Here is a 72089-nt window from a genome sequence, read left to right as displayed (position 1 = left end):
GCCTTCAGGGATTAGCAAGGAGTCTTGAGGAAGAAGACACCCAAAATGCACACAGTCACCACTGAAGTGTGGAGAAAAATCTGTGGGGGAAGAATAAGCAGAACTATATGGTTTATTTAGGAAAACGCTGAATTTTTTATGCATATGGTGTGTGAGAGAAGGGAAGAAAAAGATTTCTTTTTTTAACCATTGTTCTAGAGGCAAAACCAGAAATAGTGACATTCAGTGACCTTATGTTTGAGCATTTATTATTTATAACTCTTGAGATGAAATGTAAAATAGTCTACGTTCCATGTGATTTGGAGCATAGGGAATGCCTTTCCTTTCCCAGTGTTTACAGGCTGTGCTTAGAAAACTTATTGTTTCTGTAGGAAACTTGATAGTTAAATCATTATCTTTCACTTACATATGGGAAGGAATTTAAATGTCACCACAAATACATAAGATTAAAAACATACTGACCAACACTAAATCATCTTTCTCAACAGTGTTCTTAGATAATAAGCGTGCTGAAGTGCTAAGATGGAGCTTATTTTTTAATGGGAATTCTTCCTGCTGAATTTAGTTAGCCTTTATTGAGGTTATGGAAGATCAACAACTATCTGCTACCAAATTCTAGCTAATTATTTCATTTATCTCTGACAGTTAATAATAGAAAATACCCACTGGCATTGGTGGGAGCAACCTGTTGTGGTCTGCTGGAAATGTGGTCAAGCAACTTTTCCATGCTGTAGCTAAGGGCACCTTGGCTCACTGACCACATGGAGTCAATGGGAGCCATGTAAGAGGTAATGTTGGCATGTATTTCATGAGTGACTTTCACTACCTTAAACCATTTAATTGTTCTCTCCTTGAGCTACTCCAGAATTTTTAAAGCTGGATTATTCGATTAAGGACTGTTTTTAAACAGCATTTGCATTCAAAGTGCTCTGCCAATTAAAAGCAAAAAAAAAAAAAAAAAAAGGCTACTATTTTTAAGAGCTATTATTTGCTGTGTTCGTTATCTGATGACTCTTTTGAACAAATGCCTTGAATCACAGAAAATATTTTCATTTCTTTTATTCTCTCTAGCTCTAACAATTAGCTCTGTTATCTTCTTTTGGTAGCACACAGCCAGCATCTAAGGCAGGGAGCCTTACCTAGGACAATAAATAAAGCATTATATAGAAAACTGCCCTGAAACAAGCCAAGCCTGCAACAAGTTTGGATATACCAAAAGATTTGACTGGGTCAGACTATTCTGCTAAGTGAGTGGAATGAGAAAATGATGGCCATGTCCAGTTCTATCACAGGTTGTAAACTACACATGTAACTGGTGCAGAAAGGTCCCTTCAAGCTACAGACTTGTGAAAAATGGATGGGGTTTACTACCACCACAACCAGTTATTTATCAAAGCTCAGTGCATTGCGCACATGATATTTGCTTTCCCTGGGCAAAGTGGCAGAATACTTTGAAAAAAGCAAAAAAAAAACCAAAAACAACCCAATAAACCAAGCAATCTTAGAAATTATTTAAAGGAAATAACAGAGTGATCCTAAATATATCCTTCTTATTAAATTATAATAACAACATTAGTCCTTCACAGGCCATTATTTTATCATTAGCCTAATGACATCAGTTAATGATGACTTTCAAGAAACATTCATGCAGCTATCATATATGATTTGTTAGACCACACATTTATACCCATAGGCAATGGGTGCAATTAAAATGCTGGCAAAGACATCACCTTTGCAAAAAGCTTTACCAGTATCTATCAGTGATTCAACAGCATATGTTTCCTTGACAGTGGAGAATAGTTTTGATTTTACCAATGTATTTATTTTCTACTAACCTTAGAATTAAGCTAGGAAAACTTCTGTCATAGATGATCTACTGTGCTTGCAATTATATCCCCGCCTCACCTCTTTGCACAGGGCAGATTTCAGTAGTACTGAAGGTGTATATTTAACATATGTCACTAAAAGGAGGAAATGAAATGGTTTGGAAGAGAATAGGCACCTAAATGATGATAGCCCTCCAGCAAAATGATCATGCTGCATTTATTTTTCACTTTGATTCCTTGAGGCTGAAATTTGTTTCAGCAGCAGCTGTATCAGAGTTCAGAATATTCTACCCACTTCTGCTAAACAATGATTTAGCATTTTTCTATCAATACTATAAAATGGTACAAGTAATTAAGTTGTTTAATCTCACACCATTTTATTATAGGGAGGTTAAGACTCATAGTGGAAAAAATAGTGATTAATTAAGCAGAGTAGTTGCTATGTGCTCCTTGGGACTGATTCAGCAGATATAGGAGTTCATTTCGTTGTTTAGAGAAAGGATAATCTCAATGAACTGGTTAACATTTACTTCACTTGTTAGTAGTACACTAGAATACTGGGACAGTGTACCTGGAAAATCTCATATATTAGCTGCACTTCTTTATGCCTGCTAACATTCCATATATAACAGAATAATAGCTGTAGTAAATTCCTGCCTAGCTTTTAGAATAAAAAGATTCCTATGCACAAGAGAGATGCCAATTCAGTCTGAATCTGAGTTGTTTTAGAGCTCTAAATCTACTGTTCGGTTTTCATTATGGACTTCTATTGTATATTCAATGACAATGAAATGAGAAGGGATACAAATTCAAGACATCTGTATGTCACCCGTGGGTTTTAGATGACACTTTGAGTGTTACTTTCTCCTGTTGTTCTCTTTCGTGGTGCTGTCCTTTCTGCGAAAGAAATACATTATTTTGCACTTGTGAAAGGATAACATAAATGGGTCATTCTGACTTTTCAAAGCATTTGAAGTATTTTCAGAACATTTAGGACATAGTGGACATCTAAGGGTGAAAATGGAGATTTTGACTTCTTATTCTGTCACTATCTTAACAGAGAATCCTCAATGGCTGTATAGCAAATAACACAAGGCTTTTTTTTCCAGGCCTGCCAGTGCTCCCAGCACAAAGCTAAGATGGAACTGAGCAGGGAAGCTTGCAGGGGCACAGGCCAAATTGTCGATACAGAATTTGTCAGAAGGAATAGATTGAGTGTTTTCAAAACTTCAATCTAGAGATTTAATAAAACATGCTGCTTGGGGATATACAGTTGTTGTTTTGCTGAAAGATTATGAAGCATTTCTAGGGCGCTTAGACTTATTTGCAGATTGTTGCTGATGCTTCATTAAAAAAATGCTGTTTTTGAAGGGGTGGGATGAGAATGCTCTTCATTTTACTGTACTAGAGCTTATACTAGCCCTTTGCTATTATCCAGGGAGATGTTTCTGTCGTGAGAGTAGCCCAAGAATCCTCCAGGGTAGGTAGTAAAGCACTGGCACAGGCTGCCCAGAGGGATGGTGCCCGTCCCTGTAGGTATCCAAGGTCAGAGGATGGGCTCTGAGCAGCTGATGGAGCTGTGGGTGTCCCTGTGCATTGCAGGGGGTTGGACCACATGGACTTTAAGGGGCCCTTCCAACTCAAATCTGTTATTCTACCCTGCTTTGTTCTTTCTTATATCCCTTTTAAGCTATTGTCTTGAGTAGCTCTCCTGACACCCTCTGTGCCACAGACACTCTCAAAATTATTTACAGGCTAGGCTGAGAAAGTAAAAAATTATTCTGTTTTTCCTATCTGTTCTGCTGTACAGTTGTTAGGAGTATAACTACATATTTCAGCTTTCATGGCACTGCAGAGAAATTTGATGAATTTAGACTGGCCATCCTTAAAATGGGCAGCTCTAAGCAAAAGTGAGGCTTTCCTTCATAGTGCTCCTCATCTCAATAATCCTCTCCTTCCATACATGCAGGACTCCCAAGCTATACGGTGCTACAAAGCTCTGAGACTGGCTAAAAGGGCAAGAAGCAGTTTTGAATAAATTCAGCAAATTACCTGGACTAGGAGCTGGCATGCTGTTACAAAATTTATACCTGACTGAGTAAAAATCACATCAAAAAAGCATTGCACAACAGCTGAATTTTTGTTCGCTATAGCTTATCTAGTCCGTTTTAATTTGCTATATATTTTGATTTAGATCAACTTAGTTTCTTGAACAAAATTCTGTATTTTAGCAATAATATCAGAGTGGATTTTTATGGGTGGACTGCAAGTGGAGGAACAATTACTCATCCAGAATAGTAATAAATGCAAATACAGCATGAAACATCTCCATGAATCTTCCAGTGAGTCAGTTTTCTGAGATGACAAAAGCCTGCAGTTGGAATGTTTTTATTTATCTGGAGGCTTTACAGATCTTCATCTGTGAGAGCAGGGGCTGGAAGGTGTTGCTGTGAGTGCTAGAAACACTCCTACTTGAGGACAGTCCCAAGCCCAGAAGTGCCATTTGCCTGTCAGAACAAAGCTTTGCAACCACTTTCTGAAGTGACAGTGTGACAGGAGAGTTCTTTGGAAAGGTGCTGTAATTAATATTGGGGCTGAGACTAGGACAGCACCCTTCATTCTCCTTTCCAATCTGAGGGAATAATTTAACACATGCGGTGACTTAGTAAGCTCTTTGTGTGAGACATCATTCATGAACACGAGGAGCTGTGGTTAGCAATAAATGCTTGTCACTTTTTACACACATGGGAATCTTAAATTCAGCACCTCTCAAATCTGAGCAATTTCTTTCCATCTGCCTAAAACATCACCATTTCAAACTCTTCCCATTCTCGCAACAGTCAGCTAACTTGAATCTCAAACATGACTCAGCATAGCTGCTTCCCTTCCATTAGAAAAGCATCATTTCACACCACGTTCATCATATTTTCTCTGCCTGACACGATCTATTATATACGTTATTATCACAAAAGCTGTATCGACAACCAAACTGCAGGGTACAGTCACAGTGAGTTGTTTTCTCTGTCTGTTTTGGTGATAAGGCAGTGATTTCTTCTACAGATTTGTTTCTTGCTCCCTTTAGTATCTGTAGAGTTAAGCCACTTGCCTTTATGTCATGATCTTATACATCCTTATTTATTTATTACCCTCCTCCAAATTATCCGCAATTACTCCCAAAGCTTTCATAACCCTTGAGGTCAAGAGTGAAGTTCTGATAGTGACAGACTCCAGATCATCCTGCTGGGGTGAATCACTGCAACACAAATTCTGTCTCACCACAGTTTTGGCTTCTTCTTTCTGAATAAAAATGGCTTCAAAGTAAAAAGCATTTATATATTTTTTTCCCCACTTCTCCCTTCCTCCTTATATATATGTTGTCCTTTCCTGACTGAATCAGTCCTGCTTTCTCTTTCAAATTGTTTTGGGACAAAGAAGCCATCACCTGCCTGCTTTGAATTCCCAAAGTGCACATTTAGAGTTTTAACAGAAGGACTTTATCAGTGGAATCTTTATCAATTCAGCAATTAATAAAGTTCTCAATCGCAGAGAAGCAGTGGAATTCAGATATCCTGCTTGGGATCAATGAGTATTGTGTTTCAGAGGGTAACTCTTTTTGTAGGAACAGAACAGCTTTCCAGGGAAGAAATTCTGTGAAACAAATGCACTACAGAAATTCTCCACAGATCTGTGAGGCTGAAATTCAGGCAGTGTGAGTGAAAATAAAGATGAAACAGAGCTGGTGTGCTCTGCTGTCAGTCTGAAGGAGAATGGAGTGCACCACTTCCATTTCCACCGCTGATTTAACAGCTGTAGGCTCAGTTTGATAAAGTTTCAGTTGGCTGCTTGAATCCTGTTAAAGGAAATAAGTTTGCCCTTTATCTTTCACTGGGTCCAGCACATTTGTAGATGTTAATCTGGAGCGGAAAACTGATTTCTAGCTCAGAATAAATGTCAGACTGGAGATGGTCTTTGTCATCCCATCCAGGTCATACAAATTATTTGCATCATCCCTCCCAGTCCTGCAAGCCTAAAGGAAAAAAACCTCTCTGGTATCTCTGATTTGAGGTTTCGGGACATCTGGATTCACCTTTTGACTTTACCAGAAGCATTAGCTACAAGTCTGCAAGGCAGTTATAGTCAGTAATGTAGAGATAGGTGGTCATATCCTAACCTCATTCTTCAGTGACTGTAATGCAGTCATCAAAGTGGTTGCCACTGAATCAGTTATCTCAGTTCTGATCCTAAATAGACCCCAGGTAAGTGGAGCATCTGTGAGAAGTGTCATTGCTGTACTAGGACTGTCTGATGAACAGATGACAGCTAACTGAGCAATCTGGTCTAGAGAGATGCGTCCGTGCCTATAGCAGGGGGGTTGGGACTTGGTGATCTTAAAGGTCCCTTCCAACCCAGACCATTTTATGATTCTAATTTATCAGAACAGGTCATAAAAAGTCAGACTACAGCTCGCCCACTCATTGTGGATTGGAGGGACAAAAGGGTTCTGGTTTGCTTTCTGCCAAAGGAGTAAGATGTTTTATTGGTAGGCAAGCAAAGTATCCAGATATTATGGAGTAAAGGCAGGAGGATTCTTGCAAGCATTCCAGGTTGCTGGATGACATCTTGCATAGATGACATCTTGTATAGAAAGACAGGATAAGCTCTTTTTTTTAGCATCGCTGATTCGCATGAAATCCATTTCAGCCTAAGTGGTCCCATAGAAATCATTTTGTATCAATAAAAAATGCTAGACCGGATTGTTCATCCTAATAGATATTCTGGGAAAATCGGGTTTGTTTTCTGAGAGCTGTGTGATATAGTGGATTTTGCTTCCTTTTTTTTTTTTTTTTTTTTTTTTTGTCACACCACTTAATGAAGTAAATTATTCTTTTTAAAGATGGCTCAAGTGTGGAATTAAATATTTGTGTAATTTTTTCTTTGTTTTGGAATTCAGCAGGACTGACAATGTCATTGCAATAGGCATCAAACTTCCTCAGCTCTTCATGGACAGGACAAGGAGATAATACTGGAACTAGGATGTAATGGAGGCATCTTATTGTGCATATACATCTTGTTTCTACATAGTGTTACGCTACCATAGCCAGTGACAGTGATAACCTCTCTGTGCTTCTCTTCTGTTTATGAGATGTATCTGCCAAAGATGAGTTTATGCTTTCATGGGCAAATTACACGTTTAATCAATCACACAGCTCAAGTCGGAGTGTCTTTGGAATTTAAGTTTTAACTTAAATTCAGTTTCTATTCATCCATTTAGAGTAACATCATCTAACTAAATTTTCCTTTCATTGTGAAAATCCATGTAGAATGTGAAAGTACTTTCAACTCATATTTTTATTCAGGACTCATTTTGCAATTATTGTGTGTGGTACAGCACTGCCTAAAATACATTGTTTTCAGTTAAAGCTGTTGTCTAAAATGAAATGAATGAAACAAAAATGGCATTATTAGCAGTATTAGTGACAATAGTACCCAGTAGCCATTAACTACAAGGTAACTATTAATGACCTATTTTCTCATAATTTATCTTGCTTCTGTTATATGTTCTGACATGCAGAGCTGTCTTCCTGAGACCAAGACTCTCTTTGATTTTAAGAGCAAAATGATGGTGATTGCTTTACAGAAGGTTTTGTGAACATCTTGGAGGTAGTAAAATGTGACATCCAACACAGCTTCATAAAACACAGTTTACAACTTGAGAATTTCACTTAAATACATTTCCTCATTGCCTGTTCTATGTGGGCATGAAGGATTGCAGTGCCCAACTCAGGTACCTGGTGGTGACATTGCTCTAAATTGAAATGCAGACAAAAGCTGAAGTTATATTCTATTTCTCTTAATATTTCACTTTCAGTATGGCTGAAATAAAAATGCTTTTAATAAAAATAATGCTTAACATCAGAAGACAGTATCTGTTTTTCACATGTAACACACAATTTCTTTGAATTCAAAAGCATTTAAAGCTTTGTTTTTATGTTTTTGTCTAAAACCTGAAACCTTGATCATTTTTATAAATATTTTTATTTTTTTTCACAATAATAAGAGAACCAAACTACTCAGAAATCTCTGGAATGTGCAGTACCTTACTACACACATGTCTGTGGTCTGTAAAATTAATCTGCAAACCCATAATCCCAGTTTTAATATACATTTGTCATCTCATTGATTAATTCCATCTTACAAGCAGCCTGATGATTACAGAAATGCCATCTCAGTTTTAGGCAATAACAGGGCATATATGAAAGCATCAAGAAAGAAGTGCAAGTTTGCTGCAATATGGACCAGGAGCTGGATCTCCTCCTTCCCTGGAGTTCATAGAGAGGCACCTGACGGCTGACTAAGACCTCCCATGAGGTCCCTGATTGCATTCCATGAGAAATGGGCTAGTCAAATCCTTATTGTCTTTCATGTAACCCAATAAATACATGCAATCATGCTAAACCAAAAGTCATGCTTCACCTTGATTGCATCCTTCTTCTACAACTAGCCTGTAATTTTCTGTAAAATGCTGTGTTTCTGCATATAGATATCAGGTAGAAACTTAATTGTCAGAAATTAGAAATGATTGGTATAATTTCTGAATTTTGGGAAACTGATGGGGATAATGAAAAGTGTCCATCTAAATGTTGTATTTTTCAGTTCGGTGATTAAAGGAGAAATTGTTCAAGAAGAACCTAGTCCATGAGAGAGCTTTTTCCACTAGTGCTTTGGGCAATATTAGAATGAGACTTTCTAAAACAGTTTATGCCCTGAAGGTTCTGTTGGATAGTTTTCAATCATCTTTAGAAAGACTCTCTTCTGAGGTATGACAAAGATGAACATTCAATTTGTGAAGAAGGCCCATGGATTGAAAATGAGACAAAGTAGATCTGCTCCAACCTCACGGACCTGAGCTAGGAACAGGAGAAATTCGAGGAATTTTCTGTTTGCTCCTTAAAAAGCGACTGTTTCAAAGACTGAGTTAAAAAGAACTTCAATAAAAAAGTTACATATGAAACATGGTAAATAAACTAAAAATCATGAATAACAAAGGAATATTTTCCAGTATGTGTTAGAAAATATATAAGCAGAATATATCGTTAAACTTGACAAAGAAAAGACTAATGTCCAAACATTTAACTGTAGAGTATTAGGAAATAGTAAACAGATGGCCAGTTCACAAAACAGGACTTCTCCCCAAATGCTGATGACACAGAAAAGCAGTCAGCTTTGGCTGATTGTATATGTAAAACAGAGTAGGGAGAGGACAATGGATATTTTTGTGCTATCTTTCTAGAAGCCTTTTATTTGTCCCTACTAGACATGACTGAAATCCCACTCATAGTCCCTTATCTGTTCTTTTTTGATTTCTGCTTTCCTTTGTATCTCTTGTGCCTTTTTTCCCTATTCTTTATTAGAAAACACCTGCCATGTAAAAGCATGAAAGCATAGCAAATAGCAAATCTACTTACTAAGCTGTATTTTTTTTCCTCAACCAAGAACTTTTGGGGATAGATTTTTAATATACTGAGTTATTTATTAATTAGCAGATGTCATTTCCTTTGAGGATTCCAGGTGGTACAATCAAAACTCCCAAAGCCTGTGCAAACTTTTTGCAGACGGCTTTGAAAATATATTCCTACAGTGGCAAATGGATCAAATATGTAGAAACAGAAAAGCTACAAGAGGGTTCAACTGTTTCATCAAAGAGATGGATGGGAATTGCAACTGCGTGAGCAATGGCCTTTGGGGAAGACTACAGTAAATATGACAGAGGACTGCATGCAAATATGCTGGCAAAATGCACATTCCTGGAAGTGAAAGGAAGAGAAAGGTCACACTGTGGGTGCAGTCAGTTGTATTTACAAAAGCTGCAGGGCTGATTTTTTTTATATTGTGCTTGTTTTCCAAAATTAAATCTACATTTTAAATCTTAACTCACGCCATCTTAGTAATTAGTTCCAGCATCTATCTGTGCCCATCATTGCCACTGTAATATTGGTTCATTAAAACAGTCGTTGGCAAGGGAAAATTAAAAATGTAAATGCCTCAAGTTTCATAGCTGTTGCTGTTGTGGACATTTGGGAACACTGTTGATAAGGCAAAAAGTTTTCACTGAAACAATTAATTTCTTTGCTGTCACACTTTTTCAGCAGTGATGCTGTGGAGGTTACTTAGTATGATAAATGCTCACGGGTATGCTGTGTTTCAGTATGCAAAGAGCAGATGAATCAAATGTTGTTTCCAGGCAGCATCCCTTTGTACTGGAGAGATTGGCCAAATGTGCACACAGGACTGCTCAAAGCCCAGTCTGTGCCTTGCCTCCACTGTCATGGGAAGTGAAGAAAACAAGACAGAAGAGCCTGCTGGCTTCTTATTGTCTTACACAACCCTTTCTCTTGTTGCACTCACTTTCTTCAACGCTGCTATGACAGAAAAGATCGAATTCATCCTTGCAATAAATCCACTGATGTGAGCTCCCATTAGAAAACTTCATTCTTTTCAACGTCAAATTTATCACAAGTGGTGAGAAGGGGTTTGTGTCACATTAAGGCTTTATGAAAGAGCCAGAATTCTCATACTTTATTAATGAAGATTTTCTTTTGACAGATGTGCTTTGTATCCCAGTAGCTGCAAGTGGTTTTTGTGTTATAAGGACTTTTATGGGAGATAACTGGGTTACTCACTGCTAAACAGTAATTTTCAAGGAAGAGTTGATAAGATAGCCACAGTGTGTGAGTTAATGAGAAGTTTTTGCTAAGCAGCTTCCTGCTGGTTGTGAACCTTTTCATTTGAGGGAACGTTTTAGGGCAGCAGACTGGGATGTGAGAGGCTCACTCTTTCTTCCTCGTGTCACCACTTTGTTGGGTGCCTTAGATGAGCTTTTCATCTTCCTGTGATCCTGCAGCACTATCAGTATCTAGAAAGCGTGTGGTGTAGAATGCTAAGACGTTGTATCGCACAGAAGTATTCTTTTCCATTGAAAATATAAGATGATTAACTATTTCTGTTTCTTGTTTGTTTGTTTGTTTAAGGAAATAATAACCACTACTGATCCCTTCTACAACTTCTTTGTTTCTTCTCTTTTTAGCAGGACTAATCGCCTCTGCGGTAACCACATCACAGCGAGTGAACAAACACAATTAACCAAAGGCAAAGTTTTTGTTGTTCAAGGTGCCACCGGCTTTTGACCAGCGAACGCTTGTTATTGGAATTCGAAAGCATTGTTAATGGGTGGCATTCACAACTCCTCACAAAGAAAGCCACCCTTTCCCACTCAGGTACCTACTGGTATTTTGTGATCTATCGGCAACCCGTTGAGTGTTGCCTATGTCTGAAGATATAAGAACTCGTTTTGCCTAGTAGCTCTTCTGAGGACTGATGAAATCAACATGAAAATTGGCAAAAAATGTTGCTGACGAGCAATACCGTGCTTCTCATTGAGCTTCCTAATTGAATGAGGAACATGCTTAATCATGTGATGCCATTGGTAATATCTGACATAATCAGGTTTCTGTTTGGTTCTCTCTTTATTCATCCCAGCCACCAACCTCGTGCGTTTTCTAATCTCGCTAAAATAATTGCTAAACTGTTCTCCATTTAATGCATAAATAAGGGTACAAAGAAGGCTAGAAGGTGGCAGAGGAAGGAATATCCAAGGTTTGTTTTTTATGTTTGCTGTGTTTTGTTTTCTTTCGTTTTGTTTTCTGTAAATGAGCAATTATCTCTCAGTAAATTGTAACACAATGCTTGTCATTACTACATCAAAATTAAAAAAATAAAATTGAGATTACTTGTGTTCAAATTAATTTAGAAAGGACTACAAAACAGAAGATGATATTTCAGCTGGCTTTCTTCCTTCAAATTGTGAAAGAAATCATGGCTGTTGGCAATGTCAATTATCTGTACATATCCAATTTGTTGGATTTTGTGTGCTAGTAAGCTGTTCTGAATCGTGGAAAATCAGAAGCCTCGTAATCTTCAGGAATTTAAGATTTAATACTTCACCAGTTTTGGCGAATCGAAAATGGATATACATCTGGATATACTGGGTACAACTGTATGTACAGTATGCCTGAAAGGTTCTTATTTTTGGGAGTAATATACAACTTTCCCTAACCCAAATAAATGACTGAAAAATCCTTTAAAGGGAACTAAGAGCAATCTTATGCTTTTAAATGAAAGAAGAAATCTTTATTCTTTGATACACACAAAGAATTTCAGTGCTGACCCACTTAGAAATCAACTTCTGTTATAGACATCAGGGAAAGAAGAACTTCAGAAGGGATATTTGCCATGTATAAACATTTTCTTGGAGGATAATGTACACTGATGATGACAACAAACAATAGATTGCAAGAAAAAAAAAAACAACAAAAAAGAAAACCACCATATACACGCAGCATTTTACCTGTTCAAATGCAAGTCTGAAGTTAAAAGCAGAATGCATTCAAATCTCAGAAATGTGTTAAATAAAAAGCTAGACAAATTATTTGTTGATAGGTTAAACATTTTTTGCGTTATGAGAATCAGTAATGCTTTGTAAATATCACCATTCTGATTCCAAAGCTCCTTTGGCTTTAGTATTGTATAGCTTGCAAAATATTTCACTTTTTTTAATGTTTTTTTTTTTCTTTTGCTCTGAAGCATGCAAGTCTGTGATGTGCTTCAGAAAACTGATTCCCTCTTCAAATCATGGATATTTTATTGTAACTTCTGTGAAGAATAGAGAGCTAGAGAACTGTTTCATCCTTGAGAATTCATCTCCGAGAATACATTATTTGAAAAACTTCTGTATATCTCCAGTATGTCAAAAAGTAGCTGAGGGAGAGAAGGAATGAACATGAAAATACAAGGATGAAGATGGAACAGAATTGATAAGCGAGCAAAAATATTTTTAGGCTCACAGTTTTAGATCTGTTGATCTTGTCAGCCTTAAAACTCACTGGTTACATATAACAATAGTTGGAAGTAGAAGTTTCTCACTCCTGTGATTTCTCTCCCAGCACGAATGCTAACCATTAAATCTATATAGTAAATACTGCTTGAGAGAACTGGCTTCAAACTGAATATACTCCATCCTTCCTGATATCATAGGAAAAAAATAAATAAAAAGGTTTCTCAAGTAGCTTGTCTTTTCTGAGATTTTTCAATGCTGACTGAGTAACTTCAGGTGACCTTAATGGTAAGTGGAAGAACACTGTGTATCCTTGTAGAAGTCCTACATTTCAGAGATTTAAGTCTGGCATTTCATAGCAATTCCCACTTGAAGGGAGATCATACTTTCAGGGCTTGAGAGCTCTCAAGCTGATAGCATTCCTAGAAAGAACATCTTGCCAATCTCTGGAGGCCCAGTTCATTTTCTTTTGTTTGCTTGTTTTAAACCTGCCTTTCTTTGTCTTCTGTGCTTAATAAAGTCAGAAATAGAAAGGCAAATAAAATCAAGTATGGAAATACTGTCAGAGTGTGGAGGTTTAAAAGTCTGCTTTTCATGTGGCTGAAAGCAAACTGTCTCTTGCATGCACGAGAATATACTCAAAAGCAGCTGTTAGTTTTTTGTGTGTGACATCCACTGCATATTGGGAGAACAGGATTAATTTTCAAGAGTCTTCTTTAAGAAAGAGGATGAGAACATTTTAGAAAATCATCAATAAATCAAAGATTCAACTCTCTATCCAATACTTTTACTGCAGGGAAAATTGGACACATACTGCTGATGTCACAAGCCATAAAACAGCATATACAGCTCAAGCAGGATGGGGAAGGAATACAATTTAATTAATTGCTTGTGAGGGAGGGGTCAGATCTCTGTTCCAATATCAATGTATATTTTTAAATGGACCCTTCAGAGGATGATTTTCGTATGTATGTTTACGTGGCATTTGTCTATAATACAGTATTTCAGCCAAGTCACTTTCCACTCCACAGACAGAAGAACAAGACATTTTATATGTCAAACATGATAGCTCTTGTGAGGATTTTTGCTTCTACGTTGCCTTGATCAGTTACCATAAAAATTGCTGTTCCAACTCTCTTCTAGAGAAATGGAATGGTAGAACCATAGTACATTGCTGACTACCATTTTCAGATGAACTTTAAATTTCAAAGTCGGATCAAATAATTACTGTACTTATGGGAAGCACTTACATAAACTCTTCAAAATTCAAAACCTGAACAGTAACACACTGCTGTAGAAAAAGCACCAAGGGCCGCTTGATTTCTCCACAACTTAATGTCATGTGAGAAGGAAGTCTGAAGCATGAAAAGCAGCCACTGAAAGAGGCAATCTTATTGAAGAAACTCTTGTGACTGCCTTCACCTGTTGACCATACAATGTTCTTTTTTTCCCATGGTTCCTATCCTCTAATTACTATCAACTCTCACTTTTTCCCACTTCATATGCATGTGATGTTTCTGTAGAGCTGCCTTCTACTGTCACCATCAACGGACCAACTCTAGAAGTAAATTCAAATATACATATATAATTTGTTGACTGAGATTTAATATATAATATCAGAAACCATAACTTAAAGCTGCTGATACCTCCAAGGAACTGGAACATACACAGCCTGGAATAGCAGCTGTCCTTCACAGTAGCCAACTGTCTGCCACAAGGGCCAGAGTTGCACTGAATGTGATGAACAAACACTTGCTTTAAGGTTGGCAGAGGACGTGGCACAATGCTGCGGATGCATGAGGTATACACATAGCTGTGCAAGCCCCTTGCTCTGTGCATCAGCCCTGACAGAGCTCAGAATGGCATGGTGCTGTGTATTTTTCACTGACAGCCCCAGCTCAACAAGGGACACCAGGAGAGAAGTTAAAAAGCTTTAAATACATGGAATAGAAATAATAAAGCTAAGATAATAGCAACATAATTTGTAAGGCAAATATAGCTCTGCCCAATAGCACATATGAATTAGTTACATATCCTGATTCCAGACTGGGTTTTGAATAATGATATACTACAGCACATGGTCTAGAATCATGGTGGTTCACTGGTGGATCCCAGGAGCTCCTAAAGCTCTAACTTAAGGCCATGGAAATTAAAGAAGTCCCAGAAGTTTTCACAGGATTATTCCTGCAGTAATTACTATTACATAAAAGAGAAATGCAAGAGAGAGACTGTGCATACATCTTTATCTCAATCCTGCTTTTTCTACTTAAGGCACACAGCATAATTATTTAGAGGCATGAACCCAAAACTCATAGGTCTTATTATTTATTTAATCTGAAGTATCTGGCCTTATTATTTCTTATGATCACTCACATACTCCTCCTCCATATCTACTTCATGAGTGCAGAACTGGGAAAAAAGTAACTAAAATTAGTGTGGCTAATGACTGCTGAGAATTCTGCAAAGTGGATCTTTAGATCATGTTGTCCTCTACCTGTGATAAAGAGAAAGGAACAAAGAAGCCCTCTACATCTCCAGACAGTGATCTATCAGCTTTAAAGTTGAGAGAGACATTTTGGGATGAGATTTTGGGAAACAAAAAGTTAAAATTCATCTGAAAACGGTAGTCAGCAATGTACTATGGTTCTACCATTCCATTTCTCTAGAAGAGAGTTGGAAAAGGCACCAGCTGCGGGTTGCTCCTTGAGTTCCTGCTTGCACAAATTGAACTGTGATTAAAAAGAGAAAGGAGAAAAAAGAAAAAAAGAAAAGAGGAATATCACTTTCAGTGGCAAAACTACACTCCAGCACTGGAAAAACATGTAGCTGGCATTACGATTGTGCCAACATTACGATCGTGCCAACTTTGGCCATCTAGTGGCATCTTTTTCATTATGAAAAACAACAAATAAACGATTATTAGTGATCTCTCTTTTAAAGAGAGACAACTCCCCAAACAGCATGACATACATTAAGCACAACTCAAGAAATGTGCCTGGAGCTACAGGATTCCTGCCCCTTTATTAATGCTGCGCCACATAGAATATATTTAGGATCATAAGGATCATGGAATGACTTGGGTTGGATGGGACCTTAAAGATCATCCAGTTCCACCCCGTGCTGTGGGCCTGGACTCCAGATGGGACTTCACAAGGGCAAAGCAGAGTGGGACAACCCCTCTGTCTGTTGAAGCAGCCCAGGATGCAGTTGCCCTTCCATCTGCAAGCTGGTTCACGTCCAACTTTTCATCCACCAGAAACCCACATCCTTCTTGGCAGAGCAGCTCTCAATAAGCTCTCCCAGTCTGTATGCATATCTGGGACTGCCCCTACCCAAGCGTAACACCTCGCACTCGGCCTCGTTGAATCTCACTGTTTCACACGGCCCCACTTTTCAAGCCAGTCCAGGACCCTCTGGATGGCATCTCTTGCTTTCTTTTACATCAACTGCACCCCTCACAACACTTGGGCACTCTGCACCTTGGCGCCTCGCACAGCAAACAGGCGCTGCTCCCGCGCATGGGCAGATCCGGGGAAGAGCCGGAACTGCCGTTCTCGGGGCGCGGGGCCCGGCGGAGCCCTGAGGGACGGACCGGCGGCCGAGGCGGGGCGGGGCTGCGTTTCCTGCACGGCGGCAGCAGCCGGGTGTTTAGCGGTCCGTAGGCCGCCGGCTGCCGGGGCTGGGCTCGGTGCTGCCCGCCTCGCCATGCAGCCCTTCACCGTGAACATCAAGCTGTCGGCGCGCACTCTGACGGGCGCCCTGAGCGCGCCCAACCGGGGAGCGGCGGATTGGTGAGAGGGGTCGGGCTGTGGGGGCCGGGGGTGGGGGTGACTGGTGACTGGTGGAGTGCTCGTCCGTCCTGGCGGTACAAAGCACCCGTGCTGATGTGCAGCGCTGCTTGCTGTGTTTCTTGCTGGTTTGGTGACGAGACGTGCTTTCCTAGGGGCTGGCAGGGTCTGATTGCGTACGGATGCCATTCCCTCGTGCTGGTGGTGGATGCCGATACTGCCCAGACATTGCAGGTTCTGGAAAGGCACAAAGCGAATGTGGTCAAGGTGAGATGCACAAGGTTTAAAGCGTAACGCTTGTTTCTGGTGGATATATCCGTGCATGTGTGTTTAAACACTCCACATAACTGAAATTTTATTGCACATATATCTAAATAGCTGAAATCGTGTATTATAAGCAGTTCAAATCGGCACTGCAGTTACGTATACAGTATTTTAAATACCTGTATTCAACGTGGTGCATTTAATGGCTAAATCAAACCACCTGTGAACAAGTTGGGGCTGGGGTTGACAGTTTGAGGTATATAAAATCATATTTGACTCTTAGTAAGGAGAAGTTATTTCTCAGTTATCGCAGAGTAAAGATGTGCAATTGGTAGCAATCACATAACATACAATGCTCAGTTAACCTGTGCCTTTTGGCAGCTTGTTTGGGCAAGCTTTTCCTTGATTAGGCCTTGAAAATGAATAAGATATCTACTGTAACCTAGATATTACTGGGCCCTTCACTTCAAGAAAGGCATTGTGGCTCTGGAGTGTGTCTAGGGTATATCAGTGAAGCTGTGAAGGATCTGGAGCACATGTCTTATGGGGAGTGGCTGTGGGAACTGGGGTGATATAGTCTGGAGAACAGAGGAGGCTCTTACTGCTCTCTGCATTTCCTTGCAAGGAGGTTGTGGTGAGGTGGGGGTCAGCCTCTGCTCCCAGGTAACAGCGATAGGATGAGAGGAGGTGGCCTCAGGTTATGCCAGGGGAGGTTCAGGGTTGGGTATTAGGAAGAATTTCTTCTCAGAGCAGTGAGGCACTGGCACAGGCTGCCCAGGGAGGTGAGGGAGACCCTGTCCCTACAGATGTTCAGCAGCTGTGGAGATGGTTTGTTGGCATGGTTAATGGTTGGACTTTATAGTCTTAAAGTCTTTTTCAACCTTAATGATTCTATGTTTCTAATTGTGTAAAAAAATACAGAAAATGCAAGTGATACAGAGGTGGCAGCTTTTATGATGACTGCATTTTATCATTTCCACTTGGCTTGCATAATAAGTTGTAGCAGAATATTTTTTGATCCAGGTAATGATAGCACTTTAGTGTACTTCCCTTATGGTCAGATTTGAGAAGTAAATATTTCAATAGGAAACCAAATTATGTAGTCCAGGTAGGTTGTATGAAATTTACAAGATGCATTTTTCAAATGCACTTTTTGGTGACTCATTGGAAGTAGACTGTAAGAAATTGACTTATTTGTGATGAAAAATACTGAAGAGAAATTCTTTTCCACTTTTAAGTAGAGGTTGTTAGGGAGACCATGATCGTTAGTAGATACCCTTACGTGACTTTGTAAGAAATACTCTTCAAGTCCTGTTTCTGTTTATTTTATTTTTGTTTATTTTTAAGAGTTTGTAACTGCTAAAAGCATTTGTAACTCTTTGTAGCAGAGGTTCACACCTGCAAATTTTCTCCCCCATACCCCATGCTTCAGTTTTGAAAAATTTCAAACCACACCACTGTAATGAAAAAAGTCAGAAGCAGTTGTTTCATATACTTTCTGCAGTCTGTTTAGCTACTGTTCTTTAAAGTCTTCCTGTGTTACAGCTGCGTCTGGAATAAGCAGTGATTGCACTGAAAAATAGCCCTTGTCTTTTGTCAGTGTGGTGACTGATAAATCTGTAGAGTGGATTATACCTGCCTTTTATTTTTTGCTGCTTTGAGTGCTTGAAGGAGTGCTTTTACAAAAGAAAGTGTAATTACAGAAACAATTTTTTGAGCGAAAAGAGAGAATTGAAATCTACCTTTTTGTCTTTTTTTCTACATTAATGAGCAGGGCTAATAAGGCATCCTGGTCAGACCTCTGACAGGTAGCACAGTGCCCTGTTTGCTGTTATAAATCTAACTCATGTTGCAGTTAGTGGTGCCCAGTGGCAACTGGATTACTTAATGGCACGTTTTCAGTGTATGCAGAAAGAGTCGTGTTTGGCTAAACCCTTTCTCTGTCAGGTACTATGACAACATACAGCAAAATAGCTGCAACATCAGTTTTGTAGCAGATAAATTCTCATTAGCATAGATTTATTTATTCCTTAAGTGTCTTAGCTCTCTCTCAGGGGCAAGTAGCAGAACAATTCTGTATTGAATGCATAGGGAAGGAGTCAATGTTATCTCCTTCTGTTATCCCAGTGTTTATCTCTGGAGGCTTGTAGACAAAATGTTTCACATTTCAAGATACCTAATTTACATGTGTATTGCCATCTTCCTGCAAGCCAGTGCAGCTTGCAATCTCAAACCAGAGCGTGGTGTATGAAATTTAGTAGTAGTGTCATGCTCAATAGCACAGAGGTAACAGATGCAGTAATGGATGTTATACTATAGCTATGCTTTTTTTGGTGAGTTAATTATTGTTTGTTCGTCAGTCTGAAAATTCCTTAGTTTGATTTCTATGCTTTTTCCTCATTTGACCACTTCATCTCTATCTTCAGGTTAAATGGGCAAAAGAAAATTACCATCACAATATTGGCTCTCCATATTCTTTACGTTTAGCTTCTGCTGATGTTACTGGTAAAATAATTGTATGGGATGTGGCAACAGGAACAGCTCGTTGTGAAATTCAAGAACATGCAAAACCAATTCAAGGTAATGATAATGCGTGATGTTTGAGTGGAAGTTACAGAGTAGCGTGGTCTTCTTTGGAAACATAAAACAGTTCTAAAAAACAAATTCCATTTATGGTCTGAATTTCTGTTTTTAACAGGTAGCACTGCACATGTCCACACACATGCACACAGCCCACATCTGATCTGAAGGATGTCAGTTATTTTCAGGCAGTGAATTTCTATCTGAAACAGCGCTCTGTATTTGTGTTGTACAGAACCACATCAGTCATAATGAAAAGGTTCATGCACCATCTCAAATTGACAGTGGAGTGGTATCTGTATTGGACCTGGAAACAAATGTTTTCTTCTAATAGTCCAGCAAGATTCTTGAGTTCAGGTGTAAAATGAAACTAACTGTAATACACAATCAAGTATACAAATACCATGCTTAAATGCTTTGGTCAGTCTGAAGAAGCATGATAGCCAATCATCACAACTCTGCATCATTTAAACATTCAAGATAAATGGGCAGAAAAACCTGATTTCTAGTGTAGCTGCCTCAGCTAGAAGAACTAGAGGTGGCAATACTGTGAAGTGTACTGGAACAGTTAAGGCCTTTTGGATTTGGAGATAAATAAAGTATTCCTTTATTTTAGTACTTACATAACTTCTATACTGTTAATGCACTTAACAAAATTACAAGTGCATGTACAATAAACCCACAGAGAAGGGTGGTCTCAGAAGACTTCTGTACATCTCTTGTTACTAACAAGTTGCCATTCACAATGTATTTTAGAAAAAGAATTGTTTTAAAGTAGAACAAACTTTATTTGAAAATAAGGTTTTTTTTGTTAATGCTTCTCCTTACTTTTGACAGACATGCAGTGGTTGTGGAATCAAGATGCTTCTAGAGATTTACTGCTTGCAGTTCATCCACCTAACTATATTGTGCTGTGGAATGCAGACACGGGCACCAAACTCTGGAAGAAAAGTTATGCAGAAAATATTCTGTCTTTTTCATTCGACCCATTTGATCCATCCCACTTAGCTTGTAAGTTTATATGTGTAAAATAATAAGAAATTACTATTTTATTTTTGGTTAATTGGAGCTACCAAAAGAATGAAATATCTGTATGACAGTATCAAGAATCATAGATACTTGTGTTATATACCATTAGTTCAAATTGGTGAGGAGCTATAGTGGAGGGGAAAAAAGTCATGCTCTAAGTAACATAGAAAGGAAGTTGGCAGGTGTGGGCAGGAAAAATTTTAGACTAAAATGCTGTAGTAGAGATACTGAGATTAAAGTAATGGATTGGGGGGAATTCTGTTATTAATGCCAGGATGAATTCTTTAAACAAAGGTAGGGGAGGCCTTTGGCCTCTGTGAGAGGTCTTCAGATATTGTCTGAAATAAAGCTTAAATGAAAAAGAGGGGATGGGAAAATTGCTCATGAATAGAAAAGACAAGTTAGAGATCTGAAAAGGAGCCTCTGAGATTTCATAAAGAAGGTGGAATGCAGCTTGGAAAGGGAGGTAGATAGAGAGGTGGAAGAAGCCAAGCACAGGGAATGCTGTTGAACTGATATAAAAAGCTATAAAATAATTGGATGCTGAGAGAGAATCCAGTGAGATAAGAGTAGACCCAAACCAAATGGTATCTTCAGCAAAAGTTTTGTTAGAGGAAGAATGTGAATATCATTTTCAGATACAATTCAGAATGATAAGGGGGATGTAGTGCATGCTAATTCAGATTTTAGTGGAAAGGAACTAAGATAAAGAAGACTCACTATTTTTAGCTTATCTTGATCACTCCTGATACGTTAAGAAACAGACTGCAGTTTCCAGGCTTTGTAGCTGTGCTTTCTTATTTGTTTTTTATCTCTTGTACATGTTTAACATAGAAGAAGAGCTTTGGAGTATAAACATGTAGTAAAATCTTAGCTACACCTTTGGAGTTTAGCTGTATCTTTATTCTGCCACACAGATAGTACGTGTTAATGGTTCTTTGTGCGATGCACTGCATGAGAAGATAAAATGGTTATACAGACAGTATAGGCAACTGTGCTTTCTGTTGGCATTGTGAAGCTTAACAAACAGTAGCTGATGACAGAGAATAACTGTACTGAACAAATACAGAGTGACGAACCAAGTTTCTACCATTAACCCGCACAGTGTTGTGTTTTTTCATTCTGACTTCATTCTGAAATTGATTTTGAGAAATTGCATTTTGTGCATTTTCATCAATGGCAGTGGACTATCTTCTGCTCTTTCTGTAGAAGGTGCCTGTTGTCCAGAATTACGAGTTTTCTGTGTTAACGCATTAGTAAGGTTATAATTATTCCCACCAAAATTTGCAGATTGTATTTTGTAAAAATTATTTTTTCCTGGTACAGTGCTCACCAGTGAAGGAATAGTGTTCATCTCCGACTTCTCTCCTTCCAAAGCTCCTGCTAGCTCAGGGAAGAAGGTTTACATCTCCAGTCCCCATTCCAGTCCTTCTCATAAGCTGGCTGCTACTACAGGGGCCAAGAAGGCCCTTGATAAAGTAAAAATTTTAATCAGTAATGAAAAACCAAGGTACGTTTCTTTGTGGATACTTTTTTTTGATGCCTGTATGTTCTGTAAGTAGTATTAGATTACTATTAGATTGAATGTAATTTAATTAACCAAATGTAATAAAATATTTTTGAAAATATGCATATTGGGGGGTATGCAGACTGGTTATAATTTCTATTCTTTGTCTTCATGGCATTGAAACTGAGATGCACCTGTGAGGAAAGTCTATTTGGCTTCTTTGAATTCATGCTTAATTGATGTACAGTTGATGCCCCCTTTCAAAAAGGGTCCCTCATTTTTATTTAAAGTTTTCTTCTTAATATGGTACTTTTATGTAATATCTACGCTTGTATGTGATTTTTTAGTCATATCTATTTATAACAGACAAATATTCTTTTGTTTGGAAAGTCACTTAATTGCCATTTGCTTATGTGGCCTCTAAGGAAAGTTAGATGTTGTACTCCCTTGACATCACTGAGCTCTAAATGAGAGACAGTTCCATACATCATATTAGATTAAGAAAAGAGGAGTGGGAAAGTTACTACAAAACACAAGGTGGCTTATAGTCTGGAAATAGGAATGAGATGCAAGAAACTGGCAATGAGGGTTTAGTCTATGGCAGATATGATTGAAATAAACAAACAAAACCCCTTAAAAGGACATTAAATCAGTTGAGAACATGTCTGAACTAAACAGAATGTAAGGATAATTTTCTTCAGCGTGTCTCGTGCAATTCATCGACTTTTATGTACCTAACTTGAAAAAAGTTGCTTTCATTTTCTGGGCCCCTTGAAGATTATTTTTTGATGTTTTCCAGTGCTGAATCTGTGACACTCAATGACTGCCTTCAGTTATCCTACTTGCCTTCCAAAAGAAACTACATGTTGTTACTCTATCCCAGAGAAATTCTGATTCTTGACTTGGAAGTGAATCAGACAGTGGGTGTGATTGCTATTGAAAGAACAGGTGTGCCTTTCCTACAGGTAATGGGTTGGTTTCTATTATTGTAAAGGATTATTAAGATGATTTGTAAGTTCATGACCTACTGATAGTTGTGTTTTGATTGAGACACATTAGTTCACCAGGAGAAGAAATAACCTCTGAAGCAAGAACTGTTTAAAGTAATCTTCTGAAGTCTGTAGCAAACCTGATGCATTTTGTGTTGCTGCAAAAGTTACCAGCTTGGAAACCATGCTCTGAAGAAATGGCATTTCATTCTCTTATGGTTAGGCTGTTCATGCAGAGGTTAATACTAATTCCTTGAGCATTTGCCTTTGCTTAACAGGATGTCTGCATCCAGTCTAAGGTGTTTCTGAAGCATCTTTATTCTCCTGTAACCATTTACATTTCTGTTACCAAAAAATGTTTTAAAACGAAGTGATAGCTAAAGACTGCAGAGCAGTTTAAAGAAGAAATGTAACAGACAATTCAAACAGAAACTCACTGAAGTTCTTAAAGCCATCTGTTAGTGCATGGATATGACACAGTGTAGCTTTAGTATTAGTTTTAAAAGAATCATACAATTGATCAATCTTAAAAATAAACAATATTCTACTATTGCCTGTTTTTTTGTTTTATTTTTTTTATTTAACATTTTCCTGGCACTGTTTGTTGACTTTTCCTTCATTACAAGGTTAAAATTCTCCTAACTCTATGTAATATGCTCTCTGTTCATGTAGGTAATTCCCTGTTTTCAGCGTGATGGGTTATTTTGCCTACATGAAAATGGGTGTATAACTTTAAGAGTTCGCAGATCTAACTGCACTGCGAGTGGAATTCCAAATGAAGAGCCAGGTAAATTACGTGTCAGAAATGGCCTGAAATCAACTTTGGGGCATTTTATTTAGTACTTTAGCACCATGGTGCCTTGTGCACAGTAGTCTCTGTCTTTTTCCGAATTTATGGTGTGTTCTACCAAAAATTCTGTGGTTGTTTTTTTTGGTGTTTTGTTTATTTATTTGTTTGTTTGTTTAGTTTTTGGATATCTGGTGCAAAATAAGATATCAATATCCCGAAAGCCCTTTTATCATTAAATATTACTGTGAAGTAGCATAGTGATAGTTAAATATATGAGAAATAATTCTTTTTAACTTATGGAAGTCACTTAATCAATAGGACGTACTGATTTTAGAGCTGAGTAGCGGACTTAAATTTACTTTAAGTTCTAAATTATTAAGCCTTTGTCTCTTTCCTGAAATGTTACTGACTTTTTAATATGATGAAGGAGACATGATAAAGGAAGGTTAAAGAGGCCTGTTAATGTAAGTACATGACTTTTTTGGTTAGATTTCTTATGTCTTCAGTGTCTTCCTAATTTCTAGTGAGGTACAGCCCTATTTGCTACCACTTTTACTAATGAACCAAATGAGTTGTGGAGAACAGATGTATTTTCTGCATGGATGGGAGAGAGTATCATTGTTTAGATTTTTGTAAGATTCAAGTGGAATAAGCTCCATTTAAGACAGAGTTACCTTTGGAGAACTTCTCAGAGCCATGTGTTTTATACAGTATAACCAACAGTGCATAGTACCTGCTTAGTTTTTCCTACCAGAAAGCATAGGGACTTCAGCCAACGAGGTTTGTCACTCTAAATTCACCTCAATTGATGCTTCACACTGTGTGTTTTCTGTTCTAATTGCTTGTTGTTGTGGCACATTGATGTTACAGATCCAGACCCAGTTCAGGAGCTGGTTTATGATTTAAGAAGTCAGTGTGATGCAATTAGGGTAACAAAAACGGTTCGGCCATTCAGTATGGTGTGCTGCCCAGTGAATGAGAATTCTGCTGCTCTCATTGTCAGCGATGGCAGAGTAATGATCTGGGAGTTAAAATCCAGTGTTGCCAGCAGAAATCTGCGTAACAGGTAATGCCTTTGTTTTTCTTATCCAAGTTTCCATCTGGTATATTTACAAGTGATATTGAATTGCATTCTGAAAGTAATGGTGTGCTTCTTTTCTGTGTGACGTTCTATATACATATATGAATGAAAGAATGAAGGAGATGTTTGGAATAAGGAAACAAAAGATAGGAATGAATATTCACATTTGTTCAGGGGAGTGTCTTTCTTGTAATCTGGCTTTCTGCAGACTGTATTGTTTTCCTCAGGACTGGAGCCCTTAGTTTCAATGATTTGCCATTTGTTGGTTTGACACAAAGCAGTGTGAGTGCACAGCAGTGGCCTGAATATGCCTGTGTGAACAATTAATGGTTTTATATATGAAGCCTTTACAGTTTCAGATTTTAAGTAGCCTGTCATACATTTGGTATCAAAGTTATTCTGCTGCAAGAAACCTTTAATATATTATTGGATAAAGTAAATAACTTCCTGCCATAAAAAAAAAAGTAGTATACTTTTAAATGGCAGAAATACTTGATTTTTAACATTTTCTTTTGTTACACATCAGTGTTGCAATTTTTTTTTCTTGTTGTTCCCTGAAATACTGTTAGATGGTTTCACTGTGGTGCATAGCCAGTGTAGCTGTATTGGATCTATATGTTGCTGGGGTGTACTTGCTGAATACCTGGGCTCATTTCTAATGCATTGATTTTTGTCATGGCTATATAACCTGGAAAACGTAATAATATTATGAGAAGCACTGACCCTTGAGGAATCTAGCTCAGAGATTGTACTGAGCAGTAGTCCATATTTCTAGTTGGCACAGTGTCTTCAATGGGTATTTAAGGAATCTTCCTCCATTAGCTCATGGTTTTGTTGCAGCTTTGTGTATGCGAAGGCAGTTGTGCTTCTTTTGTTTGTGTGAAAAGCATTGTTTCAGCTGTAGGTTTTGTTATCTGGAACTGATGTAAGAAGTTTTTCTAAGTGAAAGTTTGGGAATCTGTTTTTAAATATCGAAGTTGCTTAGCAATGTTTCTTAGCTGTATTCCTTAGCATAGTAATACAAGGAAAAGCCTCCATTGAATGCTTAGGTACACTTCAGAGCAAAATCTGTCTATTTTTCTCTTTAAACATCTGTGTAAAGAAAATGAATTTGAAATGTGTGTATTTCTGTTTGAAGCATCTGCTGGTAAGCGTTCGGAATAATCTTGTCAACATATTTTGCAAGCAATAAATGAGAGAGCAGCCTATGGAAAAAGCAAAACTAAGAACCTGAGTCAACAAATGATCCAGTTTGCATCAGGAATTTGTTTTCATTTCTTTCACAGCAGTTCAAGTGCATCGCCTTTGTATTCCCCAGTCTCATTCTGTGGCATTCCTGTAGGAGCATTCCAAAATAAACTTCCTGACCTCTCATTAGACAACATGATAGGTAAGAATATTTTCCACTAACATTACTGATTTCTAGGATTTTTGAATCATTGTACATTTTAGACTACATATGTTAGAATTCTTTTGTGTGCAAATTGAGTAGTAATTCTGAAAGAAAAGTGATCTAATCCATCTGTTAGAGAATATTAATAATGTTGAGGTTATTATTTTGAAGACCAATGTTCAAAGCTCATTTACTCTAAGAAAAAAATGTAATTTGAAATGGAATTTAGCCCAAACCCCTTTCATTTTTAAATGTAATCTTAAGTGTATGAAGACAGTTGTTTTTTTTTTTTTTTGATGCAGCCCACCATTGTGAAATTTAGATGGCAACATCGGTACCGAGAAATGTTCCATAAAGAACTTCCATAAAAATTGTTACCTTTACATTTTTAAAACTAATTTGTTATTGGAAAAGTAACTAGTGCTCCTCAGAGGTATCAAGGCGCAGATTTGGACTTGCTTTTGGAAAGAGGACATTTAGTGTATGATTCTCCTGTGATCTGCATTTTCTATAGATGCTGACATCATAGCTATTGTTAATTTGTACTGGATGTCACTTGGTCTCCAATAGTTGATTGCAGCAGGTAGGCAGCAAATAGGCTTGTGTACCCATCTTCAGAGGGCCCAGCTGTTCTTGGACTCATCTTTTATGTCCCGGTTTGTTTGTTGGGTTTGTTTTTTAATGTTAAGGAAGAAGATTAGTATTGTAATATTGGTGAAATGAGCTGAGGTACATTGTTCCAAAATGTCTTATCATACCAGGTTCAACATGAAGAAATGCCTCTTCAAATAAGTTTTGATGGTTTGTTAGGTTATTTGTAGTTTTCGTTTTATAAAAACTCCTATGTGATAACTTTCCCTAATCCCATAGTAAAACTGAATATCAACAAGACTTTTAATTTGTAGCAGGCCAAGGCTCAGTTGCTGGAGAAGAACAATTGAAAACTCCTTTTCTGCAAGAAGTTCATCTCAAATTCCTGCTGACTGGACTTCTTTCAGGGCTTCCTTTGCCTCCGTTTGCTATCCGCATGTGCCCACCTCTTACAACAAAAAACATTAAGCAGTATGAACCACTCCTCGCTGTTGGTAAGTATCCTGACTGGTTTATTGATTACTCTGAAATTATGTTTTCTAGATTAAATACAGGTACATTTGTTTGTTAGCAAAAGATCATTGTTCCAGGGATGAGAAATCAGACTTACTTTGGTAAAATCTGTGCATGATTGTCCCTAAGATTATTGTTGATTAACAGTTAATATTCTTTCTTAAGACATTTACTTATCTTGAATCATCAGAACAAACAAACTAAAAATCCTTCCTGTTTTCCTGCATCAGGATACCTTGTGAAATACAAGAAGAATCAACAGGCTTTCCATAGACTGTACAAATGGGTTCAGGAGAATGTCTTTATTCAAACTGATTTTGCTGGCTGCAGGGAATCTTGAAGGGTATAAAATCTAAGCTTTGAAAGCTAGAAATCAAAATGCCTTTCCTAAAATTGGTATAGGACAGTAGCTAAAAATGGAAGGGAAGAGAAATAGTTTTAAATCTTGCATTTTCACTAAAATATGGGATGGGGAATAAAACAAGTCTGTGTATTCTATGATATATTTTATTAAATCATTTTTTATAGGTACAAGTAATGGCTCTGTCCTGGTGTTTCATCTTACAAGTGGACTATTGCACAAAGAGTTGAGCATCCATTCCTGTGAAGTCAGGTAAGAGTTCAGTTCCTAGCATAGTCCTTCAGGAAGACAAAAATTAAAAGCATCTCATGTGTTCAAAGCAATGTGCTGTATCTTATTTCATTGTTAATGACACCCAAGTAAATTGCCTCTTGAGCAGTCTGACTTGACATTATCTTTTCTTCATGTAAGCAGTAACACACTGAGAGTAGATTGAAAAATACACTGAATTATAAATATTTGAATTTTTTCTGTTTCTTCTTATCTAATGTGCATGTCAGCTACTTCCCATTTCTTTAGCATATTCTGGTACAAAGATGTCTTTTTAGCACAAGGAACTATTTCAGTCTCTTATTTCTAGTCATGACTAGCACACTGTGTACTTTGCAGTAATTCTGGTTTGTACATCAGAATTTATTTCCTTTGCTCACTTGTGAAACTGCTGTTAACACAGTTCTAAACCAAACTGAATTCAAAATAAAATTATCTTTAAAATCTTTCAAAGACTCTGAAGACTACATACAGGACTCAGGATTTAGCTGTCCTAACTGAGGAATGGAGCCAGTTTTAAGCCTGTTGTACATGGTGTTTGCGTGTACAAAATGACATAAATACTTGCATAACTAATGGCAAAAATATTCAAAGTGCTGACCAGATATGTATTTTCAGACAGGGTTTACTGATAAAATAAAATATTTTAGTGGCAATATTAATAAATTTATGTCAGAGTTGTGGCTTGAAGCCTTTCATCTTACCATTTGTTCTACAAAAAGTGAAGAATAGATGTATCTGAGAATAGCTGCATCTAAGAGAATTCATTAGGTGAAACTGCTTTGAATCTACCATCAAAATCACATAAGCATATTTGCATTTGTGATGTGATTAGCAGACACTTCAGAAATAGAATTTCTGTTCTAATCCATTTGAGTGCTTTTTGTGGGTTTTTTTTTTTTGTATTTGTTTAATACCTTGAAGAAAACTTAGAATAGAAATTTCATTTTATATTCAGTTATGCAGCCTAAAGAGAGGCTGAGTTTTTTTTTCTCTATAGTTCATAGGATTCAAATTAAAAAACACTACTAAGGCTTCACAGATTAATAAAAAATAATAAAAATATGAGAGACAGAAGGAAATAGACTTTTGAGAACATATTTCTTTTTCTTTCAATTCATGTAGGTTTCATGTGCTATTGGAAGCATTTTTAGTAGGTGCTTTTCACATTGCAAAATTTCTGCAATGATTAAAAAAACTTTCAGCATGCATTGTTTTTCTTAGCAATTATCCTCACCAAGGTGGTATTTTTGGAACACAAGGTGATTGTGAGTTTTGCTTAAAGTTCAGTCATTAAATGTCTTAAATATTTATTTTAGTTTCACAATCCAACTCTTAATGGCAAGGGTGACTTTCTCAATAATCTTCAGAAGTTCTGAGGAGTGCTTGAAGCAATGTAGAAGAAGGCACTGTGATTATTTTAAATGGGTATTCATGGAGTGTAACAGTTTTTCTTTCAGTGGGAATTCTTACTTTACTTCTGAAATGAAGATAATTTGCATAATGCCTTTATTTCAGTTTTAACTGAAAACACACCTTCAGGGAATGCCATTATTTTAGTATGTAGTTGATAATACTCAGTAATTGTAACTCAGTGCCTTGTAACGTAAGAAGAAAATGTAATAAAACTAAGGATCATTGTATTGGCAGCCATCCTTTACATGTCAGTTGTGCTAAAATATTGGCCAATAAGTTTTCTAGATTCTGGCAGTTAATACACTTTTTAGAGATTACTTCTCTTTTCTTTCGAGTTACATTATTTGGTCGCATGCTGATTTTTTTTTAAAATGTATTTATTTCTGTCCCTGATTGTTACTTTGCCATTTCACTAGAACTGTGTGGGTTATTAGTTTTCCTTTGAGTTTAAATTGCTTTTTATTACGAGTACAAGGCAGGGGAAAACAGAAATGCTTCAGAGTCCACAGAGATGAAAAGTCAATCAGGCTGAGCTAGGAGCATAAGTGGGCAAAAAACAGAGGAGATCATAGCATGTGTAGGAAGAGAAGAAGCTGTGAGCGGGAGGTCAGTCTTCCATTAGGATACAGGGAAATATAATAATTTTTTCCTGGTAATAGGAATGTGAAGAAGAATGCAATAAGTAATTCTGATGACTGTTAGTAAGTGGAGCAATCTCCTTTTTTTTTTTTTTTTTTTTTTTTTTTTGTAAGTTATTGAGGTAGAATCACAGAATCATTTGAGTTGGAAGTGGCCCTTAAAGGCCATCTGATCCAACTCTCTGACAGTGAACAGGGACACCTCCAGCTGGATGAAGTGCTCTGGGCTCCATCCAGCCTGACCTTGGGTGCCTTCAGGGATGGTTCATCTTCCAGCTCTGGACAAGCTGTTCCAGTGCCTTACCTCCCTTACTGTAAGAAACATTTTTCTTATATCTAGTCTAAGGGAAGACAGGTGATGGTAGTACATCTTCAGCACAGAGGAAAATATATTCAGTGCGTACATAAAAAAGCCCCACTGGCGATAAATAGAATGGCCTGCAGGCAAAACTTGTAGATTGCTGATGTACATCCCAAGTTTTGACAGTTGAGTTTACACTTGCTGTCTTTTGGGAAGCTGGTTTGCAAACATTCATCACATTCATGAAAAAAAAAATTATCTCACAGAGAAGATGAATGAAATGTTTCCCAATTCTGCCATTCAGATGTTGGTCTGCTAGATTTATTTCTGTGTCTCATCATTACAGGAGGTTGTGGAAAGCAAAAAGTCTTAAGTGGGTTCGAGAAACATGTGGACTCTATAAAGCCCGTAGATTTCCTAATTTTGTTTCCATTCTTACCTCTTTCCTTCTTTTTTGTAGTTAATTCAACTAAGAGCTGCTGTGTCAAAAAGTCACAGCAATTCTTTCCCAACTAGAAATGCCATTTGTTTCTTTATCCACTTTAGTACTCTCTTAATTTGTCTGAAATGAAACTATTTATCAGAACAACTGAGTTTTACACTTGAAGTAATTGAGATAAGTTGCATGTCTAGAATCTCTGAACTTTATATTTTGAAAGAGTAGAGCCTATCTAAGAAACAAATTGCAGCTGAACATAACGTGTAGTTCTAGGAGATAAAGTTGTCTCTTATGTAGAAATCTTGCAAATGGAATTACTGCAGTAGGGAAGGCATTAATTGTTTCCTTCATTACAGTCTGAACCACTGTATTAATTTGGTGAATAAGTAGTTCCTTCAGATTTCTCAATTTTACATGAATGACAGCAACAAAAAAGTTGTATTGTTTCAGGTGCAAGCTGATTAGCCAGGCTGAGGTTTCTGTTTGATGATAGGTGTCCTGGGGTTCTGTTATCATTATTGGCACTGACAGATGGCCTGCTGGCAGCAAATAGTCTTATAAAAATAAAAGGTCTTCTGGTGTTAAATCTGAGCACGAGTGAGGGGCAGAAAATGCCTCAGGACTTGGAGTGAAAGTGGTAAATAAGTATTGTCAATATCAGTGCATTATGAGTATTCTGTGCTTTTTCCAAAAAAAAAAAAAAAAAAAAAAGCATAGTGAAATAATAGGTAGAGACTGCCCAGGTGTGAGAATTAAAGTTTCTTCCATTTCAGAATGATCCCTGTGTTCACCAATGCTTGGAGACTTAAAATGAGAAACATTATTGCAATTGTAGATTTCTGTTCAGTCTTTCTTGCCATGTTTTGCTTAATAATTATGTATTTCTAGTGTTGATTGAAGTTCTTGGTTGAACTTCTGTTGGTCCTGGTGGGAAAAGGACTGGATTCTTAATTTTTAAACTTTTATCAAGGACTTGGAAGGAATGCTTTACTTTTTTTCTTTTTAAATAGTTTGAACTGGGGAGAAAAATAAGATAAATATGGTTATAGCTTATGTGTGTATAAAATGTTATGGGAATGCTTTTTGCTCTTCTTGATCTAAGCTGTATTTTGGAAACTTAGGTATTTTCTGTCTGTTTGAGTATTGCAGTTAATATACTCCATGTTCTCTCTTCTGATCATAGGGGAATAGAATGGATCAGCTTGTCTGGTTTTATTTCCTTTGCCACATCAACACCTAACAACTTAGGGCTGGTAAGGAATGAGCTGCAGCTGGTGGACCTGCCAACAGGTTGGTGTTTCCTGAGACATCTCTGGGGCTGAGGAGCCACAAATATAAGTTCTTACTACTTTATTTTGTCATGACAACAGAAAAAAAAAAAGAATTTAACTGATTCTGCTCTTCCTTGTGAAATCCAATGTGTTCCAACTGATGCTCTACAGCCAGAATGGAAACAGTACCTCTGTAGAGATTCCTGTGTCTTGGACTCAAAGCATGTGTGTCAGCAGAAGCTTAGGAGCATTCACACATTGTGACTCTTAATTCTGTAACTTGTTCACACAAGGCATGCATTTCCAAATGTCTTTTGTCGTAGCCTAAATCCACTGTTTCTGGTTGTTCTTTAATAGTCTGTTGTTTTTGTCTTATTTTTTGTATGTATGTAATATTTTTTGTATGTATGTATGTATTTGTATGGGTGTAACACACTTGTGTTTACAGATAAAATATAGAGATGTGTATAAATATAAAATGGGTATTTTAGTCATTAAATAATAAAATAGGATTCTTCTATAAAAGTTTGGAAGGGTTAAAAGTAAGTAACTTTTTAAAAGATATATTTGCTAGCAAGCCTAACGAATTGTGTTTTTCAAACCATCCTGTGAATGCCTGGAACATTTGTGGTTGAGTTCATTATTTGCAGAGTACCAGGAGGTAAAATCTGAAATGTTAGACAGCACTTTAATAATAACTTCAAATTATTTTTGAGTGTGAAAGCCTAGAGTCATTTAATTTCTAATTGAAGAGCCTGAGTCTTGCAATGCATGGCTAATTCTCAATTGCTTTATGTAGCATAAAGTGATCTTTTAAAAACTTATGAGAAAGACTCAATTTTTGCATTTCCAGGGTGCTGCTGAAGGTAGCTATCCTTTTAACTGACAATATTGCATATTTCTTCTTGATGGTATCTTTTGTTTGTTTATTTAAATCAAAATGGAAGACATGTGTCAGTTTCTGTAGTTGTGCTCCAGAAGCAGTTCAGGGATTGTGATACACAGTAGGGTTTACATTCAGATTTTGAGATACAATATAGCAATGACTGGAGTGGTGTCAGTTATGCAGGACACCTGGAGGTGTTCTGAGTCAGGTGTTTCTCCTTTCCATCCATCATGGAAATTTCTGAGTTCATCATATTGTTACTGTGTTCCAGGCAGGAGCGTTCCATTTCGTGGGGAACGAGGCAATGATGAGCCAGCTATTGAGATGATAAAGGTGTCTCATTTGAAGTAAGTAATTATGACCTTTCTGAAGTTAATAAATTTTACTTCATTCTGTGTGAGGGTCCTTAGCAATAACAAAAATATCAGAAAAAAAACCAACAAACCACCACTCCAGAAAGGATAGATATGTAACAACACTGAGAGAAAGAGTAAAATATTAGAGCAAAAGTTGTAAGTGTTTCTGTAGTAGATTTTCTCACTCTGTATAAATGTAATTAAAATAGTGTTGATTTTAATTAGACATTATCTCTAAATTTTCAGAGTGTTTTCTTTAAAATGGAGGGGAAAAAAAAGAATCTTCTCTAGCTTGTATAGGAATATTTTGGAATGTTGTGGTCGAGAGAATTTAAGTGTTCAACCATGCAATGGTCTTGCTATTACATTAATATTTAAGAACGGCACTGGGCTTAAATGAAGAGACCACCAAAAATTAAGTGAGAATAAGAAGTATAATTTATTTAATAGTGATTAATAAAGTTAAGACGAGTGCATAAAGGTACAGAACCTGTCTGTATTTTCATGCAACATGTGAAAAGTGGAAGATTGAAAGTGTTTTCGTAAATGAGCTGCACAGATGAAAGATCTGGAGACATGACTGACAAGTGGTTTAGTGTAAGAGGATCTTATGTTCATTTATCACTGGATTAAGGAAATGCATGTGTCTGGAGCAGAGAAATAAATCTATCCAAACTGCAGACTTGGTACATCTTTCTGATAGATTGTGCAGTCATTGACTTGGGCTGAATGTGGCTAAATTAGAGGGGCTGCTGCTTTCCATGGATTCCTTCCCTTGTCTTTTGTACAGTAATTGAACAGTGCCACCAACCTGACAGAAGTATCTAATTCTTTTAGCCTTGAAGGAAGACTTCATTTCAAACTGAGTCTTAAACATCCCAGTAACTCAAGGAAATCACAAGCTTTGTCTTTTAGTTTTGAGTTTAGTTTTTGTTTTTTTTTTTTTCTTCAAATCAGCCCTTTTTTGGAAAATGGATGTGGAAAATGTGTGAAGTAAAATACTGAATTTAAAGTGGAATGGTTTCTTTTGATGTAGTAAATTATTGTGTGTTTCAGGCAGTATCTAGCTGTAATATTTAAAGACAAACCACTGGAAATCTGGGATGTCAGAACATGCACTCTGCTGAGAGAAATGTCTAAAAACTTTCCTGCAGTGACTGCTCTGGTAAGGAAAAGAATCTTCCCTTCTGTTTGTTAAGTGTAACTTGTTGAGAGTATGAAAACCTATGAACAATTCTGCATCAGAATGTTGGCATATCTGTAGTATACATGTAAGTGCTTTCCCTCTTGCTTTATTTTTCCCATCTGTTACCAAATAGAGGAATAAAAAAAGAAATACTTGCTAGATACTTGGTCTAACTTTTGGGTGCTGAAGGAATGTGTCAGAAAAAGCAATCTTCATTGAAACCATTATAATTAACAGGCAGTTTCTCAGTAAGTTCAGGTTGCAAACATAAAAAGGTTTTTTACAGTAGGAACAGGCTGCTTAGGGCGGTGGTGGGTGCCCTGTGTCTGGAGATGTCCAAGGTCGGTCTGGATGGGGTTCTGAGCAACCTGATCTGGCTGAAGATGGCCCGTTATTGCAGGGGAGTTAGACCAAGTGTTCCCTAAAGCTCCCTTCCAACTCAAACAGTTCTATAATTCTGTGATTTGTATTTTCCATTTTTCCTAAACAAATATTTGCAGGAGTGGTCACCTTCTCATAACCTGAAAAGCCTGAGAAAGAAGCAGCTTGCAGCCCGTGAGGCCATGGCTCGGCAGACAGTTGCATCAGATACTGAAGTCAGCAGTGTTGAATCGTCTGTTATCAGGTATTTCTGATTCAGATTTAGTGCTGTTATTTATCAGTGTTAGTTTCTCCTGTGTGATGCTTTTCAAAAAAAATAGACTATTTTCAAGTGGATTGTTGATTACATGCCAGGCAAAACAGCTTTCAGTGCCTCCTGTTAGCTTTTAGATGTGCATCTCTGATTTACTGCAGAATGAGAAAAACTGTACCAAGTGGAACTAGTATCTGTTGCAGACTTGCCAACTTCTTTACCCCCTGAACTTTTCCAGGAGTGTATAAATGAATTAACTGTTGCAGTTCTGATTTCAAGGAAAAAAAAAAGGTTTCTGCTTCATTGTGTTCTCTTTCAAGTTTGTTACAGGAAGCCGAAAGTAAATCTGAGCTGAGCCAGAACATTTCTGCCAGGGAGCACTTTGTGTTTACAGATTCTGATGGGCAGGTCTATCATCTCACAGTAGAAGGAAACTCAGTGAAAGACAGTGCAAGAATTCCTCCTGATGTAAGTTTCAATCTTTATATAATGTTAAGATACAATCTTACACTGTGGATAAGGTTATGAATATATTTTTCAGATTTATTTCTGATCTACATAAAACAAAGCTGAGAGCTATCAGGTTGGAGAAACTTCATTTCTTTTAATTCCTAGAAATTGCTTTATTTTTGTTTCTTGATTTAGTGTATGCTAGTATTGTGTTTAATAATTGAGGACTGTCACATTGGCATTTCGTTGTGTCAAGAGATATAGAACTGATTTCTGTTGCTTTATATCCAAAATTTCCCATGAGGATCACTGAGATTGGGAAGCATTCTATTCATTTTTAACTGAGAAGCATTTGTTTTATTAATTTCTTATGTATGTATGTACTAAAGTTTTCAAGTTTATTCCTTTTTGACTGTATTTACTGTAAGGTTTTATCCTGCTTCTGAAATATTTTCAGGGAAGTATGGGTAGCATTACATGTATTGCCTGGAAAGGGGATACCCTGGTTCTTGGAGATGTGGATGGAAACTTAAACTTCTGGGATTTGAAAGCTAGAGTGTCCAGGTATGAGTGCAAATGATTTCTGGCAAGCTTGAGATAATGAGTGTTAAAGTGGTTTTATTCCCTCACATTTGCTTTTCACTGTTGGAGGTCATCTCTGGTGTTTGGGGGAAAACCAGAAGCTTTAAAAATACAATTTCAGAAAATGCCTACTGTGATACAATTTTCTACTTTTTTTTTAATTTTTTGTATTTTCAGATGGAGGAACATTTTTATCAGAGATTTAAATCTAGCTAGATATCGTTCTCGTGTTAAATCTGCAGTGGCTTCTCAAAATTTTAAGTAATGTTAACTACCTGAAACAAATAACTACTTTTTTACTTCTGTGATATTTTGGGTAGCCAGATGTACCTATTGTGTGTATATGGTTTGCTCTTCTCAATCTGTACCATATAATGATGTGTAATACTCACAGAAGTGATTTAATTACCCACAGTATTAGCTGTAGCACGACTGACAATAATTCTTGTGATCTGCTGTTCTTAGGGGGATTCCTACACACCGAAGCTGGGTGAAAAAGATACGTTTTGCCCCAGGGAAAGGAAATCAAAAACTTATTGCTATGTACAACGATGGAGCAGAAGTCTGGGATTCAAAAGAGGTAAACATTTGTTGTGTTTTGTTATGTGGTTCTTTGCCAAATACATGTATTGCTTCTGAAAATCAGGAAACGTCAAAGATTAAGTTCTACCTATTCATGATATCTTGCTGACAGTTGTACAGTAAAATTGTATGGCTTTTCTCAGAGCACTTTTAGTTCCTGTAAATCATTTTTAAGCTGTCATCAATTGGGAAGTACCTTTCACACACAAAGCTGACAACACCTCTGAGACGCTCTGTGTTATTCTCTTGTAATGTTTTTGAGGAAGACATTCAAGATTTAAGGTTTCAGTTTCAGAATTTTAACCTTTGGACAATGGAGTATCATTACTAAAGATTTCCTACTTTCTGTGCATACTGAAGGATACATATTCTTCAGTGCATGGGTTTGATTTGCTGGGGAATAGCAGAAATTCAGGCAGTTGTTAATTAACATTGTCTAGCTTCTCATCTTATTCCAAAATTCTATACTGAAGAAAAACTGTTCAGCAATCTTCTTGGGTTCTCTTCTTAGGTCCCCTGGGGGATTATGGTTACCATGGGAAAGGAATTGTAATTAAACATTGTAACTTAGTCCCCTGGAGTAAGTTCAGAGTACCAAACAAGAATGTTAATTGTTTTCAGTTCACTTAATTAGGAACTAGTGCTCACTATGGAGGCACTGTGTTTGAGCAATAGGAAAGTCTCACCTGATGATTAGAGTTGACCAGCAGATATGACTAACAATGGAATTATGTAGGCAGAGTCAAATATTAATTAAGCTGTGAGTCTCCTGATCAAGACCATTTCACAGTGGAATATTCCTCCAGTAGGTTTACCCCTCATTTCTTAAGACAAGAGAAGGATTTTCCTACATTAAAACATTTAAAATGTTTTCACAGTTTCAACTGAAATTGTTCCAGAGTATCTGTAGAAGTAGTTTTATAGCCGTGTCCTTAGAACTTCACCTTTGCCTACAACCAGTTAACTGGTATTTCCACATTTCTTTCTTAATTCCCTCAGTGATAACATTATTCATGCTCTGGAGTGGGTAAAAGTGATGCGGCTTACAACTCCATGTGTTTGACTCTGGAATAAGTGAAGGGAAACAGCAGAATTGTGATTGCAGTGGAGGCTTCGTTAATATGTCCTTACATTTGCAATTGTAATCTTCAGTGATATTACAGAAGGGTTGCAAAATGCCTGACAACTGATCAGTGCTTAAAAGTGGGTTAAATTGGGGGTTGGACTCGATCTCTCGAGGTCCCTTCCAACCCCTATGATTCTTTGATTCAGTTGTTAAAAATGTATCTCAGGTGGGTTTTCTTTTGTGAACAATTAATCATCACATTCTTGTAATGCTTTGTTAATATTAAATTTAAATATATTGGTAGTCAGGTTCAGTGTTTATCAAGGAAGATCACAAAAGTGCATGAGTTAATGTAGCATCAGAGCATGAGTTGATGAGTTAACGGCATCAAAGCAGAAGCAAAGGATTGCAACTGACAAACCATTTCCCCATTCACCATGGAAATTTTAAGTTTTGGGAAAGATAACAAAAGGAGAGTTATACAGTTGTGCTCAAAAAGAATTTTTTCTCATTTATTGATTGGGGAAAAAAATACTGGTTTGGAGCAACTAAGTGCCTTACTTAAAGATTTGAACGCTTCCAACTCCCCAGAGGAGCCCGGGGATTGAAATGATTTACAGCTAACTTCACATTTTATTGCAAATCTTGTGGCATGCCTCATGGGCATGCCACGGAGCCTTCTACTGTGTGATGGAGATCCTACTAAAAGTGAAAAATACTTCAACTTTTCAAGGTACAGATGGTGAGCAGTTTAAGAAGTGGAAGAAATGTGAATTACCGAATCCTGGATGTAGACTGGTGCACTTCAGACAAAGTGATCTTGGCGTCAGATGATGGCTGCATTAGAGTTCTAGAGATGTCCATGAAACCATCGTGTATTAGAATGGATGAACAAGACTTACTAGGTACGTTGATTTCTATTTTGCTGTTCAGGGCTAGATATTTCATTTTGAAAGTGGACAGTAAAAACGTTCAACAATTCTAGTAGAAAATAAAATTGTCATATATGGATGATTAGGTATCCCTGTACTGTTCTTCATAGTTGCAACTAAAATGAAACAAATGATGCAGATAAATGGTAAGCACAGAAAATTCTGAGTGAGTGAATACGGGTTTTAAATTAGGAATCAGTTGAGTGCAGTGAGTTGCTGTCCAAGATGAGTAATGCTTTGTGTAAATTTCTGCTACATGTGATAAATATTTTTCTTTGAATCTGTGTCAATTTTCATCTAAAAAAGCAAATTAGGTCTGGTAAATAATCAGTTCAATCACACATTTTGTTTATAAAGATATGTAAGTGATACTACCTTAAAGATTCCAGCATGTGCATGATTCTGTTATTGATCTGGGAAACTCCACATGACAGTTAAAACCATGTCCTTGTCATGATTCAATACATTACAGCTCCTTTCTGGTGAGCTGCTGACAACCCAGTAGCTGAGGAGCCTTGCTGGACTGACTGCTGTCAGCTGACATCCTTTGCTTTACTTATCACAGACCATTCTGGCAGTTATAACACAGACTTGTATTCATGCTTGAGAATATTTGCACATAATCTTCATGTAAATAGTATATACTTCTTTCTTTTGCTTCATATTAGGTTTCTCCACCTGGAGGCTTAAAAGTATCGGTGTTGTTTTGTAAGCTGGCAACCATTTGGGTTGCTTTGATTAAAGTAAACTCTTTGTATTTCAGCTGTCAAACAAGCAGTTTGGTCTAATGGCATGTTGTTTCGTGGACATGAAAAATCAATTCTCTTTAATCTCGCTGTAGCTGGGCATTTAGCCTTGTTTTCCTCTTGCTAGAAAAATAAAATCCTCAGAAGTTCATATATTGCAGGACTCACAACAGCCTGCCTGCTGGCGACTGCTTAATGCAGGTAGATGTTCTTCAATTTCATATATCAAAAACTGAATTTCTGAGATATCAATAGTTAATTGGAAAAAAAAAGAAATTCTTCTGTGTTTTGAAATACGATTTACAATTTATCAGAGGGGATTTTCTCCCATTATAAAGTATGGCTTAAAGTAGAGCTGAGTGGTAAGTTTTGGTCACTTATCACAGGAGAGTGACATGTGCATTTGACCTGAGAACTTTTCTCAAGGTGAGGCCAGCCTGCTCTGCAGGGAGTCACACAGCTGTTCTTGCACAGGAGCATTTTCAAAGGAGGAGGAGATTGAATCACAGGAGTCAGTTTTACTAAGAAACATTACAAAGAGCAAACTGATGAACATGAAACTATCCATGGGTGAATAAATAACTTCGGTATAGTTACCCAAGTCACACTCTTTCCAAAGCAGCTATACAGAAAGATTATTTTTCCTGATGCTCACAGTGCTGTGTAGAAAAGGAGGGTGAGTTTGGCCTGTGTCTGTGATCTTGGTCCCAGAACAAAAGGCTGGGGGTTACGGGGAGACTTTTTGTAATGTCTTGGAGGACTTAAGAGGCCCACTTTCTTTAGAGAAAGGCTGGATAGATTTTGGGATCTTTCATTAACCACCTTCACCTTCTTTGTTTTTACTGTTTTACTTGTAGCCCAGCCCATCAGCACAGGGTCCCTTGAGCTTTTCAAATCAGGAAATAATTAAAATGCCTCATTATTGAACTACTGAGGAATGTGAGGAGTTCTTTCCTTTTTTTTGCTGTTATAAATAACTGCTTTTGTTATTTTCTTTTCTTTGTCAGTCCTGCCTTGACTCATTAATCTCCTTAAAGCTTCTAGATGCTGATTCTGATCCTCATAAAAAAATAAAAAAAACGATGCAGGAAATTATGGTGTGGAGTGTTTGGGGGAAAAAACATCATTTATCACAGCCACTTTTTTAATCAAATGAATGTTCTGTATTACTGAACTATAAAAACTAATGTTCAAAACCCAGCATGCCAATATTAGGATATGCCAGGACTAAGGTTGCCAGAGTGTAAGCTGTTATAATTTTTAATTTATGAAAACACATTTACAGGGTTCCTACATCATTCAGTACATACAGAGTACTGGAATTTCTGAGTATTTATTTCGTAATGTAACTGGCTGATATCTGTTTTACTCACAAGTCACTGGGTGTCATCTACTGCATATCATCCAAACCTTGTCCTGAATACAGAGTTGCTGACCTCTGTATTTGTATCACACAGATAGTGCTGTAATTTTCATCTTTTTTCCTTGCAAATGTAAGCAGGTATTTAACTTCACAGCATCCCTTTGGGGTGATGGGTATTAACCTGTGTGGTGTGCTGCAGATTTGCTCTGATTGCAATTTGAAAGTGAAATGCACATTACGATGCACTTGGTGTAGCTGTACTTCCTTTGAAGCGTGCCCTTGTGGCAGCAGTAACTATTATAGATGGCTCTGCTCCACGTTGGGATGTTGAGTTCCACAAGTCTGTAAATAAATTCGATATGGGATGCCCTGAAATTCTCATTTGAGGATTGTTGATAACTCAGTGCCTTCTGCAAAATGTTGTTGGCTAAGTGTAACAATAAGCTTTTATCTGTAGTAATGCTTGCTGTATATATATATGACTGTGTGACTTATGATTCTCTTCTGGTGCTTACAGACAAGGTGGTACATCTAATGGTTTTCTGAACAGTGTTATTGCACTTCACCACTCAACAATGAATCTTTCCCATTTGTTTCAGAACCTGCATGGTGTCCCTATCTACTTGTTCCAAGGGCTTCTTTATCTTTAAAAGCATTCTTGTTGCATCAGCCATGGAATGAGAAATATTCTTTGGATGTTATGAACATGTAAGGAGATGTGTTTTTGAATTCCACTTGTACATCTTTGTCAGTATTCTTGTGCAAAGAACTCTCAGCAAACCTTCCTCACTCGTTGGGACAGTCAGAAAGATAATAGCTTTGCTTTGCTTTGAAAGTAATAAATAGGAAAGGCTTTAAGGTCAAATATTGTGTTTCTTTAGCTTTTAGTAGCCCTTAGCTACTGAAAAAGAATGTCTGCCTTAAGGTACTGCTGATGATTTGTAATTTAAAGGTTATATTACTACGGAGATCTACAGTGTGTTCTCTTTGTGCAACAAGTTAAATTAAGGACCAACTCTTGACTATTCTTGAAGTGTGATTGAAGGTGTCCTATGTGATGTCTAAAATACATATTGTTACTTTTAGTGAGCTGTATTTCACACCATTGGAGGAATGCCTTTCCTTATCATTCATTGTGTTTGTTTGCTGTTGGTGATCACTGACCCATTAAAAAAACTGTAAATGCAGTAAGTTCATGCTGAAAGGATAACTGCAGTACATAACTAGCAGTATATAAGAATTGTGCTGAAAGGTAATGAATGGATAAGCTTATAGTATGCTCTTATTTGATATGAATAAATGTGAAACATATACAATGCCTTCTTGACAATAAGAGAGCTCTAGGTCACGAGATGAAAAAATGGAAGAAGGAAGAGGAGTCTAAGTCTTACAAAAATTTCATTTGGAAATTCCTAATTCAGACATTGCAGTGAGGATAAGAATACTACTAGAGGGACTTAGTTGTAGATGCTTAGGGAACATCTAGAATGAGTAAGGCAGAAGGATATGGATTGAAGATAAGACTTCAAGCAAGGAAGAAAAAACAGGAACAGGAGGTTTAAGGTGTAAGAGTTGCTTTGCAAGAATGTAGCTGCTACGCTTTCAGTATTGGCAGGAGTGTAAGACAGGAAGGTTATTTAATAGTGGGCTTGGTGATGGCATTTTCATTAATTTCAGAAAATTAAAAACAGAGTGGGAAAACAAAGATTGGTTGTTCTGACTCTGAGGTCGATTGAGAGCAGACAGTTCTTGATTACTTCCATGACACCAGTGACTAGACAAAAATATTGCTAAAAGGCTTTCCATAGCAGTATGATAGATTGGTTTCATATATCCATATATGCTCTTGTTTTGTTTTTTTAACCAAAAATAATACACTTCTGTACAGATGTGTCATCTTGCTAATGGACTTTTTTTTAAAATGCAGTGATTATCCAGAGGATGAAAACATCAAAAATCTGATTCAAGAGCAGCTGAATTCACTGTCAAAGTAAGAGGTTTCCCATTAATGATTTAGTAAGGTAGTAAATTCAGAGAGAGAGGGAGGGGAAAAAAAGTAATATTCTCTCATTAAAAAATAAACAAAAATACAAAAAAAAAATTGTTTAATATAGGCAGAATATCTCAAAGTAGTTTGTTAAATATTGACCCACCAGTCAAAATTGTTGTTTTGTCTATGTAAAGTCTGAGGGAAGTCAGCACTGAAGGTTTAACACTGTAGTAGTGTCGGCCGACGAAAGATTACAGTGCTTACAAAGAAAAAAGGTTTTTGGCATTCTGCTTGAATTGTGGCAATTAGGTTTGAAGCTTTTCCATTTTTCTTGTTTTTTCTCTTCACTTAGGAGGATGGAAAAAATAAAGTTGAGTATTTTTAGCCACTTTGAAAAATATATAGAAGCTTTCACTTCGTGCACTGTGTAATTATGTAATTATCTGTAATTGAATTAATTTTGTGCTTTGTAGAATCAGTGCAGGCTGAATTACAGCATTGTATACACCCTTGTGGTTGTTTTCTGTATTGCAAGAATAAGGTGTTCCTGACAGACTCACTTTTGGTATTAAACAGGTAGAGTAAGTTGCTCATGGCTATTAGTCTATGGCATTAATGGCTTGTTGCAATTATTCTGATATACATTGTTTTCAGTAGTGAAAAGCAGTTGTCTATTTTTTGTTTTGATTTTTCCTTTATATTTGTTAGATAATATATGCTAACAAAAATCTTGCACAGCACTCTCTTGATTTCTTACAGATTTCTCTTTTTGCAGTGACATCAAGAAACTCCTGCTTGATCCAGAGTTTACTCTTTTGCAAAGATGTCTCCTAGTTGCCAGGTAGCAGATATTCAGATAACTGTATGAAACATTTCTGAATACAATCCTGATCCACTTAATGCATGTCAATATGTTAAAATTTAGGTGTGAGCTAGTTCTGTGTTACCACAGTGCAACTGCTGAAGTACTTTGCTGTCTATTAGAGGGTTTTCAGGATTGAAAACGAAAATGTTACATAACTGAGAGTTTGTTTGCTTACTGCATATACAGATCCTCCTTCAGTCTTCGTGGTGATTTCATAAATGCACTTCTGCTCTGATGTATTGAGCATAACATGTAGAGCACCCCAAGACATAATTCAGAACTTCACAACATAAACTAGATTATATGTAAACAAGAGAGGGCCTATTTTTTATTTCTCTTTTTTTTTTTGGTGGTGGTCTACATCTATCTGTATCCATAGATGTGTTTTCAAGCAGTTCTTAGCAGCTTTCTTTTAAACAACATTGTTAATTAGGTGTAAAATTATAATTAAAAATAAATTACTCCACTATTTATAAATAAATTATTCCACTACGTTCAGTGAATTTATTTGCTCTTCTAAAAGTCTTTTGGCCAACCTCTTACCTATCTTTCTGAATATCATTCTGAAATCTTTTCTTGTGATTTGTCCTATTGGCATTGCAAAATTGTGCCCACAATAATGCAGCTTCTTTGTAAAAGGACATTGAATTTATAATGTTTCTATCTTAAAAAAATGCAGTGTTGTTTCTCATGCTGAATTCTATTTTCTCAGACTGTATGGGGATGAGTCTGAACTGCATTTCTGGACCATTGCTGCCCACTATTTGCACAGTTTATCTCAGGAAAAACCTGCTAAACCAACAGATGCTGTTATGCTTCAAGAACAGCTGGTTAATCCATTGGATATATGCTATGACATACTGTGTGAACATCATTACTTTCAGGTATTCCAAGAGTTAAAAATAATGCAGAGGAAAGCCCTAAGATGTATTTTAACTTCTGTTGTAAACGTGCAACTCTGATTTAAATCATTCCCTGTTGTTCAAATAGGGAGTTTGTGGAATTCCAAAAATATTTCCTTGTTTTTTTTATTGCTTGTTTCTCCCTCTTCTCTTAATCTTACATTCTTGCTAATTCTTCTTTGTGCAGAAATTCCAACTTGAAAGGGTAAATCTCCAGGAAGTGAAGAGATCAACATATGATCATACCAGAAAATGTGCTGACCAGCTTCTTCTCTTGGGCCAGGTTTGTTGGTAATATTTGAACTTTTTATCCTTTTTCTTTGTCTGTTTTATATTCCTACCCTATTTAACTGAAGTTATGTTTGTTTTATCTCATGTTGTTTCATCCCATTACGTAGCTTTTGCTGTCTTAATGCATTATTATGCATCAGCCTCCATGTAATTACATGCTATTTTATAATTCATGTATAATTTTCATGGGAACCTTATAAAGACCTTTCCTCATATCCCTGGGAGTAGAAAAGGAAAATTACTTTTTGAATTACTCAAAAATCTAAATGATAGTATCTTTGGTCTAACTCTGTCTGCACACAGTACTCTCATTTTGGGTAATAATAGGCTTGTCTAAGCTTTCTCTGCAGTGTCTCTAATCTGTCAGGTCTGTACTGAGCAGTGAAACACTGTAGAGAGCTGCTTACTGAGACCCTGATATGAATAATTTGAATCTAAATGACTTCTGTACCACTGTGTGTTTGAGCATGTCAGCAAATATATGTAAAAGATGGCATAAATATTTAGTCTGTGCTGTCTGAGGGTGATCTGTAAATGCCAGTTTATTAAACCACTGTGCTGCATTTTAATAGCTATTAAATGGGGCTTTTCATTATTTCTGTAAGCTGTCAGCTTGATCGACCTCACCAAACAGACCTCTGTAATACCTCATGATAGTGAAGAGGCAGAGGTGGTGTGCTGGTGGTAGTTCATTCCATTCATTACAGGTGTGGGTAACTGGTGTGCGAGCCTCCCTGGTTCAGCTGTTGAGAAGCCACTGTAGAGTTGATGGCTGTCTTCTTTCTTGAGATGCCAAACATTTAAACAGATTAATTTCTCCTTTGTGTCACTGTATTGGCTATTCAATCAGCCCTTGAGATCCTGGCCAGATTCAATATCTTTATGATTATATTACTCCTCTGCTTATTTTAAGTGCTTCTCTTCCATTGATAACTTTACTAAGAGTCTGTAAACAAGGAAATAAATGTTCTGAATTAAACTTTTCTTCTGCCCTGAGTAGAACTCCTAGGCTGCAGTTAAGCATTATGTTCATGATGAATGCTATCCTAAGGATGCAGTACTGAAGTAGAGCTATAGTCATTACTACCCTGCCATGTGTTTCTCCAGTCTGCTTTTGATTAACTTCCATTGTTATTTGTTCCATGTCATAAAAAGGGTTAAAAAAAAGTTAGACTTCTGTTTAAGAGAGAATGAGTTGAAGTCAAAGCTGTATTTTTTTTATCTTGTCAGACTGACAGAGCAGTACAGCTGCTGTTAGAAACAAGTTCAGAGAATGCACATTACTACTGCGATTCGCTCAAAGCTTGCTTGGTAACAACTGTCACATCATCAGGTCCATCTCAGAGCACCATCAAGCTGGTAGCAACCAACATGATAGCTAATGGGAAGCTCTCAGGTAAAATGGGACTTGAATTTTCTGTTTGCTTGTAAATTAGGAATTCTGATCATTATGAATGCTCATAATGCCACTGGGAGTGGAATAAGTCCTTTTCTGTAGCATATATAAAATGAAGGAATGCTAGGAAGGAGTATACTTAATAAAGATCCTTTTTTCTGGTGGTGAATGATCTGCTCACAGTTATATAGTAGCACTTCTTTCCTTATTATATATTCTAATTTCCTATTTTCCAGAGGGTGTTCAGTTGCTGTGTCTGATAGATAAGGCTGCTGATGCTTGTCGCTACTTGCAGACTTATGGTGAATGGAATCGTGCAGCATGGCTTGCAAAGGTATGCAGTTTCTCTGCTTTCGTTGTCCTAACGTAGATGACCTGGGTATGAAGAGCATTATTAAGATCTCCAAAATTAAAAAAACTGAAGTGTCAACATGATAATAATATCTGTTCTGTCCACACTGTAAGCTGTAACAAGGCAATCTGTTTAGCTAGCACTCACAGGTACTTCAGCCTTTTAACTACAGAGGTCTGCCCTGGTCATCCAAATGATTGGGCCTTAAAAACAGTTGGAATATGAGTTTTCTAACTTCAATTTATGAAATTGTCTGTAGTTGCAGCAACAGAGAATTCACTGTGAACTACAGAAACCTATTCCTGGAAGTGGATAAATAATTCAGCAATGACTTAGCACATGGAGCTCTGCACTGATTTTAACATTAGCACCAACTACATTAGCACCAACTTTGGTTTCTGTATGTACACATTATACAATTATATACCTATAAAAGTACCTAGCCTTAGCATTAACGTTCTAGATTAAATTGCATATGAGAGTCAGCATTATTTTTGGGTGAGTCAGTTTCTTCTGCAGTAAGTATGGGAAAAGACTTTATCAGATTTTCTAAATGGATCGTTCCCACCTTTATGAAAAAATAAAGATGTATTTTCCTTCAGCCTTCATTAAAGAATAAAGATACTCGAGGCTTTACTAAAGTCTTATTAAAAACAAAAAGAAGTTTAGCACATTTAAGTGACCTGAGTGGACTTCTGATATATCTATGTAATTCTTCTTTTCTTTACTGTATTTGCTGAAAGGATTAGGATGCTTTTTGAAATGAAATTGGTAATTTGAGATGCTTTTCCTTCTGCCCAAAGGACTGGAAGAAGTGAAAGAAAGCTCTGTTTAGTTAGAATTCATGATCCATTTTTCCCTCTCCCATAGGTTCGCTTGAACTCAGAGGAATGTGCTGATGTGCTGAAGCGTTGGGTGGATCATCTTTGCTCTCCACAAATCAACCAGAAGTCCAAAGCCATTCTTGTCCTCTTGTCCCTTGGATGCTTCACAAAAGTTGCAGAGATGTTGCACAGGTAAAACTGAAACAGCATCATCTGTGTTTTATCTTGTCCGAAGCACAGAAGTCAAGGGGGAAGGAGGAGGGACTGCAATTTAATTTTAGACATTTGTTTCTGTTTCAGTCTGTGTTGTGTGTGTGATGTAGGAGTGTGAATGTGTGCCATGGTGACAGCTCAGTGGTGATATTGTTTAACCCCAGTGATGTTCAGAAGCCCTGTTCAGCTGTGAGTGCAGAGATCTGCCACTCAGGAGCTACATGCCAATTTTTAGGAAGTCTGTGTGCAGGTGTTTTGATGCAGTGTTGAATATTTTTCTGTTTTCCTGTGCTAACAAATAATTTTCCCCCCATTTTGCAGCATGAGATACTTCGACAGAGCAGCTTTATTTGTTGAAGCTTGTTTGAAGTATGGGGCATTAGAAGTCAACGATGATACAAATATCCTTTTTCTGAAATCCTGTCTGTGCATCTGTGCTATTTATTTACAGTTCTGTGTGAGTCAGTGTTAGGTTAACTAGCCTGCAAGGGAATAGAAGATTCTACTTTTGTTTTCTGGGATGGGTACTTGAAGGAGGCGTGAGGAAATAACTATAAAGGAATCATTTGCATAGATACATAAAACTTTCTCCTGATAAGTGAGCTCAGTGGCACTGGGAAGCAAACAAAAAAAGTGAAAAATAAAAAATAGAAGTACAGATGGGAAGCTGTTCTGTACAGAACTCAGAAGTTGTTACTTCAACTGTGTGGCAAGGTCAATGGTTTGACAGCCCTGCATTGACAGCGTGCTGTCACTGACTGAAATCCTATGTGAAGGTTTCAGTTCTGAGACAGTGAAAACAAGTGAAGGTGATGGCTCCTTGTAAATGAAAAAAACCCACAGTCCCATTATGGAGGTAATGTCAGACACATCAAACTAGCAACCATGTGCTCTCCCAGTTTCTTTCACACGTTTTGGTGTGATATTACTGTGTATTATCTGGAACCTTATACCTTCTTATACCTATACCTTCTTATACCTATCTTATACCTCTGTCTCAATTTACAGCACTTCATGTATAGCCTGGTAAACGCTGCTATGCATTCAGTAGTAGAATTTAAAGCAGCACGATTTTTTGGTGTTTGTTTGGATTAGAACATTTAGCAGCAGTGTTCACCATTTTCAGCTTGGGAGTGCTATGGAGTGAGTTTAGAAAATGGGGTCTTATGTTTTCATTTTGCTTTTCATGTGTGTCTTCCTTAATGCTTCATTTACATAAACTGATCCATGCTGTCTATACAGATTATGCCCGGAGCTTAAAGCTCCTGGGCTTTAGGCAAGGAGCTATTTTCTTTGCCTCAAAAGCAGGAGAAGCTGGTAAAGATTTATTGGTAGAGCTCAAACAGCCTAAAGGGGAAGTGGCAGAAGAGTAACAATTCTACATTTACTGCAGAGAGGAGTTTTTCTATCAAACTGGATTGTCCATCAGATTGATATTCCCCTGTGTGAAAATGAGTTTTCTCTTGAGTCACTGTAACAGCTCATGTGTGATTTGAGCAGATAATGTTAGATGTGTGAGGAGGCAGGTTTAAGAACTGTTTTGTTTATTCTTAAATTGTCTTCATTGTCAAGAGAGAGGAAAAGAAGGCTGTGGTAAAATTACACAAGGATATTTTCAACTTTTTCAACTGTAGCAGAAATTAAAGTTAGCAAAATGCTGGAAGCGTTCTGTACCTGTGTAAAAGTCTACTCCATTTGCTTCTAAAAATCAAATCTTTATAGTTCTTCACTGCTGTTGTAATTATATGTATAAATGATTCAGCCTGTACTATAAAAATACAAATTTATGTAAAGAATAAATATAGATCACAAAACATACATAGATCTTTCCTGGAAAGTTACGTTTTTTTCAGATCTGAATTTTCTCTTTAAAATTGCTGTTATTTTACATGAGTTCCAATTATTGTCATTTTCATACCAGGCTGGAATGGAATCTGTGACAGGATTCTTCACAAAAGATTCCTGGCATTCCTGAAACCCTTGACATGTCTTCTTTTTCAGTTAAGGTACTGTTATGTTCCATGTTACTCTTAATTGAACGCTGCCTGCACACCTTAAGGACCAAATTCTGCCTTGACTGTTCAGTGGGATCAAAGGATGGGAAAATAATCCTACCTCAGAAAGCAGTAAGGTGGGCTCCTACAGCATGTTCATGAGGATGCTAATGCTCTCTCCACAGTAACTATTTTGTAAGGTATTTCAATGTGTCTTTTTAATTAAGAGGTGGAAAAAAAAACACTGATGAAGCCAAAAATGTTGGTTTCTTTTTCATTACTTTATATGGTCACACATCTTGTGATCCATATAGTTAAGGATGGTACTGACAGCATCTTCCTTTTCGTGCCAATGTTTCAGCAGGATCAGAACAGCTTCCCACAGTATTGCAGTGCTGATGTGTTTGTTTTCATTATTCTTCCTCATGATAGAAGTGTCTTTTCTATTTATTACTGATCGTCTGATGGATTTTGCAACTGAAGAGTGGATGCTCATGTTGTGTTGCACTTGCAAGTTGGAGACTGTGGTATGTTAAAATAACCCTTAGTTGAAAACATTAATTATTTAGGAGAAGTTGCTGGAGCTGCTGAAGTTAATATGCAGTAGTAGGAAGAATTGTATCGTGCAGTTTCCCATCTGAATGTAATTCTTGACTTTTCTACTAAAGTAATTGTGTCTTTGATTCCTATGGCTGGATATTTGTAAATGCATATTCCACCTTCCTTCCTAGAGGAGCACTCTCCTCATGACCTCTCTACAGCTCTGTAAACCTTTTAATTAAAATCCAGCATAGCATTTCTGAGGGCACACAGCTTAGAATTTTCAACAATAATGGTTTTTATACAAATAGAAAATGTTTCTTTGCTCTGAAAGTGAATGTTTTATATAGATAAGGTAATGTATCTTACGTAGATCCTCCCACAGCTTACATACATCATTAAAGATGTTGGGTGTCTTATGCATGATACTTTCATAGTTGCTTGGGAAAATGAGTATACAGTGAAAATTGCCTTAAGTATTAAACTGGTGAGCAACAAAGCAAAATGAACAGTTGTTACCAGTGGGCTGAATTCAGGCTTGCATTGACTACAGCAGCACTCCTCAGTTCCTTTGCTTGTTTTCAATAGCAGTGCTGTGGCACAGGGACTCCTGAGACTTAATGTAAGCACACTTAAACGTTGGCACATTACATGGGACAGTTTGTTGTTGGGCCTCTGGGGTTGAATGTGTTTCTATTCGCTTCTAAGCGTGAAGATGCAGAATACCATGTGCTGTTCCCTCATGAAACTTCTGTGGCTGGTTTTAGAGGAGGAAGTGATCGTCCTTCAAATGTATTTGTCACAATTTCCCTATTGGTCCCAGTGACAGTCACAGATTCTCCATGGCTACGTGGGTTTGAGCGCCGGCCCAAACCCGGATTATGATAAAACCACAACCCTTTGGCAAAGGGTACAGTCTTGATTTCTGTCTTTATTTTAATTTTCTCTGAAGAATTCAGCTCAATTTTGATAATAAAGCAGCCAATAAAATAATTCATTGGTTCAGTGGAAAAAAATATCTATCTGTAGATCTGAGCAGTGTCTTAAGATTCTGCAGTCAGGCTGATACTGATCCATCTGTATCCAAATTGTGGCTTCTTTACGGTGAGTTGTTGAGTTTCTCCTTAGAACTAGGAGTCGCAGCCATGCTGTTTCCTGTTTATCTCCGCTGCTTTCATTGGAAGGCAGCGATTTCAAGCACAATTAAAAAGGAAACTGCTGATTTTGTTAAGTGTTGGCATGCAGCATCGTGTGCTGGACGTGGCACATCATCTATCTGGTGAATCTGCAGCACAGGCAGTAGTGAGAAGAGGTACCTAATGTCTCTATCTTAACAGCCCGAAAAATCAGATGAGAAATGTAATTAATCTTGCCTTGGTGGTGTTAGGTCTTACCCTGTGGGATTTTTCACACGGTGTGAGTGGTCAGAGATGTGGGTTGATGGAATGGATGATCAGAGTGGCCCTTCAAACTGTAACGGTTCTATGCAACTTAAAAGCACACTTTGTGGCTTTGTTAATCCAAGCAGTATCGTTAAGTTGGGCATCCAGTTTCAGATGATACTGTGAGTTGCATTGCTTTCACTGATCCGTTTATGACTTTCTGATAATGTGAGAGAAGGAGGCTCTATGTAATGCATATGAGACTTTTCTTGCATTTACCCTGTGCCATTTTAACAGACACACAGCTTTTAATAGAATATCCAACTATATCCAACTGACTATTAATTCTTGACTTTCCAGAAAGGTGAGGCCTGAAATGAATTTTGTTTTTGAAGCAGAATGGAAGGTTTGAACACGGTGCAGTTCTTGGGGCCTGAGCACAAATTGTCTTTGCTCTTTTCAAGCCCAGCTTCCCTAATGGATGGACAGATGTTGGCAGAACAGAAAATGAGCTTTGCTATCCACCTGATCAGGAACTGCTTTTGTTGATAGAATCAATTTCACAGCTACCAGTATGCTTCCAGCTCCTGCAATGAGAGCTCTGAACTTTTCAGTGTCTCCTCAGCCCATGTGAACAAAGAAAGTTGTCCTGAGTTGGGAAGACAACAACTGGGTGACCAGGCAGCAAAAACGTCCTGGAATATTCGTGTTGTCCCAAAAAAGAAGCGTTCATTCCACAGCCTGAGCACTCTACAGCGAATTATCAGCTTTGGTTTGTGCTATTTCTGAGTTACACAGCTTGTCAACAGGGGCTGCAGAAAAGTACTGCAGTAAGATGGCTCCTTTTCCCTATGTTTAGCAGAGGAAGGCAGACACAGCTACAAAGGGGAAAAAATATTTTCCTCCTCCCTTCCCTTTAGAAAAGTAGTTCTTGAATACTTTATCGTCAGAGAGACTTTTCCTTATGAGTTTCTTCCAGCTCTGTTCTGTGGTTTACCTCAGCATCTGCTTTGTTTTTCCACTCTCCCTACTTAGGCCTGGTTTTGATTAAAGCCAAGCTGAGAGGCAGATGAATGCGTGGCAAGAGAAAGCAGCCTTCCCAACACCAGGATTGAGCGGCGAGGTCATTTGTCAGTGATCACCCAGTCCAGAAGGCGATATTTTCAGGTAGCAGCTTTTGCTCCCAGTAGGACTGGGCTAACATATAGCTTTTATATCATTATTTCATACCACAACCATCTCATCAAAAAGCCCAGAGACGTTCTTCGAAGCCAGCTGGAGTCATCTGTTGGTCCTTTCTGACTGCTTTGCAGGCAAATTCCTCACCACCAAACAATGGGCCAGGGGCATTCTTCTCTTTCTGATTCTGCCACATTTTCATTGTTTGTTTGTTTGTTTTAATGAAGTTTGATCAATGTTTGTTTTTCTCTGGAATTCCACCTCTTCGTGGCATTATGCCTCCAAACACCCAGCACACGAGGTGATCACTGCGAGTAGGCAACCCGGATAAGCAAACCTGCTTTTATGTTGTCTCACTGGATGCCTCCCTCACAAATACAGACTGGTGTCTGGATGCATGTTCTATTGTGATGATGATTATTTTCTATTATTGTATTTCCCCTCTCTCCACTCAGAAGCTTGGGGAATACGCCCTACAGGGAGAGACTGAAGGAAGTGGGGCTGTTTGGTCTGGAGAAAAGGAGGCTGAGGGGAGACCTTACTGCTCTCTTCCAGTATCTGAAAGGTGCTTACAGCGGGAGCGGGGTTGGGCTCTTCTCACCGGTGGCAGAACGAGGGGAAATGGCCTTAAGTTGCACCAGGGTAAGTTTAGGTTGGATATCAGGAAACATTTCTTTACAGAAAGGGTCGTTAAGCACTGGGATGGGCTCCGCAGGGGGGTGGTGCAGTCACCATCCCTGGATGTGCTTAAATACCGTTTGGATGTGGTGCTCAGGGGCATGGTTTAGCAGAGGGCTGTTAGATGAGGGCAGTATGGTTAGGTCGTGGTTCGACTCGATGATCTTTAAGGTCTTTTCCAACCTGAGCGATTCTATGATCACTTTCCCTTCTCAGCTTTGTTTTCCCTCATCCTCCAACTCCCGTCGTCAACCCCCCCAACTCACGGTATCACAGAGTCCCCCGTGAAAGCCACAAGAATTCGGTACTGAAACCGCCCGTTATTTCCCAACCCATCAGTTTCCAGTTCATGCAGGAGAGGGCAGCAGAGCTCAGGGAATGGGCTCAGGCACTCACCTAGCGATAGGATGCAACCCCAGGGCTGTCTGCATTTTCCCACTCATTCTGTAGTCGAAGTAGGGCAACCCTAAGGGACCAGCCAAGCAGGAGCAAGCAGGTTTCAGTGCGATTTAAGAGTGGCTGCAGGCTGCTCAGGAAGAAGGAGATTGAGGGCCTCCAGGATTCTTACAATGCAATTAGAAGTTTGAGATGGGGTTAGTCTTCAGCACTAGGCTAACCCTCGCTTGAAATCTGCTTTGGTTTGATGAGTAAATGCTTAAAATGCATGATAAGTACAATTTTAAGTGTTAGCTTGCCTGTAATGCAGACAGGCTTACAGTCAGGTGGCTGGCTGTGGCTAAGCCTAGTTCAGTTTATTTCTCTGTCAAAAGACTGTTTCTCAATCATTCATTATTTACAACAAAGGGAAGATTTTGCTTCCTACAAAATACCAAGCACAGAAAGTGTGTCCTCTGCTCAGGTGTTAAACGTAGTCTGTTTCTGCATTGGTCTGGAGGATTGGAGGATTCTTATCCCAGTAACCCATGGCAAATTGCTGGCAGTGCTCCTGCGAGGCACTGAGGATCACAGTAGCTGATGTTGCGTGTGAGGGAGGAAGAAAGGAGCACGAGAAATTTACAACAGAAGTTCTCTCTGTCAGTTTTCGGATTTACGTACCTCAGCACTGCTGGAATGGGTGTTTCTGGTGCTCAGTGAACAGCTGGCTGTGAGTTTCAGTATGATGTGAGTGTTTTTAAGTAAGCAAAAAGCATTGGAAGCACAAAGTGGCCAAAGGCACCCATGTGTTTTGGACATCAGATATGTGTAATTAATCTATTATTAATGTTGTTGTGGTTCTGTTTCTAGAGCTTCCTAACTCGTGCTCCGTGTCTCCTGGCTACATGGTATTATCCACTTTGGAGAGAACCCACACAACCTGCAGACAGGTAGGGATGCTTCCAGCCCTACCTGAGACAGTTATGAGTGCAGAGCATTTCAGCAGGAATCCATCCCTGCATGTTCAGCTGCCAATCAATAGAGAAACAGATTTATTCTTTTGGTAGAAGCATCTAATACTTATTGCCAGTGATGAGAGTCTATGGTGGTTCTGAGACCCAGCTTGCCAAGGGACATGGTTTCTTTGGACCACGTGGAGTTTTCAGTGGTTGGTGGCCAAGGGGAAACTTGTCATTAACATGAAACATCTTGCTTACTAGATGGAGTTCTTCAGCTAACGTGGTAGAAAGCTGTGAGACAGTCAGGGCTCTGATGTTGAAATCATTGTCACAGCCACTGGAACAGGATGCCCAGAGAGGTTGTGGGTGCCCCTTCCCTGGAAGCACTCAAGGCCAGGCTGGGTGAGGCTGTGAGCAACCTGGACTAGAGGGAGGTGTCCCTGCCTACAGCAGGGGGTTGGAACTACGTGATCTTAAAGGTCCTTTCCAACCCAAACCGTTCTATGATCTTCAAGGAGCTTATGCCATCCTCACACCCTAAATCTAGGGATGGAAGAAGTGGTTAGATAAGAGGAGCTTGTGATCCTTTTTGCATTGACCACATCCTAACTTCCAGTTCTCTCTGGGATCCCACCTAGTGTCTGCTAAGGAGGGAATCACAGAATCACAGAATTGTTAAGGTTGGTATAATTGTTATAAACAAATTGTTAATTATAAACTAATTGTTAATAGTCTAACCTCAGCCCATCTCCCCCATGCCCACTCACCCAGGCACCCCCTGCCCTGCTTCTGAAGTCTGTTCTGCCTCCTCTTTTTGTGGTGGTGCTCACTTTGTACTTGTTTGCCCACGACCTTGGGGCAGTGAGATGCGATGAGCGTTGCTGAATCTCTCACTTGCACATCTAGACTGAAGCCAGCTCAGACTGACAGAAGTTGCACCCCAGGAGAATAATAAATTGCTTGGATAAACAAAGATGATGTAAATAGATGATGTCAGGGGAGCTCTTTCCTAAAGCTGTCTTGGGTTCACAGATTCATCTTGTAAAAAGGTCTAAGGAATGAACTTCCTTCTCTCAGCTTCTGCTGTGATCCCAGCAACAAAGCCAAGGCAAAGGGCTGGGCTGCACCAGTTCAGGACCCACCCATATAATATGCAGAACACTGATAGCAATATTGCAAAGGGCAAAAAAAAAACTCAATAAAACCCTAAAAATAGATTGTATTTTTTGGCCTTACTATAGCAAGAATATTTTCATAGCAACCAAATGTAATATTCAGAGGGATGCCTCTTTGTATATTAACTACATAACTGTCTTTTAAAGTAAATTGTTGACTTTATCAGAAAATAGGAGGGCTGTAGTTGTTTTATTTCAAATTTTCAATTTTGTTTGTAGAGGTATCTGACCAGTTATGCAACCATTGCATAATATATCTACATGGACAAAAATAGTTCCTGTTGAGTACAGCTCTCTGCCATACAGAACTTTCAGTAATAGTTATATTAAAGCCATTTTATCTGAAAGTCCCTAGGAATAATAATCAATAGTCATTTTGGATAACTTTGTAAGTGTATTTGTTTGTCAGTCTAAAGCTTCTTAATCAGTACGTTGAGAGTGAGCGTGACTTGGACTTGGTGGTCCTGTTGGATCCCTTCCAGTCCAGAAGTTCTATCATTTCAGATATTGGCTGACCACCACAAAACCAAACCTCTATTCCTGAGGCAGGACTATGGCAGGCACTGAGCACTACATTGCTCCAGGAGTTGCTTTCATCTTTGGTGAGGTGCCAAAACAGGCAGGGCTGGAACAAAGGACAGTGACAGTTATACTGTTGTGCACCTCAGAGCCTATTGTAGCTTGATAGAACAGAGCAATGCCAGCAGAAGACCTTCCCATTTCTTTTATTGTAGCACTTCATGCACCATGAGTTAGAGACAATTTAATTCTGGTTTTCATCTGTTGCATTGCTGGCTGCTGACTCATCTGTTCTTCAAGATCCCATCTGATGTTACTCATAGCATTTAACCTGACGTACAGTGCTATTTGTTTCTTACTTATAGGAGAACCTGGTTTGCCGCTGGCAAATCTTCCCCAGTCTTTTCTTGTTCTAGAGTTTTCTCAATGATTAAATGTTTTCACTGAGGAATGACTTGCACTGAAGGCTTGGTTCCCCCAGAGCTTTCCCTTCTTTTCAGGTCTCAGCAGGGTTTCATCCCAACCAGCTCTTTCCTTAAGTTCCATGTGCAATTCAAAGATGGTTTTCTAGGCAGTGCCTCTGTGGCAGAGGGTTTTATGGCAGTAATTATCTCAGAATGAATACTTGGTTGGGTTGAAAGGCCTCAATTAAGGCCTTTTGATTTTGTGGTTTTTATAAAATTTCTGTGTGCAAATCGTAGGCTGCTCTTTAATTTTATTTTCCAAACTTTTCATTATTTAAAAAGTGGGGGCTTTGATCTGAATCAGGCTGTTACAGGTTCTCTGTGGAATTGCAGTTCAGGATTCGGTAATGAAGTTGAGGGAAGAGTTAATTGCTTGGCCTCAATCCCATACCATTGTTCTGTCCCCTGACTCAGTAACTCAAATCTTTAAGCTGAGATAGCTGATGGGAACAGTAGCATTCATTTAAAGTGAATAATCTCCAAGAGAGCTTTTTTCATCCACTGTGGTGCATCTTCAGGATGCAACTGAGTGTAGCGTTGCTGCTACAGCTGAGGATTTGCCCAAAGATTTCTTGTGTACCCATCCCTCAAGAAATGCATTCATGGTAAGTTATTCAAAGGGAATGAAGTGAAAAGGATTGTGGTGGAAGGAAGGGAAAGGAAAAAGGAAAGGGAAGGGAATTCATATTTGCTTTGAATCATTGTAGAAAAAATGTTGGATTCCTTCCTGCAACTTTGGCAGTTTCTGATTCAGCTTTGGCAGTAATTATTCAGAGTGAAGATGGATTCTGTCTGAGAGAGATAGGAAAAAAAAATACACATAATTCCCAGGGAGTCTTGACAGTCTACGCAATTAAACTGATCTCTGACATCTCTGGACAGTGGGAAACGATGGAAATGAAGTTCATATTTGATATGCATAAATTCTTAAGGTCACTGTGTTTCTCCATCTGCCCCATGGTTGCTGGTGAAGCAGGAGGTCATCTTTTATAAAGATACCCAATGCAGATTTAGATCCTTATTTGAAATCACTGAAGAAAAAAAATCCCACAAAAAAAGCAGTAGTGCTGCATTTCCAGCTTGAATCATTCTGGCTTCAGCTCCTTGCCATTTATTAGAGCCCAGCTGAGGGCATCTCTGCGTGGCAGATCCAGCGGAGGGATGCTGGGCACTGGCCAGGCCTCACCCGAGTGGCACTGGATATTTGATGTGGGTTGGAGGAGCTGTGCTGCTCACCCAGCTCCCCAGGCCCCACTGGCTCGCTGCCCATGTGCCGTGGGCACAGTGGGGTGTGAAACCCCCCCCCACTGAAGCACTGCATTTGAGTTTTGCCAAAGGGTAGCTGGTTCCTCCCCACTTAGACGTGCCCTCAGGAAGGCATTATTTTACCCATGCTTGTCTGAGAGCTGAGCTGAGATTTTCATTGTGATCATATTTCAGCTCCCGAAAATCATTTTTTAACATCCCACAGCAGTGATTCTTTCAGTAAAGACTCTCATCAAGCAGTTTGTGATATCAGCCATATTACCTAAAGCAGAAAAGTCTAGACTAGGCTACACTTAGAACATGTCCCATGCTTCTAATAAATAGAAAGTAATCACTCCAACCTGTCCTTAGCAGCCCATTCTGACGGTCTCTCTAGGCATAAACAATAATGTGATCTGTTATCCTTCTAATGGGTATCAGTGCTTAAAATGGATGTTCAATTCACGTTTCAATACAAGGTAATACCTTTAACATTATGTGCTGGAAACAATTCATAACTTCTGATCAATCTGTGAGCCTGCATTTCGGTTGAGATCTTATGGTCCCTGGGGAGAGTCTTCTCTTCTGTAACCCTCAGCTGGAGTGGGCAGGACAGCAGGTGAAAGCTAAATAAAATATTTCATTTTCATAAGAAAATGCAGTTTATTTGGACTGTTTTTTTTTTTTATTCATAGCAATGCATCTGATTCCAAAAGCAGATCTTATGACTGAGATTGTCTTGATTAGGATGCAACTCAGTCAGGTGAAGACAACAAAGACAAGTGGGCAGCCTGGCAGTCCCATGTTCCTGTCAACACCTGACCACCAAGTAAGTACATCGCCTGAAGTTTTTGCTGTCCAGTTGTGTATATTTTTTTGAGGGGGGGGGGGGGGGGAGGGGAGGGAGTGGGAATCCACAGATAACATTTGGTTTTCTGAATTGAATGATTTTTCAGAATTCCCAAGTTCTTGTCCTTCCTTACTGAAGTTCCCCTTTCTGGCCTCTTTCTCTCTCTCCCCCCATTTCCTTCAGCAGTTGGGATGGAGAGTCAGGCTTACACCTTATTACACCTTGAGTTGCTGACTCAGTAAATCAGGAAAGACTTTGGCAACATCTGCTTGTGATCCTGTAACCAGATCAACAGACTTTGAGCCAGCACTGGGATATGAAATGAAGGTCAGGAGCACAAGGCGTTAGCCAATACTATTCTCATCATCTCCAGAAGTTTTCTCTGAAGTGGTTTAACCATACTCCAAACTGGATCAAGCCAAAGAGGGCGTGCTAGCTTTAAGGCATACGTGGTATATACTTATTAAAAGGAAGCTTTCAAGAGAGGAATGTATGAGATAATGCAATCCAAGAGCAAGAGTAACTCATGCTCCAACAAGTAATATGCATTTTAGTGTCTGTAGCTGATAGCCTGCCTCTACTTGTCATTGCTAATTATCTCCTGCTAAGAGAACGTTCAGCTCTTAGTGATCAAGAGGTTCAATGCTTAAATGAAAAACTCCTTAGCTTCCAGCTAATACATTTCCAAAGATATGTGACTTAGTGAGTCAGCATGTAGACATGTCTACTGAGGTTGGTGTACAGTCTCCAGTTGGATAGCATGAGTGTGACAAAGAAGAAAAATCTAGCCTAAGACACATATCAAATCACAGAGCCAAACTGACATGATGTGTGATAATATCTTTGTCGTTTGGCATCCTGAAGTAAAAAAAAATGCCAAGGCAGATTTTGTAACCTATACCAGACAAGGCTTTTTTAAAGAAAGGCACACACATGCTAAGAACCAGCATTGGTTGACTGTCCTAGGGCAGCAGAGTAAGCAGCTGGCTTCTCATGGTGTCCTACAGTATAATTTTCTGTCTGCATTAAATACGTACACTGTCTGTATAAAGTACATTCTCTAGTGCAGCTGAAAAGGCATTGCTTTTTGAGTCTCAGCTGACATCCAGGCATTACAACGTGTGCAGCCATAAACTCCTCCACGCAGATTATACATCTCAACTGCTAAAAGCTTTTGTTAAGAGGGAAAAAGCATGTTCCTGAGCTAGTGGAAAGAATGAAAGTGAAAAACATTTCCTGCTTCTATAAAATATGCATTTGAAAATACAATATTTCATTACAATGGTCATTTGGAAGCTGCAGCTGGGTTTTGTACAGTCTGATGTTGGAAACACTCAGGGTGGAGACAGCACAACCTCTGGGGCAGCTTGCTCCTCTGACCTGATGAGGAAAAGCTTTGGTACAGGTATGTTACAGCACTTGACTCTGGTTATTTGAAATCATGAGATAAATGTAAGCACCAGTGGCCTTTGACACTCCTCCATTTCTGTGAGATGTGGCCCTCCACCATCTGTCTTTGAGGGCCGTGCTTTGTCACTGGATGACCTCCTGTTTTGGAGGAGATAGCTCCTCATCAATGGAGCTAATCCATCTAATAATAACTATTTCTGGGAGGTAAAGAGAGTAGTTGGCTGGACCCTTGGTGAAGACAGCAGACAGGAATTCTTGCTCGTGCTTTGCTTTGCAGTATTTCACAGGGGATCTTACCTGGCAGGGTGCTCTACTGCTGCCTGTTTGATGTGTCTGTTGAGTAGGGTGGGATAAAAGAGTAGCTGATTTGTAGTGCCAGATGGGGCTTTGGCAGTCTAGTCCATGTCTAAACTCCAGGAGCTTTCCTAAAAACTTTTGTTGCCTTCACCATTGCAGATCGGGCTTTTAGAGGCCGTAAACACACACTTCCCATGGGCTTCCTGCTCTGAGTTTCAGTCTTGGCCATGGACGTTGCTGTCTGATCTGCACTGGGGACAGCAGAGGAGAAGTCTGAGTTTTTTTTGTCACCTCCCATGCTGCAGTGTCGTGACAAAGAACTGAAACTGTGCTCGAGGTGTGTTTTAACTTTAAAAGCTGAAAGCAGCTGAATGGCAGCAAAAGCACGCTCTGGAGTAGCAGTATGAAGAGCCTTAAGTGTTTGGCATGCAATCACCTGATGTTTCACTGGGACTCCTCACACGCTCCAATTTCAGCACTTGTTTGACTGTTCGACTGACCAAAGCCAAAAACTCCAAATACTGAATAATCACGTCTCATGTTGGTACCTGTAGAAGTATGTACATACTATTGATTCTGGATGCCTGGGAGTAATTTGAGCTCTGCTGATAAATCCCTGGGGGTTGTTTTCTCTCCTTCCTTCTCTCTCTCTCTTTCTTCTTTTAGAATTTATCTTAACAGATTATATACAAATATCAGTATCTGTTTGTTGGTGGAAATATGGGAGGTAGAAATTCTGAGTTTCGTTCCTTGCTGACACAGACCTCTTTTGTGGCCTTAGGAATGACATGTATGTATACAAAACATGGCAGAAATATTAACACCTAAGGAGTCGTTATGGCTGTTGATTAAGAAAGCCTTTGAAGAGGTATTTTTTAATATCACAATGTGATGGTATATCACAGAATTGCAGGAGTTGGAAGGGACCTCCAGAGATCATCGAGTTCAACCCCCTGCCAAAGCAGCTCCCAGCCCAGGTTGCACAGGTAGGTGTCCAGAAGAGCCTTGAATGTCTCCAGAGAAGGAGATCCACCACCTCTCTGGGCAGCCCGTGCCAGTGCTCCGTCACCCTTACGGTTTGAAGATTTTGGTTACAGTTTATACATTGACACTAAAATAATGACCTCCTTTTCAGACCCAAAGACAGACTGCTGAAGAAATCCAAATGTTTGCCAAAAAGTAATGTCTGTATTTATGATGGATCTGATCTGTAAAGATTAACCAGGTAGGAAATGGAGGCTGTTTTAAAGACTCTCTTCCACAGAAAATGAGATTGTTAATGTAAAAATTTAATTTTAAAACATAGAAGGGAAAAAGAGCAGATTCTAAAAATGCATACTTGGGGATGGCCTTAACCTTTGCAATCTCATTACTGTGGATGAGTTTCTCCATACGAACCAAGGCTGCGAGTCTGGATCTGTGCTAAATACTTTTATTTATTTACTGGGATAATATTCTGAGTGCTTTGAAATGCAATTCAGGATACTTTAAAGCATATTTATAATTCACTGCAACCGTTTGCTGTTCCCAGGTTATTTGCCTTTATCGGTTGTGTCTGATACATATTTATTCTGGTTTTCAATAATGCTGCGTGTAACAAAAGTATTTCACGTTCAGTTTGAGCTCTTTCAAGTTAAATAACCATAGCTTAGAAAACCATTAAAAACAAAACAAAAAAAAGAAAACAAAAATCAAACCTTTTTGATTTCTTTCATCATAAAGAAAGCACTCTAAAATCTCAGGATAAAGAAGCGAAATAAAATGTGAAAATTTAGTCTGAACTACAACATGGGTTCTGTTAAGTTCACATTTCTACCTCAAAAAAAGTCATTTGGAAGACTCTCATGGCAAAAATTATCTAACCAAAATGATATTTAGACGGAATTTGCAGAGCTGTACCAGAAACATTGATATGGAGACGTTGGTTTTGTGTCTTGCATCTTTTCCAGGTTCTGAAACAGGTCCTTTGAACCCCATCACTGTTGTTTCTGTCCGTTGGAGTCAGATCTCATAGACTCTTCCCAAAGATGCATGTTTTTTAACAAGGGGAGAGATGCTTCACAAAGATCTCCGTGCTAGTCATTCACTGAGGAAACTCACCAGTCGTCATTCACTGAGGAAACTCATTTCTGCAGATACTGCTCCTAAATGGTGCACTTGGCATCAGGAACAGTCCTCCTGAAACATCTCATTGGTGAGCATACATATTTATAGTTTATAATAGTATGCGTGAGCTAGTTGCTGCTTGGCTTCCTAAAAAACTGTTTAAGCAATTGCTTCCGTACCAATCCATGTTATGATACTCAACTCTTCACTTTTTCAAAACGTATTTAAATTGCCATCTAAAGCATATTGGCTCTAAAGAGAGTTGCTTAAGAGTTGGTGTGGCACTGTTAATACCCAGCCAGCACTTCTGTATGTGTGCACGTGACGGACGCACTTGGGATCAGATGCTGCTGCTTTATATCGAACCTGAGCTTTGTGTATTCCAAGGAGAATTCTCAAAGCAAAGAGGAACGTGGTGTGAGGGACATAGGGAAGGTGCAGCATCAGGCCCTTTACTTTTCACTTTCCTACAGCTATCTCCAAAGATTTATATTATTTTGACTATAATGGTGAAAACAAATTCATCGCTCATGTAGGTTGAGATCTTATCAGTCCAAGTTTAGTGCAAAGTGCATTTTACATTCAAGCTGTGAAACCTTGGAAATAGAGGCTTATAAGGACATTGCTGAGAGAGTGTTTAGCAGTTGATGCCAGCATGGTTGGCTAAAATAATCTTGTTCTTAAGGTAAAGATTTGGATCTGTTTTTTACACAATAATGTCTTGAAAATAGAGGGAACGCGTTTCTTAGGATGACTCATAAAAGTGCTTTAAAAATGCTATTAAGATTTAAGGCATAATGCAGATCCTCTAAATCTACTCTGCATTCTTTCACTGGGAATGAGTGACTTTTATGAAAACTGGGGATTATAAATCAAGAGCCTAAATAAGGGTGGTTTTTTTTGACATGTAAATATAGATTATACATTAGCTGAGCCCTGCCTTGACAGCCTTGTGTTTCCACCAGGGACAAACAAAGTGAGTATTATTCTCCTGAGCACCACTTTTACCTTGTAAAAGCCAGTTAGCACAAATGTAGGGAAGCATTGCTGCTGGGAGAAAATAGTTAGCGATTTGGGAAGGAGAACTTTCTGCTGTCTTGCTCAGTTCTGCTTTTTGTTCTTCCTGTTCGTTTATCTGCTGTGTAGGACTGTGTATTTTCATGGCAGTAACCATGCCAAGCTACCCTTCGAAACCATGAAACATCCTTGGGAAATGCCAACAGCTTTCCGTCGTGCTACTGCAAATATATCTGACCATTTGGCCTCATCCTCATTTGTTTTTCACATTGTATCCTGTCCCCACCCCATAATTCTTGGGTGAAATCTGGTGCAGCAGTGCCCTCCAGCCCCCCAGCTCCTGTTTGCAGCCTGGGCTTGCAGCAGTGGATTGCTCAGCCTTATCTGCCCTAAACTTCTATATTTAATCAAGGAGGGCTCTTGTTGGCTCAACTTATATAAAACATAGCTTGCCTGGATGGCTGACTTGTAAAGAAAGGGCATCTATCACTTTTATGCGGCATTTCAAAGAAAAAGGCATTTAATAACACCGTAAAACAAAGAAGGGAGTCTGCCTCAGTGCACAACTGGCCAGCTAATGATTAACTTCTTAGCACTTAATGGGTTTGTGGGAGAAAAAAGCAGCACTGAAGTGTTGCTCAGCATTGTGCTGAGGTGCTTGTTGCACTAAAGAGATACCAAAAGCACGTGCAGTTGGTGTAAAATAGTATGTAAGTCAGATCAAAATAGAGGAGATCTATGATACTTGCAAGTGCTTATGTATTTAAATGCAGTGGAGGCCTCGTGTGTGTACTGGTTTCCATAGAGTAATGCTCTTTTATTCGCTCTCTTAATTAATTTCTACTTCTTGGAGAACTAGGATTTTTTTTTTAATCATATTCCTCCTAACTACTTCAGAAGTTGTAGATAAACCCTTCTTCTTCTATCATCTATGATGGGTTGATTAACTCTTAACCAAAACAACAAGAGGCAATAAAATCCTCAGCGACATTTCTACATAATCCAAAAGCATTTCACAGCTATAGACCTAAAGTAGGGGTTAAAAACAAAACAAAACACAAAGTTGTTACAGGAAGGTGTGACTGTTTCATTTATAGTGATCTTATCCCTTTTCTAAAAACAAAGTTTACATGAGGCAGCTCTCCAATTGTCTCTCTTTATAGGGAATGGATGTAATCTTTTCCTTTCTTTTGGCAAAAGATTGTTCTGGTTTTTTTTGAGTTTCACATCTACCTTGCTAGTGCTCCATACAGTGCAATAACGACCTGTTGTGTGGAATTCAGTGTATGTATGCCTCAGTACTGTCCCTAAGGACAGTCTAAGGACACAATGGAGAGACAAGAAAATGAAAATAAGGAAAGATTTATATTTTTTTCTTTCAGATGAGACTGCAACTTTCAAAGGTTGTTACAAAACTTTTGGGTTTTTTTTTTAGGTTTTCCTTTGTCACTCTGAGTCATATATTTTTTTTTTCTGAAAAAAACAGGTACCTTATGTGTCTGGTATGTTTTTATGGATGCATATGGCAAAGAAGGAAGAAAAGGACCTGTTGACAGTCAGCTGGAAGACCCAACGCTGAATCCTCTTGAGGATTATTGTATACGAACTTTCAATTGAAACTGTAAAAGAGAGACAGTTGCAAAATATATAAATACTTTTTATGTCAACTATATGAAACTGCACACAGTACCTTTGCAACTGCTGTGGTGTGGAGCAGCAGCATCTTACCAAGTTGTCACAACCCCGTCCCCATTGCCATGGGAACTGCCACATGGCTCTGGCCTGCTTCCATTTTGGCCTACGTTTCTTAAAAGGTGTTTGAACTTCTGCGAACCCAAAAAGCCTGTGCTCAGGACGTGGGGCAGTGATTATTAAACACTTTTTCAATGTCTCTAACAGCTTTCACCCAAAGACCTTAGGACACTTGAATGCACTCATGATTAACTGCACTCTCTGCCCTCTGTCCCTGTAGAAAACACCTGGGAAAGCCCTGTCAACTCTGAATATACTTTCCCAACATGAGGACACAGTGGAGCAGGACCTGGACCAAAACGTAGTTTAAAATACTTCAGGGTAGAAGTGGTTCCGCTTTCCAGCTCTGTGGATTGAGTGACCCTTTTCTTCACCGTGATTTAAACTGTTAAAACTACTTCCAAATTCCAGCCAAAACAGACACAGCTCACCACCAGATTTTTCTGATGATTATACAGTGAGATGAAGTATGGGTGTGTGATTTGAAGACATGGCTTCCCATGTTTTCTTTGCCCTTTGAAGAGGAGGAGGGGAAGGAAAGAAACAAACTTTTCTACTGCAACATACCATATAAAAAATGCATTAGAGAATGAGCTCTGCACCAGTGTTAAGATGACAGCGATCAGGTAGATGTTACCCATAATCCATAGTCAGTCACTTCCATTGACCCAAATAGAGAGCTGGCACTTCTAGTTGTGTTTCCTCTAGGAATGTCCTGCAGTACTAGGGCCATGGTTCGGTGGTGGCACTTGGTAGGTGAGGTTGAAGGTTGGGCTTTGAAGACCTTGAAGGCCTTTTCCAATCAAAATCCTTCTATGGTGTTATGAGTCTATAAAGAGGCCCTTGTCAACCTCTTGAAAAAGAGAGCTGCCTCAGTCACTCTCCACCACAGGTGGTGTTTCAACAGCAATTGCTTTCTTCTCAAGTAAAAAAAGTCACATTTGTGCTATAGCCCAAGCTGCAGCTGGTTTTGCTGCCTATGGGACTGGATTTTGTTTGTTTGAATACCTCTGAAAGCAACTGTCAACATTGATGCTTGAGAGTCTACTTCATCCTTTCAATATTTAGGACACAGCTAACCATAAAACCACAGAGGTGCACAGCAGAGCTGTCTGCCAGCTCTCTTACGTGACTGGGATTTTATAGCGATATCACACCTAGGTGTGACTGACGATTCATAAAGACCCAGAAGTTGGAGGTGGAAAAGATTGTTAGGTCACCAGCTCCATTTCCCTGCCAGGGTGGGATATGCTGCAGGTGTTTCTGCTCTGAGACTCACAGAAGTGCTGTGCCAGTGCTGGTTGTCATTAATTACTGCCCTTGGGAGCCCAGGGCTAACTCCTGTTGTTCTGAGCACTGCCTTCCTATAGCAGTGATAATCCCGTGCTCTGTTCTTCCCAGATTTAGGCCATCACCATTCGAAACATGATCTCCTGTGATCTTTTGTCCAGAAGAATGGAGCAAAATAAAGCACATGGGTTAATTTGTTATATACAGATGGCTGGTGAGAGCTGGACAGGGACTTGTTCCCACTCAACATGATCTATCTGTGCCTATTTTAAAATCAAGGGGCACTTTTAACCATGAATGGACATCCCTATAGCAAAAAGAAAGCGTTCTCTTCTCCTCCTCAGTAGTTGAGTGGTAGACAAGTCACTGGAGTCTTTTATTATAATATTTTCCGCACAGGAGAGCTATTGGTTACTAGACACATTTTACATTGTGCTTGTACTTGTAGAATTTGTACTTGTACATTGTTGGTTTGTGTTTTTTTTTTTTCTGCTTTTCATATTTCAAGTATGAGATTCTTCCACAATTTTACAAGACCCTTAATACATTTGACACAAAGAAATTAGAATTAAAGCAAATTGCAGTTCCCTTCTTACCACAAGCTGAAATCGTGTTTGCTCTCCAACTGCACATCAACTGTTGACATTAACTAGCAGATATGCCACTTCCATGCCAGGGTTTCATTCCTGGACCATGAGATCAGGCTGATTCTGTGAAAATAAATATGAAAGAAAACACACTCAGTGAAATGTTCAGCTCATAAAAGCACAGTGCTAAGAAATCTGGGCAGCCACCTCCACCCCCTCTGAGGTTGCTTGGCTTGCAGCTTGCACTTCTTAAGATTTGCATTATGGTTGGTTTTTTTGTTTGTTTTTTGCAGGTGACCAGTATGAACCCATTTTTGTTTTGTTATAAAACTACATGCAGTCTCCAGTTCTCCCTACCCAACACTGTTTTGGGTGAACTCTTCTCTAGATACTGCAAGTATCAGTTTTTTGACTGCTTTTCAGCTGCTTCTGTGTCGTAATAACCTGGCACTTCCTCAGTTTGCTTTGTTACAAACCCTGAGAGTTGTGTTTTTTTCCTTCTCTTTGTCAGCTTCCTTAAGTTTCAGGCATGACCCTACAGTGTGACCCAGCACACTGTGAGCCTACTCCTTCTGCACAGTGGCACACATCCTCCTTGCCTGATATTTGGAAGATTTGCCTATAGGACAAAGAAACACAGAATCCTTAGAGTTGGAAGGGACCTTTAAAGGCCATCTCATCGAAATCCCCAGCAATGAACAGAGACAGGCACAGCTAGGTCAAGCTGCCCAGGGCTTGATCCAGCCTGGTTGTGGAAGTGTCCAGGGCTGGGGCATCCACCACATCTCTGGGCAACCCGTTCCAGTGCCTCACCACCCTTACTGTAAAAAGTTATAAGAAGCAACTGTGCTAATAGAAAACTCACAGTATTTCTTCTGGGCTGGCAGTCTTGGCTGTGGAGCAGCACTTAGATCTCCTCAAGGAAGGTCATTGCCAAATTCAGCCTCTGGCTGCAGGTGGGGACAACAGCAGCCAAGTTCATTCAGCCTTTGTTATCACCTTTGAGCACATCCAGTCTGATGAAGTGGACCTGTTCTCTGTCATCCCTTTCTCTTCCATCCAGACTCTGCCCAAAAAGACATAAATAAAGTCAGTACACTTATGCTTATCACACACAGTATTTGCTCCATCCTTTCTCTGAAGATTTCCCAAACTCAGGACTACCCATCTCTACAGGCAATCCTTCCTTCATTTGGTGATACACTGAGGGCTCTGTGAATCTGCTCCTTTCAGGATCAGGGCTGATGAAAGACCAGAATAGGTGAGTAACCATCTAAAGGAAGAAAAAGGAGAAGGAAATTCTCCTCCCTGGAATAGTGTTTAAAGCTGAACAGGGAGTCCTGGGTTGAAAGGTTAGGAAGAGAAATTATTTTAGTTTCTGGTGGAGTTCTTGTTGGAGGAAAGTGTTGAAATGAGACAGCTCTGGGGTTGAGAAAGTTTCTATGATCAAGTATGTGGTAGCTGAGAATTTGCTTTAAATAATTTCAGTAAAACTAGTGAGCAGGGAAATTAATTTCCTTTCACAATGATGTGGTGGAAAGGCAAAACCTTGGGTTACACCTCAAACAAAAGGAAAGGTAAATGCCATGCATTAAATTCCTTGTGCATTTCCTAGTTACACAGACAGCTATGAGATTTATAGTGTAGATGCAGCAGTTGGAAGTACACACTCACCTTGCCTGACCTCCCACACAACACCAGCCTTTGAACCTGACCCTGTAATTTCTGCATCAAGTACCTCCCCCTGTTTGAGCCATAACATATCCCTTAGATATCCATCTAGTCTCAACTGGGAGACTACAAATAAAGGAAATCCATCACATCCGTAGGTAGCTGTGTTTAAATCACTAAGATAAGCCTGTATATCTAAGGCTTCTCCCGAGGACAAGACAGCAACAAGAATTTGCAGCAGAGGCCAGCACTCATGGGAGGGTGAACATCTGCAGGTGCAGACATTACATTCACAAAGCTCAGAAATGGGGAAAGCACAAAGCATCTGTAGAGGTGCCACAGAACACAAATGTAAGGTTGTTATGTAGAGGTCTTACTCAGAAATGCTTTCTTCACAAAGTTAAAAGGACCTTAAGACTCTGATGGAATTAATAAATTGGTCTTCAAGGCTAACTGTTAGGAGACTAGACAAAATTAAATGAGAGCAATAAAACCAACTTGAGAAAGCAAGAGGGTGTGGGGTAGCAAGGGATTGTTATGCTAGCAGTGAAAACATGTCTAATTTTTATGCTCTCCCTTTATAAACCTTTTTGTCCCCACTAATGCATAAAATGTTATCAAAAACTTCAAGTGAAGTATTGTTAGAACAGGAGCCATTCAAGGTTTTGTTTTTTTTTCTTGTTAGTAGTAGCTTTGCCTCGTAGAGAAAAGAAGGAAGTGCATTTCTATCTCTCTGCTACCTGTACTCTACCCCAAATCATACCATGGACCACAAAGAGATAATGCATCCTGAACTGAAGACAACTGCCACGTTCCTTCTCCTTCTGCAGCATCCTTGGCACCTCCTCCCTGGAAGGGAAAATACAAGGTGGTTGCCACCATCACATTCACTGTCCCAGTGTAGAGATAATGCTTGTCAAAAAGATGCAGTCACGGTTTCTCAGACCTGAGCACGAACTTTCAGGCACACTGCTTGTATTGCAATTGCAGTAGACAATATGCTTTCTGCTCTTCACATTACTGAAGCAGCATAGTTCTTACCAAAGCCTTAACAAGTTGGCTGACTTGAACCACGTAATGGCTGTGTATCCCTTTCTTATAGATCTGTTGATATGTTTTAACATGTCCAGGAATTTCCTTGTCTTCCCGTGTTTTCTTTTCTCTTACCTCTAAACCTGTATAGTAAGCCCATAAACCCTTACATTTTTGCTTAATTCCTCTTCTGCCTCCCAGTCTCCTACTACGGACCTACTGTTCTTAGCATGCATCAATCAAAGCTTAAATCCCAAAGCAAACACCTCACCCATGTGGCTGCTAGGTGCAGCTGGGTGGCAGAACCTCACATAGCAGAACCAAGGCACTGCCCAGACCCCAGCTGGGGCACACCACCCCAACTGCTCCATTTTCATTGCATTTCCCTGGAAAGGCTGTCTGCAAGATATGTTGCTCATTCTGTAGAATAAACCGTGGCTGACTCACTCAGGAATAACAATAGGATTTCCTCTGAGGGGATGTGTGTAGAAATGCCCTTTCAGTGACTGCCACTTTCAGATACCTGGTTTCACTTCCTATTCAAACAGCATTAACCTGTATATTTCCCCATGCTATTTTTCCTTGTCTTCTATTTGTTGTTCCATCGGTGAGACCTGTGAAGTTTAAACCATCTGGCTTTACAGCCAATTCTGTTCCATAATCTCTTATTAGATTTATTTCTTACCTGAGTTAACTTTCCCACTGATAGTTCTTCAGTTCCTTTGCCTTGCTCTGTTTTTCCAATTAACAGTCATCCAGGAGAGATTTTGCAGCGTTTAAGATGGCTGAGGTAACTCCCAGGTTATATTGTTCCAAGTGTTTCTGTGTTCATCCAGACCACTCAAGTACTACGTTTGCTTTCATGCTATAGAAAGAGCTGTTCCACATTTTTAGTGCGTCTCAGGACAGAATAGCCACTATTGTTCCTAAATGACTGCACAGGCATCTGAAAACTATTCTGGTTAATTTAACTACAAAGGTATAATGAACCCAAAAAATGCAGGAACCTTACTTAGATTCAGGAAAATCTCTTTCAAGGCTAATGAGATTCCCCATGCCTCTCAGAAAACTACCCAAACAAGTACTCTAGTGTGGGTTTTCTTTCCCTCATAGAAACCTCTTAAAAGGAGAGTGAGAGGGTCACCACCAGGTCAAGAGCTTGTAGTTATGAACATTACCTTTCATTCACTGGAATCAGTCGACTCACAGCCCTGCATGATGTTGGGTACAGCCTTGTGTCACCAGTTCTTCAACACAGGGGAAAGTGTTCAAGCGTGCAACCCAAAATTCTATGCAGTCCAATAATCCACCAGTCCCATCCAAAACTTGATTTAAAATGATACGTAACTGTTAAGGAAATAGCACACACTGTGTTTATTCATCCAGCATTCATTTCAAATTATGGTCAGCTTATCTAGCAGTTATTTAAATGTAGTTGACCTGTACTTTGTGAGTTAAACTTAAAAAAGCTCCTAAATGCTTCTTATAAAGAAAGTACTATCATCTTTAAAATATTAGTCCCATGATATATTAAAAAAAAAAGCAAAAGAGGAAAAGATAACGTCGTCAAAACATGTGGAATCTAGCGTACTCTCAGCAGTTTTACAAACACCAAACTGAGTGGCACAGCAATACTTTGGAGGGAAGGGAAGCCATCCAGAGGAACCTGGACTGGCTGAAGAAGTGGGCCTGTGTAAATCTAATGAGGATCAGCAAGGACAAGTTGCACATGAGCCAGCAGTGCATGCTTGCAGCCCAGAGGGCCAACTGTATCCTAGGCTGCATTAAAAAAGGGTTGACCAGCAGGGAGAGGGAGGTGACTCCCCGTCTACTCAGCTCTTGTGAGGTCCCATCTACAGAGCTGCATCCAGGCAGCCATCAGGAAAAGTTGATGAGAAAGGCTATTCAATAGTCTACTATAATAGATAGATTCTAATTATTTTGGTCTTTGTAAGAAATAATTTCTGAGGACATACGAAATACTGAAGTCTACTTTTGTAGCACATAGCGCAA

At 38.7% G+C, this 72089-nt stretch overlaps 1 protein-coding gene and 1 long non-coding RNA gene across 5 annotated transcripts in view; one reads left to right on the top strand and one right to left on the bottom strand.

The window, feature by feature from the left end:
* The first annotated feature begins 16422 nt into the window (after window positions 1–16422).
* On the top strand, window positions 16423–49415 carry WDR11 (WD repeat domain 11). 3 transcript variants are annotated; one of them, XM_065746379.1, is made up of 29 exons: window positions 16423–16508; window positions 16661–16772; window positions 19196–19349; window positions 20187–20360; window positions 21705–21888; window positions 22685–22850; window positions 23547–23661; window positions 24535–24730; window positions 26032–26135; window positions 27047–27223; window positions 27771–27855; window positions 31851–31957; window positions 33096–33171; window positions 34237–34345; window positions 34867–34991; window positions 35321–35468; window positions 35908–36014; window positions 36498–36612; window positions 38414–38585; window positions 41321–41429; window positions 42649–42711; window positions 43487–43552; window positions 44289–44460; window positions 44666–44761; window positions 46000–46165; window positions 46402–46499; window positions 47388–47533; window positions 47876–47955; window positions 48770–49415. In XM_065746379.1, exons 1-29 carry the CDS (start codon window positions 16423–16425, stop codon window positions 48925–48927), a joined length of 3666 nt encoding a protein of 1221 aa, XP_065602451.1. In that variant the 3' UTR covers window positions 48928–49415. The 3 variants fall into 3 exon arrangements, with proteins under 3 accessions (XP_065602451.1, XP_065602450.1, XP_065602449.1); XM_065746378.1 differs by lacking the exon at window positions 48770–49415 and having other exon boundaries at window positions 26035–26135; window positions 47876–48137; XM_065746377.1 differs by lacking the exon at window positions 48770–49415 and having other exon boundaries at window positions 27044–27223; window positions 47876–48136.
* Window positions 49416–71275: 21860 nt separating this feature from the next.
* The window catches only part of LOC136055169 (uncharacterized), an 8870-nt gene continuing 8056 nt past the window's right edge, over window positions 71276–72089 (bottom strand). For both annotated transcript variants that reach the window (XR_010622816.1, XR_010622815.1), the window contains exon 3: window positions 71276–71323. This is a non-coding gene — a long non-coding RNA (uncharacterized LOC136055169). The remainder of the gene's footprint in view (window positions 71324–72089) is intronic.

Source organism: Cyrtonyx montezumae, unplaced genomic scaffold (assembly GCF_038088225.1).
Source record: "Cyrtonyx montezumae isolate F1298 unplaced genomic scaffold, pur_monq_1.0 scaffold_4, whole genome shotgun sequence".
NCBI classification, from domain to species: domain Eukaryota; kingdom Metazoa; phylum Chordata; class Aves; order Galliformes; family Odontophoridae; genus Cyrtonyx; species Cyrtonyx montezumae.
The sequence above is the reverse complement of the archived record's forward strand: the minus strand, read 5'-3'. Positions and strand labels throughout refer to the sequence as shown.

What these genes read in the sequence shown, in the direction of transcription:
- WDR11 (XM_065746379.1), top strand. Translation starts at nt 16,423, where the DNA reads ATGCAGCCCTTCACCGTGAACATCAAGCTGTCGGCGCGCACTCTGACG. An exon ending in TTCCTGCAGTGACTGCTCTG is followed by an intron (nt 34,346 to 34,866) that starts GTAAGGAAAAGA and finishes AAATATTTGCAG; the next exon opens with GAGTGGTCACCTTCTCATAA. An exon ending in AGAAGTCAACGATGATACAA is followed by an intron (nt 47,956 to 48,769) that starts ATATCCTTTTTC and finishes TGCTTCATTTAC; the next exon opens with ATAAACTGATCCATGCTGTC.